Genomic DNA, 72,089 nt, shown 5'->3' with positions numbered 1-72,089 from the left:
GAACCGTCTATAGCATAGGACTGGCTCAAAAGGAGAGAAGCCCAAAGATAAAATTTAATTTAATTTATATTTTAACAACATGATGTTTTATGATAAAAACTAACATATTTAAATATATAAGTTATTAATATAAAACTTTAGGTTATCAAAATAAAATAGTTTTTTTTTTTTTGATAAAATGTAAGATTATATTATCAAAAAAGAGTAACCATACATTTGAGATAGGACCAGCCATCACCAGGCCACCTCCCAACTCAATAAACAACTCTAGCCCAAATACATAAGCCCACAGCAAAACAAAAATACATACATCAAATTAGGGAAAAAAAACAAAACGAGATAATCAAATCCCTAATTCCGACATCAAACCCAGATATCTTCATCTTCTTCGAACCAATTCACCTCACTGTCCATTTTCCTTTCTCATATACCTTCAATTCAAGTCTAGGAGACCTTGAATCCATCTCTTGTCTTTGTCTTTCACTGGGAAAATGATCGTGTTCCGCAGCCTCTTCTTCATTTCTGTTATAATCTGTCTGGCAACAATTTCGGGTCGAAGAATCCGCATCTCTACTCTGCTACGATTTCGTTGGAGCCATATACTGTAGATACAAGCATTCAAGACCGAGTTTATCAGACCTCTTCTCAGTTGGGATCCCCTTCTAGTATTCCTCCATTCCTGCATATCTTGGTAAGGAATTCTTATTCCCATCCACTTTTCAATTTCAGTAATTATTCTTCTGTTGTATTGGCATTTAAAGAACAAGTGTTCATTAACTACTTTTTTGGGGCTTTTGTTTCCATACTCTTTTAAAAACCCAAAGTTGAGTTACTGTAGCTGTAACAGTGTTTATGAGTTTTTCTACCCATTCTGCCCCTTCCTTTGTTTTTTATTACTTGCGTGCCCTTTTTCTCACCTCATCTGCACTAAACAGCTCATTCTCCCTCTTTTCCTCATCCTTCCTCTTTTCGTGTCCCACACTGTACGCATTCTCCATTTTTCAATCCTCTACTTTCTGAGGATCTTCTGCTAATTTCTTCATCTTTATATCAATGAAGGCGAAATCGCCCTTTTTGTAGGAACCCTAACCCTAACCTAGCCAAAACAATCACCATAATTCCTCTTCCTCTTTCTAAAAAGCAGTTCGAATCGACAACAATGGTGATGACGAATCCAATCAGGCTAATACGAACACGTAGCAGGTAAGTTGTCCCGTTAATTATTCTGATTTTCGTGGTATATGTTAACTATTGAGGTGGATTATTGATTTTGAGTTAATTAAATTAAAAAAATCCGAATTTATTTGTTGGGTTCAAATTGATTTTGATTTTGCTTTCGCTTGCTTGCATGCATTGATTTGGGGTTTTTGAGTTTTTTAAAATCCGTTACTGTAGCCGGCTGATTTCTGGATTTTCTGGATGCATATGTAGCCGTCTGATTTTGTCCTTGTCAAAGATGATAGAACGTGCACAGAGTATTACTTGGATTCATAGTTGCACTTTGGTATGTATCTGTTTATTCTCCCTTTTCATTTTTTTTTTTGGGTTTTAAAGGTTTGCATGTAGGGATGCTATTATTCCAATCTTAAATGTTGAGTTTTATTGATACTTATATTTCCTTTTTCAGGGATCCTACAAGAAATCACCCTAACAAAGGTAAATTATTTGTTAGTTTGTTTGTTTTGTTTCGAATTTGTGGTTTATGAATCCAATTGTCTAGGTTGTGGGTTATTAATCAAGTCGATAAATTTCTCCGAGAAGCGTTAATTTTCCAGTAATGATCGTCATTTTGTTTCTGAGTTTTTTTTTGACTTTTTGATTGATTTGTGCTTTTAGACTTGTCGGTTCATGAAATAACCCCAAAATTAAAATTGTGATATTTGTTGAATGTTGGAGGAATCGTAGAAATTTTAGTGCATTTTTTTTTTTAGTAGAAAGCTTAAAAAGCTTGTGATGCATGATGAGTCAAGATTGTACGGTCTTTAGAGCTCAGTTGGGTTGCTGGGAGTATTAGCCAATAGATGAGCAGCTATCTTTTAAGCTAGAAGTCTGCAAATGCTTTGTTAGATCTATCAGCTGGAAACCGATGTCGAACTATGTGGTTCTTGATGATCCAATTATCACTATGGGTCATTAAAAAACACCCTTAGGTTTTCTATAATTTCTAACAAAGGGGTAAGTTTGCCTAAATTTGATCACCCTTGCTTTGCCTTCAGCACGGGTCCTTGAAGCACTATAGTAATGTGTAGTTGTGTTTGTCATCTACCATCGTCACTCTGTCAAATGTGCTTTCACTTGAACTGAACACATCTATAATACTCCGTATTTATATGTCTTGGGGTACTCTATCGAGTAGCCCTTACTCTGTCGAGTAAGGGCAAGTTGCGAAATAAAATAGTTTCTGACCTGTTGGGTACTCGATCGAGTAGCTGGGGTACTCGATCGAGTAAGGGGGTACTCGATCGAGTACCTTGGGTACTCGATCGAGTGTCCGGTTTACGGGGAGTTTTTCTCGGGTTTTGTTAATTATGCGATTAAGGTATTTAAACATAATCGTCATTGTTTTAAATCACTTTTTCAAAACCTAAAAACATGTTTAAGAAAGAAAGCAGCCACTTCATCTTCCTAATCGCATTCTTAGCAATTCCCGGAGATCAGACGGTCAGTTCGTGTCGTAGTTCGTATCGTTGAGTTCCTTGCGTCGAGGGTAAGCTTTTAATACATTTCTTATAATGTTTTGCTAAGTTTGGTTAAACCCTAATTTAGGGTTTGGGGGTTTTTATGAGTAGTTTGTGATGTGTAGTCTTTATGTGCTATATGATAGGAGGAGGATTCGTAGAAGAGGCGTTTTGATACAGCTGTAGATACCGTCTGCTTGTTGTGCTTTCCAGGTAGGATTTCCTACTCAGTATTAGTCCCATAATGGGATATTGGTGATGTGTTGTAGTTAGTTGTTTGATATGATGATTGTGATTGTGATTGTGGTTGTGATTGGTTGTCTATGGTTCTCGAGATGCGTTCTCGGCTGAGTGGGGTCACTTGCGGGAGTGACTTCACGCCCTAGGTTCGCCCTTCGTGGAACCCGCCACGGAAGGGGATGTGCACATTAATGGACAGGGTTATCGCTCGTACGATGAGCGGGGCTTAGGTGGGAACGGCTGCGGTCCCCCATCGAGGGTGGTCCAAAGGGTGGACGATCGATATTGAGATGATGGGAGTTGGTGTGTGTGTGTGTGTGATTCAAATTTAATGTCCCTGTGTATCTTATTATTGTTAACTATATTGATTGTGTGATTAGTACTGACCCCGGTGTTGTTTTGTAAACCTGCGGTGATCCATTCGGGGATGGTGAGCAGATATTGAGCAGGTATTGAGATGAGTACTGGGATAGCTGGGATGCCACGACAGATGATAGGAGTCTTCCGCTGTAGCCTTAGTTTAATTACATTTCAGTTAGAACAGTCATTTGAGAATATTGTATCGTACTTTGGTTTGGTTTTGAGGATTGTATTTATTCATTAAATTATTTATAATAAACGTTGTTTCTGTTTTGTCTATTTGATTATCATACCTCGGGCGACCGAGATGGTGACGTCTTCATACCTGAGTGGTCCTGGTAAGGCACTTGGAGTATGGGGGTGTTACAAATGGTATCAGAGCGACGATCCTGAAACCTGTAACCAATGAACTTAATGAACATAGGGAGTCAATTAAAATGAACCCGGGGTAAAAGTTGTAGGCGCTAGTGCAAAGGCTTGGGAGACGTCCTAAAGTCGCGGGGGTCGCCCTACAACTTTGAACCGGTCACATGGGAAAGTGTTTGTCGAGTCATATGTGTGCTTGGTTAACTTGTTAACAATGTGATGAAGCGTGTGATTGTTGGATGTTGAAGGAGAAGTTGAGAATGTGAAAGAAAAGTAATATATGTGTAGACTTGATGTTGGAATAACATGTTGGATGTTTACAATGTGGCTTTAATGGCATGATGAATTGATCTTGTTGATAGTAGAATAGATGCGTAGCATATCTATTATGATATCATGTGGTTTTATAAAGTTTAGCATGTTAGTATATGACGTAATATGCGGGTAGCTCTTACGTATTAGTGGTACTCGATCGAGTGAGACTGACTCGATCGGGTGGGTTTTTGCGATTTTGAGTCCGAGATCGAGTTTTGGGGCACTCGATCGAGTAACTAGGGGTACTCGATCGAGTAGAAGATCACTCGATCGAGTAGCCTAGATACTCGATCGAGTGTGTAAGAGATCGAAGGTCTGTTTGGTTCTCAAGGTTTGGGTACTCGATCGAGTACGTGGGGCACTCGATCGAGTAGCCCGTTACTCGATCGAGTGTGTTTGGGAACTCGATCGAGTGGGTTCTGGGCATCGTGTGTTCGTGTTTTGAGGTTTATTACGTGTGTTTATGTTTACCCCTTTCTTATATAGCTTCAAGATGCCGCCCAAGAGAACTGCTTTGTATGCGAGAGCTGAGCTTATGACCACGGATGACATCGTTAAGATGTTAGAGCACCAGGATGCTCTTACTGAGACCCTGAAGAGAGTGAATGAGGACAAGGATAAGAGTAAGGAGAAGGAGGTTGATCATTCTAAAATCAGCCTCTACATTGCGAGGTTTAACCCGAAAGAATACAAGGGGGTTGGGGAACCCAACCTGCTTGATGGTTGGCTGAGAGAGATGGAGAACATCTTAGACTTGGTTCATTGCCCTGATGAGATGAGAGTGGAACAGGCTGCGTTCTATCTGAGGGAGGCAGCAGGCAAGTGGTGGGATTCAGTGAAGGTGAGTGCTAAGGAGATATACACCAACCAAGGCTTACCTGCTATACCTTGGGAGGAGTTTCGGAGGGCTGTGAGGAAGGAGTTTGTACCGGAGCATGTGAGGAGTAAGTTGAGGGAAGAGTTTGATAAGTTTAAGATGACCACGAGATGTCGGTGAGCCGAGTACTACGAGACGTTCAATGAGAAGTCCAGGTATGCTGAGGATATGGGTTTGAGTGAGGAGAACCTGGCATTGAGGTTTGAGAGAGGGTTGACTACCACGATTATGGATAAGTTACCCGTGGGGATCCTTACCGATGTTAAGGAAGCTTATGAGAGGGCTGGAAGTAGGGCTGAGCAAAAAATCCGATTACCCGAACCGATCCGTTATCCGATCCGCATCCGATCCGAAAAATCGGATACCCGATCCGAAAAAGACATTCGGATCGGATATCCGATCCGAAAATTTCGGATACGGATCGGATATCGGATATCAGTTTAAAAAGTTTCGGATATCCGTATCCGATCCGAAACTTAACTTTTTTCCTTTTTCAAAAAAAGTTGAAATCTATTCATTACTTTTGGGCCATCGAAAGCCAGAAATTTATGACCTTAACTATGTTGGACCTTAATCTAACTAAGCCTACCTTATATATACACTCATTGCCTTAACCCTATAATTTACCTTCATTTTTTCCCTGAATCTAAACCTACATCAGCCGCACTTGTCTCTCCTTCACTCTTTCTCCTTCTCTCTCTTCACTCATGCACTTGTCTCTGATTCACACAGATTTTTGTGTTCAATCATTCGAATGGTTGTAGCAGATTTATCACCATTTCTAGATTTTCATCCTCACCATTCACAATTTTACAATCTTTAGAAGTTTCCAGTTGGTTTCTCGTCGATTTGCAATCGCCAACTCCTCTCTACTCCACCTTTATACATCACCGTTGAAGACGGCACAACAAGATTTCACCATGCATCTCATTTAATTGATGGTTTTGTTTCAGGGTTTCTTTAACCCATTAAAATTCGAGTAGATTTAGATTTCCCTGTGCCATAATATTGTGGCAAATTCAAGCAATACGTAGTTTAGTTTTCCTGAGTACAAGTTCTTAATTAAAAAGTTCACTACAATAAAAAAGAAGACTGTGTGTATAATAATTTCTGGAAAAGAGAGACGAGATGATGTTAAAAAAATGAAAGAGTTCATAAATTTCTATTGTAATTAAAAAATCATTTTTTTCTCATAAAGCGAATCGGATATCGGATAACCGGATATCCGATCCGATATTTTCGGATACTAAAAGTCGGATATCCGAAGAGTTCGGATCGGATATCGGATAGTGAAAATATGAATTTTCGGATCGGATATCCGATCCGAAAATCCAATTCGGATCGGATATCCGATCCATGCTCTGCCCTAGCTGGAAGAGCTGAGAGGTTGGTGGAGATGGCTCAGGAGAGGTTAGGTGGGGAGAAGAGGAAGTCTGAGAGCGAAGGTGGTGGCCAATCGAATCACAAGAAAGGCAACCACAATCAGTCTAAAGGATTTTCTTCTGGATCTGGGTTTAGTGCTGGGGCTTCCTTTGGGCGTGGCCGTGGGAGTGTGAGTAATAGTTGGGGAGTGACCTGCTTTGGTTGTGGTGGTGTAGGCCACAAGAGACATGAGTGCACAAGTGCACCGGGATCTTTCCAGAGACCTGCGCAGAGCTTCGCGAGCAACAGACCGGCTGGATCATGGCCAAACCGGGGAAGTCAAAGTTACCAGAGTGGAGGCAACCGCAACGGCGGTAATTCTTATCAGAAGACACCGGCGAACAACAACAACAATCAAGGGTCGGGTGCTAAGCCGACCGCATCAGCCAGTACGGTCCAGGGAGATGGGCAGAAGACCAGTGGCAAGTTGTTCATGATGGAGAAGAAGGCAGCTGAGGAAGATGCGCACGTTATCACCGGTACATTCCTTGTTAACGGTATTCCTACGTTTGTTTTGTTTGATTCGGGGGCTTCTCAGTCGTTTGTGTCTTCGAGTCATGTAAAACAGTTGGGTTTGAGAGTATATGAGTCTGTTAGGGAGCAAGTTTTCATACCTTCGGGTGAGTCTGTATCGTGTGGGAGGTTGTTTAGAGATGTATCTTTGATAGTTGGGCAAGTCGATTTCCCTGTAGACTTGCTAGAGTTTCCTTTTAATGGTTTTGAGATGATAGTTGGGATGGATTGGTTAGGAAAGTATAAAGCTAAGATAGACTGTCATCAAAAGAAAGTGTCCTTAAGAGGTCCAAAGATGTTAGTGTGTCTTACCGTGGGTTTCTAGTCAAACCCAAAGTTAAGTTGATTGCAGCTGTCACCTTGAAGTCGTATCTGAGGAAGGGATGTCCTCTGATTTTGTGCCATGTGAGAGATGACCGAATAGAGAGCCCTAGCGATTGACGAGATACCAGTGGTGGGAGAGTTTGCGGATGTTTTTCCGAGAGGAGATTCCGGGTTGCCACCGAAGAGGAGATAGATTTCACCGTAGAGTTGAAGCCGGGGGACGGGGCCAATCTCTCGTGCACCGTACCGTATGGGTCCTAAGGAGATGGAGGAACTTAGGAAGCGGTTGGATGATTTGATAGAGAAGGGATACATTAGACCAAGTGTATCGCCTTGGGAGCACCGATTCTTTTCGTGAAGAAGAAAGATGGGAGCTTGAGGTGTGCATAGATTACGGGAGAGTCGAACCGTGTGACGATAAAGAACAAGTATCCTTTGCCAAGGATAGATAACCTTTTGATCGGTTGAGTGGTGCAGCAGTCTTTTCTAAGATTGATTTGAGGTCAGGGTACCATCAGGTGAAGATTAGAGAGGTGGACATACCGAAGACAACTTTCACGTCAAGGTATGGCCATTATGAGTATGTGGTGATGCCGTTTGGGTTGTCTAATGCGCCGGCGGTGTTTATGGATTTGATGAATAGAATCTTGAGACGGTTCTTAGATCGGTTTGTAGTAGTGTTTATCGATGACATCTTAGTCTACTCTAAGACCAAGGAGGAGCATGAGGAGCATCGAGGATCGTGTTGCGGACTTTGAGGATCATGAGTTGTATGCTAAGTTTGTCCAAGTGTGAGTTCTGTTAGAGAAAGTTGCCTTTCGGGGCATGTAATCTCTAAAGATGGGGTAGCTGTGGATCCGGCGAAGATTGAGGCGGTGACAAAGTGGGAAGCACCAAGAATGTCGAGGGTTAGAAGTTTCTTGGGTTTAGCTGGATACTACAGACGGTTCGTGAAAGATTTCTCCAAGATAGCTAGACCGATGACAGCGTTGATGAGGAAAGAGAACAGGTTTCGTTGGGATGAGAGTTGTGAGACGGCGTTCCAAACATTAAAGGAGCGTTTGACCACAGCTCCTGTCCTCGCATTGCCTGAAGGGAGCGAGAATTTCGAGGTTTATACAGATGCCTCGAAGAATGGGTTGGGATGTGTGTTGATGCAGAATGGTAAAGTGATTGCCTATGCTTCTAGGCAGTTGAAGCCTTATGAGGAGAACTACCCTACTCATGATCTGGAGTTGGGTGCAATGGTGTTTGCTCTCAAGAGTTGGAGGCATTACCTTTATGGAGCAATCTTTAAGGTATTTTCTGACCACAAGAGTCTTAAGTACATCTTCACGCAGAAGGAGTTGAACATGAGACAGAGGAGGTGGATGGAGTTGATTGGCGACTACGACATGGAAATTATCTACCATGAAGGGAAGGCCAATGTTGTTGCTGATGCTTTGAGTAGAAAGAGTGTACATTCCTTGTGTACAGCTCTATCTTTGATGAGGCTGAGGGATGAGGTAGCGAGCTTTGGGATACATATGATGCAGAAAGGAGATGCCATGGGTGATATGACAAAGACATCCGGAGTTTTATGATGACATTCGGGATAAGCGGGCTTTGGATCCTAAGATAGTTGAGTGGAGAGTGGGGTAGAAAAGGGACAGTGTCCCGGTTTTCTATTCATACGGATGGTAGTTTGAGGTTTGATGGTAGGTGGTGTGTTCCTAATGATGAGGAGTTGAAAAAGACGATCATGACAGAAGCGCATTGCACACCATGTTCAGTTCATCCAGGTGGAGACAAGCTATACAAGGACTTGAAGAAAACGTTTTGGTGGCCTGGGATGAAGAAAGAGACAGCTGAGTTTATGTCCCGTTGTTTGACATGCCAAAGAGTAAAATGGGAACAGAGAAGACCACAAGGTAAGATTCAGTCTTTAGAGGTGCCTGAGTGGAAGTGGGAATCCATTTCCATGGATTTCATTGTGGGTTTGCCTAAGAGTCAACAAGGTAACAACATGATTTGGGTGATAGTGGATCGTCGACCAAGTCGGCACACTTTGTTCCAATGAAAGATACATGGACTAAGGCACAATCGGCTATGGCCTATCGAAAGAACGTGCTTAAGTTACATGGAGTCCCTAAGGACATAGTGTCCGACGAGATGCGAGGTTTATATCGAGGTTTTGGAAGGAGTTGCGAATCGTTGGGAACGACTTTGAAGATGAGTACAGATTTCATCCTGCGACGGATGGGCGACCGAGAGAACAATCAAGACCCTTGAGGATATGTTGCGAGCTTGTGTGATGGATTTTGGTGGTAGCTGGGAGCAGGGGTTGGACTTGATAGAATTTTCTTACAACAACAAAATATCACACCAAAGATAGGTATGGCACCGTTTGAGGCTTTGTATGGGAGGAGGTGTAGGAGTCCAACTGTTGGGACGATAGTCTTTGAGGCAAAGGGTTTTAGGACCAGAGATGGTGCATGAGATGGTGGAACAGATTAAGATGATCGAGAACGGATGAGAGCGACCCGGATCGACAAAAGAGTTATGCAGATCTACATCGTCGGGACATAGAGTTTCAAGTTGGGGACAAGGTTCTTCTGAAAGTGTCTCCGATGCGTGGAGTTATGAGATTTGGGAAGAAAGGCAAGCTAAGTCAGAAGTTTATAGGGCCTTATGAGATCTTAGAGCGAGTTGGGGAAGTTGCTTATCGTTTGGCTTTACCAGCTGCGTTGGAGAGAGTGCATAATGTGTTTCATGTATCGCAGCTGCGGAAGTATGTGAGTGACCCGTCACATGTGTTGGAGGCAGAGAGCTTAGAGCTAGATGAGTCCTTATCATATCTTGAGGTGCCTAAGCAGATCCTAGACCGAAAGGTTAGAAAGACCAGGAGTGGTGAGACAGTTTTGCTTAAGATCCTTTGGTCTAACCACGAGACTGAGGAAGCTACATGGGAGGCAGAGGATATCATGAAAGAGCGTTACCCTTTCCTTTTTGATCAGGTATGTATGGTTACGGGGACGTAACCTTGTTTCTTTTAGGGGGGTAGGAGATGATCGCGAGAGTTTTTAAGAGTTTTATACACCTTTTATATGTTGTGTCGGGATGTTTGTCGGGATAAGTTGGGTTAGTATCATGTTTTATGTTCGGTTGCTGAGTCGGGAATGTTAGGGAGTACCTTTGTTTAGTAGTGGTTTAAACTTCGGGGACGAAGTTCCTTTTAAGGAGGGAAGACTGTAATACTCCGTATTTATATGTCTTGGGGTACTCTATCGAGTAGCCCTTACTCTGTCGAGTAAGGGCAAGTTGCGAAATAAAATAGTTTCTGACCTGTTGGGTACTCGATCGAGTAGTCAGTACTCGATCGAGTAAGGGGGTACTCGATCGAGTACCTTGGGTACTCGATCGAGTGTCCGGTTTACGGGGAGTTTTTCTCGGGTTTTGTTAATTATGCGATTAAGGTATTTAAACATAATCGTCATTGTTTTAAATCACTTTTGCAAAACCTAAAAACCTGTTTAAGAAAGAAAGCAGCCACTTCATCTTCCTAATCGCATTCTTAGCAATTCCCGGAGATCAGACGGTCAGTTTGTGTCGTAGTTCGTATCGTTGAGTTCCTTGCGTCGAGGGTAAGCTTTTAATACATTTCTTATAATGTTTTGCTAAGTTTGGTTAAACCCTAATTTAGGGTTTGGGGGTTTTTATGAGTAGTTTGTGATGTGTAGTCTTTATGTGCTATATGATAGGAGGAGGATTCGTAGAAGAGGCGTTTTGATACAGCTGTAGATACCGTCTGCTTGTTGTGCTTTCCAGGTAGGATTTCCTACTCAGTATTAGTCCCATAATGGGATATTGGTGATGTGTTGTAGTTAGTTGTTTGATATGATGATTGTGATTGTGAATGTGGTTGTGATTGGTTGTCTATGGTTCTCGAGATGCGTTCTCGGTTGAGTGGGGTCACTTGCGGGAGTGACTTCACGCCCTAGTTTCGCCCTTCGTGGAACCCGCCACGGAAGGGGATGTGCACATTAATGAACAGGGTTATCGCTCGTACGATGAGCGGGGCTTAGGTGGGAACGGCTGCGGTCCCCCATCGCGGGCTGGTCCAAAGGACGGTCGGTATTGAGATGATGGGAGTTGGTGTGTGTGTGTGTGTGATTCAGTTCAAATGTCTGTGTATCTTATTATTGTTAACTATATTGATTGTGTGATTAGTACGACCCGGTGTTGTTTTGTAAACTGCGGTGATCCATTCGGGGATGGTGAGCGATATTGAGCGGTATTGAGATGAGTCTTTGGGATAGGCCGGGATGCCACGACAGATGATAGGAGTCTTCCGCTGTAGCCTTAGTTTAATTACATTTCAGTTAGAACAGTCATTTGAGAATATTGTATCGTACTTTGGTTTGGTTTTGAGGATTGTATTTATTCATTAAATTATTTATAATAAACGTTGTTTCTGTTTTGTCTATTTGATTATCATACCTCGGGCGACCGAGATGGTGACGTCTTCATACCTGAGTGGTCCTGGTAAGGCACTTGGAGTATGGGGGTGTTACAACATCTTCTGTATTCTTCTCAAATTTTACAGTTGTCACGTCATTTATGGGGGAATTTTTTTTCTACAAGGTGTCAATACTTATGATCTCATTCTTTAGTTGACGTATAACCAAAGCAAAACAGGCAGTTGAGGTTCACCGCAGAAAGGACGAAGTACGACAAGGAATGCTCAGGTGAACAATGCAGCACTTTAAATAAGGTGAGTTAAAATATCACCCTTCCAGTCCACATGAAGTTACCCATATGTCAATATTTCCTGTCGCGTATATGTGGGTCATGAGTAGTTTGGAGTGGGTTGGAGGGAGTAATTGGCAGTTTTTGGTATGCAAATGTATGAGGAAACATGTGTTCTTTCTCTTTCATTCTAACAGTGGAGTCACATTTATGTGTATGTGTATGTGTGTGTTCTTTGCCTTGCATTCCCTTACTCCTGCTGATTCAATCTTGTATTTTCCTGCTCGTGTAGCCACTTGTATCTGGTGCGGCACTGGGATTCGAAGGACGGGTATGGTCCTCATTAATCATTTCACTCATATCTCACTTGAGCTATCATAAGTGGCTAGACTTCAGCTAGCAATGGCCTTCTAACTGAATCAAGTACATTCAATAACAATACTATAGCAGTAATTCGTATATTTTCCCATAAGTTCCACCGATGTCTTCACTTTATTCTTGTCTAACAACTGAGCCCTATTTTGATGCTTGAACAGATGTTGGCTTGCTTACCTAAGTGTGAATGTCTCAAAAGTAAACAAACTGGAGAAAGTTTCTTCATTTAAGCATTGTGATTTGCAACTCGAAGCGATTTTTATTCTTGGTGGCATGTTGAAACTGAGATAAGTCTAATATTTGTTTCAGCAATTGTTAGTTTTGGTGATATTTCTTGCACACCATGGAAGGAAGCTGGGGATGCTGGCTTGTCTTGCTTCTCTTAGGAAGAATTCGCACAACTGGTAAAATCTTTTTTTCGGCACAGTAATATATGAAAGATATATATTTTTAAGGGGAGGGGCATCATAATATATTTGTAACGGCTACGTGACGATTTCTGAAAGCTCATTTCCACATAGAAGATGAGATTAGTGAGCATTTAAAAATTTCCGTATTCATAATTTCAGGGAATTATAGATGACGAATTTCATGTAAAACAAAATAGCAACATCTGCACAGTTATGTACACAAGTGTCACAACAGGTGAACCAAAAGCGGTGATTTTACACAATGAAGCTTTCCTTGCAGAGGTGTACAATGTTCTCAATGGATTATCTTCTTAGAGAGATAGACAGAGACCGCGAGTTGTCCTTGAAGTGCTACCAAAAGACCTATTTGGAAAGAAGAAACAGAGAGATAAAGCTATTCACTTGATTGTAACAGAGGCAGGTAAGCATGCAATTTTAAATTATTACTCTCTCGTGTGTATGATCACTTACATAAACAAGGAATTCATATTATTTTACGTTCCTTTACATTTACTTTTTATCTATTTATTTTTATTAACAAAAGAATAAGCGCTTTTTTAATATTACCATTCATTGTTTTTTAATACCATTTTTCTACAATTTTTTTTCTTAGATGTAGTTGAAACCCAAACATATTATGAAAATGAGACTACTTACACGAAAATGGGTCTATGACTCTATGTCATCCCATTTTTTTAAACTTCGGTATTTAGCTAAGTCGCTCTGATGACGTCTCCATTTAACTTCATAGTTCTTAGTCGTGAGTTGTTATGCTAGAGCGTTATTTTTTTTCCAAACTTACGTCAAATAAGGCTAAATTGCATTCATTGCATTGGTAGAGATAGCAGCAGGAGGTGAGGAGCTTAAGAAACCTCAAAGAGGGGACGAGGAGGAAGAGGAGGAGGAGAAGGAGGGAGAGAGATGAGTAAGAGGCCAGGGTGGGGAGTAGGGGGAGAGGATGAGAAGGGGGAAGGGAAGGAATGGGAGGATAAGGAGTAGGAGGAGTAAAATGTAGTAGTGTTGGTTTTGGTAATTTAGTGTGATCAAGTCTGATAATGGCGACCTTGCTGCGATCAGAGAGTAAAATGTGTATTCATGGTGATGAGATAGACGTATCAACGTAAAAACTCGAAATGGTTGCAAGAAAAACTCACCGAGTACAACAAATGTTCTCTGGCTTTTTAGTTGTTATAGTTTTTTTTTTTTTTTTTTTTTTTTTTGACAAAGGTTTTAGCTGTTAGCTGTTATTGCTATTGAAAGCATTTAGTTGAAATGCTTATATTCCATTTGAATTCAGTTATCTGAAGGCGAAAAAATCATAGAATCAATAACAATAGCAAGAAAGGAGAAGTTGACGTTCTCTTAATTGAAAGCATTTAGTTGTCAACCTTTAGATGAAACGAGTTTGTTTTTGATTAAATTTGACATTTACAGAGTTTTTTTCATGTTTGTTAGTTTAATCCCAAAACAACAAGCTGCTGACGAGGAGCTGTCTACATATAAGTATGGCCACTCAGTGTCAATTACTTCTACTTCTCCAGTAAAGCGATTCCTTGAGAAATAGAAGAAGCTGCGGCCAGCCTTATTATTACATTATTACTGGTGTTGTTCGGTGCAAGCATGTTCATGGGTGATGGTGTGCTGACACCTGCTATATCAGGTGCTTCCGATAAAAGCTTACCTTGCTTGTACGTGTTTTACAGTATTTAAAGTTTCGTTGTTGTTTCAGATTCAAACACCAAAGTTACTAAAATTGCGAAATTGCAGTCATAAGTCATAACAAGTAAATGAGTTCAGAGAAATGTATTCTTAGTTTCTCTTATCTCGATATTCATAGAAATAATACCACCTGAGTTGCAATATCTAGCCGAGTGTCTTGCCGCTTCCCCTTGGCGGAGTAAAGGGGTTTAAAACTTCAAATGTATTTGATTTTACCTCCCTCACTGTTATGTCAAACCTATGATGAGAAACACCACTTCACACTATATAAGAAGAAAAGATAGTTACCATTAGCATGTAATTGTTAATGTGTTTATTAATCACAATTCACACTTGTGAATTTAAGGTATTTAATGTTTTTATCTTTATTTGGTTAGCTGTTACCCATTGTGTAATATGTCTCATAAAGTGGATTGCATGATTCGATAGGCTTTTTTCTTTCTTTCTTTTTTCACAATGAATGTCAAAATTGTGAGGAAAGAACATGACAGTGGAGAAATGTCATAGGTGGAAGAGAAAAGTTACCCTTTAAAAAGTTTACAAGAGCTAGCTACTGTTCCTTAGGAATAATATCTTTAGAAGCCTCCCACCACCGTTGAGTTCCCTCTTGCAATCCATGCCCTCTATTTCTTCCAATTACTCTGAACCACTCATTTTGCTCCCGACTCTCCCTCACTTTTCATATTTTTCATCTCATCGTCTTTTATCTTTAAATTCATCTACCTTGATTTCCCAATTACAGGTTTGTAATTGTTCATCAATTTGGTTTCTTAGCACCATTTTTAAGTTTGTTAAAGTTGATCATCAATTTGGTTTCTTCTTACCGTTTTTACGTTTGTTGAAGTTGATTAATCCCTATCCTTTTGTGGGTATATTAACTTTCAAAATTAATTGTTGGTTGCTTAATTAACATGCTGGTTATTGATGTCAGGTGCATTTGTTATGAAGTCCTTGCTATTATGTCACGTCTTCGTCTTTCGGAGTTTCCAAAAAGATCATCATTTTTAGACGAGATCATCATCCAGCTTATTAAACTTCAACATGGGTGTGTTTCCCATATTTTGCTCTTTTTTTAATTTTATTTTATTGTACCCTGTGGTTTTTGGTTTACCACTATTCCTACAATAATGTTCATTGCATTATTACTAATTACAGTTCTTACTTTGGTGAGTTGTAGGTTTGTTGGATGACTCGGCTAGACTTGGAACATCGTCAGTTCATCGCATATCAGATCTAGGTTTTCTATTTGTTCCTTTAAATCTGTACCCTTAATTTAGCACTTATGATGGTGATGATGACTAGAGTGGTAATTTGCACGCGTCACACCCCGAGTTCCTGAACTCCCTCTAATATCCACGTCGTCTTTCCTTTTTACATTCCCGAGTTCCTGAACTCCTGTCTCTCTTCCCTAATAGTCTCTACTCAATTGTCAAGTTTAGTTTATGCAGTTTTGCTCCCATAAATTGCAGTTTAGTTTCATATTTCACATAATCGGTTTTCTGATCTTTGTTAGTATTTTGTTCCAGTTAATGATTATCGTTATTTGTTGACAACCCACAACCTGCCAGGTATTTAAAAATGGAAATAGAAATGGACATGAAGAAAAGAAAGAGAAAGATAATGAGAACGAAAATAAGGATTAGAAGAAGAATATCCAGTATCTCTAATTTGTTAACGTACTCATATCATTTACATCTTACGAGTAGCGTTCATGGGAATAGTTTTGCAAACACTTACGGAGCATTTATATATATATATATATATATATATATATTATGGGTTGTGGTCTATGCCGTTATGTATTTGCCCTACATTCTAGAACATATAGTATTAGTTGTTTAGAAGAGCCGAAATCGCTTTATGATGAGGATGAGGGTGAGAGTGAGATTTGTAGGAGGAAAGGTGGTGGAGTTTTGATTAGTTCGTCGAGTGAGAGGATGATGCAGATGTTGGAGAAGAGCAAGAAAGTCCAAAGATTTGATTTTGTAGTTGTGCATCCACAGCTTGTAAGCTTCCACAGTTATTAAAGAAGTTGAGACATACTATTTGTTTCTAAGTTGGTAGGTTGTGACTTCAGGCTTTAGGAGGATTTTTTGTATACACTTAGGTATAGCATCTAAGTTTAGCCCTGTTTTTTTGGACCTAAATTCCAGTTAGGTTTAGGTAGTTTCAAACTTAAAGAAGAGGCCCCTTTCAGTCATATTGGAATTCTTTATATTTTGTGAGTCATCTGTTATAACATTATGGAGATAAAACGCATAATCAGATGATGAATATGCAAGGCTAAACTTCAACTGATTCGCCCATAGAGATATTGGTGCTATTTTTTCAGTTTAGGATAGGACACCAACGATAATACTGTATTTGTACCAAATCTTAATTAACCTGTGTAGTATAATGACCCATGGATTGATTAGGCAATGATCTCCTCTCTCCAAAGGAAAGAATTAGTGTATGAATTATGTTTACCCTACGAGGAAGAAACAAGTGTTTGCTGAGAAAGAGCTATGGACTGCAATATAAGTTTCCATTTCTTACGCAAAAAAAAAAAATTGTTAGACTAATACTAATGTAATTAGCTATTTAGCTACATGAACAAGAAGAAGGATAATGAGCAAATAATAATAAGAATCAGTTAGTGGTGAGATAAATTGATACCGGCTGATGTTTATGTAGTAGTAATAGTAGTAGTAGTATTTTATGATTATGTAGTAGTAATTGTTATACAGAAGAGAGGAGATATGTAGAGGACAAGATAGAAGGAATCAGTTAGTGGTTAGACAAATTAATATTGACTAATGTTTATGAATTTGGAAGCTTTGCATAAGTGTAAAGTTTATGAAATTGATGTGTTAAGGAAAGCTACTAATGACTTTGATGAGAAGTTTTTGGTTCAAAATTCTATTTATAAATAGTTTGTTGGTGAATTTAGAGGAGTTGTTTTTTTAACCAGTTCGATCATACTTGTGCGATTTTTAAAATGTGATTGCAGTTGAGCAAAATGGAGATAGAGGAAGTAAGAACGTCACTGTATATTTTTACGGATACAAGAACTCCTACGAATGTATGTTGTCTCTTTTTCCTGTTTATTTTGGTGATTTAGTGGATTTGAAGTTATAGACATCCAAACTGTCTCTAAATACTCCTTTTTAAAAATTTTAAAGGTAAACAAAGATTAAAATAACATTGACAACACTAACTATCATACAACTTTGATATTGCAATCTCAAAGGACAATATTATGCTATTGCTGCAATGAATTTTGTTATGAAATTAGCTTTCAACTGCCAAGTCACAGATAGATTATCAATAACTGAGTAACCATACTGCTAAATTTCCCCAAATTAACAAAATAAAACGCAAGCCACAAATTTGCATTCAAAAACTCCAAAACAAAACCCCTAAAAACGTTTAAAGATATAAAGAGCATGTAGTTAATGCTCTCATAGATGCAACTATTTAAAACGTTTGGAATTATTGACATTAATACATGAAAGGGCAGTTGACTAGACATCACTATTCATTTATATTTTTTAGGCAAAGCAAGATAAAACGTCATATTGCCCCCTCCTCTCCTCTATAAAGGTAGTAGAGTGCACTACAATTACCCTGTCATCATCCTCCTGCCTTTATGAAAAAAACTTAAAATATTATTAACCCACAAATACACTACCTCCTTAACATGAATACCTTCACATGTACACGCCCTTTCTTCGAAGATAAGGGTGACATAGAAGAATTTATAGAGAAATATGAGGACTGGAAGAAAGGTCGTTTCAACTGCAAAGAGATATTTGTTAAAGCGAATGTATTGAAGGGTATACCACAAGATGACGATACACAGCACCATCACGCACTTAGTTTAGAGGTTGTGCTCTCTAATGTATTTAATAGGCTTTCAAAAGGTGATAAGAGGAGTGTAGCCGAGGTTTGCAAATGGTGGGCAGAATTGTTCCTTGTGGGAACTAAAACATCAAAAGTACTTGTTGATTATAATAATCAATTAGTTACAGAAAATGTACGTGGTTTTATCACGGCTGAAAGGGGCCAAAAGGTGGTGAAGATGTATTGTGTATGCAACAACTACACGACTACAAGAGAAAAATACGAATGTCATCGTCGCCTAGATAAAGCACACTTAGTTTCGGAAGATCTCACTATGTGGCCTGAAGACAACTCTGGTAGCGAGGGATACTATGATTCTGACTGCTAGGTTGATGCCAATATAATTATAGTGCCTTGCAAGCTCCACCCTTTGTCTTTTAGAAACCGGCTCTATTGATATGTTTAAATTATTATTATTATTATGTTTAAAGCTTATCTATAGTATTTGAAAATTATACTACTAGGTTAATGTGTTGCTGCTCCTTTATTTTTTACCGACAGTATTAAGCGTACATGTATGTTAAAGTTGCTGGACTTTTATACACTTCATCCAAAGACCATTGAACAATTACTTTATGCTGTCAAATTCCGACTCCGTTTTAGGTCATGATGGGTCTCACTTTCACCATACCCCATTCCAGATTGTATTAAGGGAATTTGAGTGGTCTGTTACATACTAGGCATTGAGTAAAGCATTTAAAATGTCATCAGGGTTATATCTTTTAGTCAAATGCTTAGCTGCATATGTGGTAACTGTTAGTTGATGCAACACATTTGACACTACGGAGACAATCGTCACATTCTTACTAGAAATAAATTTATTTAATCTAAACAATTTGGTCTTAAATTATATCTACAAGAACAAATGGTGAAGAATAATTATTAACATACTTATTAACTTTCTGAGTATTGATATAAAGAATTCTTAATTATTTGCACCCAGCTATAGCATTCCCCCTCACGCGATTACCTTATTTTATTTCAGGCTAATTGTGGTTCTTTGATATACCAAGAGGCATCAGAATTGGGTACAAGCTTTGGGGGAGTAACTTACTTTTCCTGGTGGAGAGACTCAATGTATGCATGGTGCTCTACATTACATTGATTTCATTCAGAAGGTATTACAAGTAATTTATGACACTGATGTCTGTCTCTTTCTCTTCCATACTCCGCTATTCTAGAACTTAAACTTTCCAAATGCAAGGTCTAAGACAATGTTCCCTGATCTTGGAAGTTGACCCTAGCTATGTCCTTAATTCATTTGCAAAGTATTCTGTCTTCTAAGTTGTGTAGAAGACTTGCGACTGCCATATTCCCACAAATGAGTCTATGAACTTGTTGCTTAATTTTGTCGTTTTGTCTGTTGAGACTGATTGGTACCAGCTTTTTCTGGTGTAATCTTGGTTCTTTTACCTAAAAATACCCTTTCTCGGCTTCAAGATTGTGAATATTAGTTTTATAGAGTTTTGGAGGTAGAGGTGTCGTATCATATGCCTATTTGTCGTTCGAAAACTACAATTTATAGTTATGTTTTTCCTTAATAAATCATGTTTTTCCTGGGTAGTTGAATGTGGTTGGTGTGCCTAAATTGCGGTGACAGCTATATAATAAGTATAATTATGTGTCCAAATTTAACGCCTCATCCTCTGCTCCCTTTTTTCTCCAAAATATTAACCTTAATCACAAAAAAAGGATTGCATAAGATATACCAAATGAATGGTTTTTCAAACATAAAATCAACAGGAGAGATTCCTTCTCTTATTTGATGACCTATACATAACCATCTTCACTATAGAACCCTAAATCATCGGAGCTAGAAGATGACATTATCTGAGGTTTTGGTGATGTTTTAGCCATCTTAGAGGCTTTGTTTTTTGATGTGAGTGGTAATGTTAGTATTAGTCTTTTGACGTGTATAAACTATAAAGTTCTTGCCTTTTAATTGAATTGATCAAGTAATAAAGCAATATCACTTGCCAAATTACAATATACCATTTGTTTCCTGATCGGTTAATTGTTATGGTAGGTGTAAGACAGTGCTTCATTCTCTTTAGAAGTTTCAATGGATCAGTTTGTTTAAGCTCATGGTAATTCAATATAGATTGATTGATTATTGTGGTTGTATATAAGGGAAGCGGCAATGTCCTATGTCTCTAAGATTATATTGACTCATGCAATTAACAGTTTCGTGATGGGTCCGATCCATATGAGGAAGGGGGAAGTAGGCATATGGGAGACAGGGTAAGAGGAGAGGACGGAAATGAGAGGGAAAAAAAAGAGTTCAGAGGGAGGGAATGATGACGGGAGAGGGTGGGAGGGAGAACATTTAATTTCCTGCTGAAGTGTTCACCCTTGACCTTTGACTAACTTGTAGTATCCAGCTGTTCAGGTAAAAGACTTAACAAATATATCTATTATTTGTTCTAGATACTGTAGAACACTATAACTTATATTTGGGGCTACAGAGTACACCACAGCTATTGATGCCTGGTCTGATGGCTCTGTTGTCGCATAACTACTTCTTGGACAGGTACTGTATTTTTTGAAAAATACATAATTTTCTTCATGCTAAGTGATTTTTCTGTGTATGTAGATATTTATTAACACTTATTGCTTTTTGCAGCCACTATTTCCTTGTGAGAGTGGAGATGAGCAGCTTATGGAGATAATAAAGGTAATAGTCATCCTTTTGATCTTTCTAATGAAGGGTGGCATCCATGTTTGTTATATATTGAAGTGTTATGAAGTTCAATACTTTTTGTATTTTGTTAAATTTTAATGATATTGGTGAACCTATTAAATGTTAACTAGGCATTCATGTTTTTCTTCATTAGTAATTCTTTCACAAGTCATATGAGTGCATATTTATTCTCAATTTTATTGCCACTTAAAATGCATACTTTAAAAATGTTTAGACCAACACCCAAGCTTTGATTGTTAAGAATTCTGCTAGGAGGTTATTAGAACAAACAGGAAATGCAGATTCTTGTAGACATTTTCAGAAGGTGTGATATTTTAAATTTAGGTTCCGCTTCTATTATTAGTGTAGCCAAAACAAGAATCTTCTGAACTTGTGCCTTCAACATGCGAGTCAGTTGTTGCATTTTCTGTAACACCCCCATTTATTTAAGGGCCTGAACTAGGACTCCTCAGATAAATGACGATGTTACCATCTCGGAAACCCGAGGTAGTAGATACAAAGGAAAGAAACACAGTACTTTATTAAAAATGTTTATAGTGAGATTACAACTGGAATAAAACAAAGTCTCCAAAAATATGACCAAAAGATACAGTCTGATAAAGCTACTAATAAGACTAAGGTGGGCTAGGCACTAAGTCCGTCATCCAAACTCTCTTCCCAGCCAGCTCCCATCAGTCTCTGAAATACCTGTCAATCTGCTCCCCAATAATTGGATCATCACAGGCGTACACGAATACACAGGGTCAGCCGCGAAGCTGAGTAGGGAAAACAATTGAACAACAAAATATGATATGCATGATCCTCCGTCACCTCCATCTCCATCTCAACTCATATCTCATATCTCATTTCTCATATCTCATAACCCGGACAACCCAGCCATACCGATCCCCGGTAGACTATATATATCGACCGTAGCCGATCTGCCAGCTCGCAGCTGAGGACACCAGGGCAAGTCCTGCAGAACCCGCCTGGGCCTTATCACAATCCACATCGTATCTCAACATCGTCACTCCTACACCATCCTCCAACTCCAATGCATATGAAATGCTCAACAGTAATAATGCAACACAATGTGTATATTAATGAATGAAATCATGCCAGCTATCAAAAGATTGGAATAACATACTCAACACTAACAGTTCAGTCAACCCCACCTCATTACATGAAACATAACATCAATCACAACCACGAACAAGTCAACGATCTCAGCTTGGTCATATAGAACACAAACAAGTCAACTCAATTCAATAATACGGTAAGGAGTCAAGTGTGTTTCCCCTACCTCAAGTGCCAGCAATTCCAATTAAGCAGTTAAGCAGTCCAGAAATAAAGCAATGAATTAGATTATCGATCCTTCGCGAATCCGTCACCTAAAACAATTATAATATTTATTATTACTAACTACTAAATATAGAAATCTCTCAAAATAGAAACTTTCCCGATATAGTAACTTTCCATTTTAACCAAATCCCACTCAAAGTCCATCTCTAATTATTAAAACGACTCGGGATTAAATTAAATAGCTAATATGATAAATAAAAGATTAGACGAGTTACATGATTTAAGAAATACCCGAATTACTTTAAACAATTCAAACATCCCGACTCAAACCCGTCTTTAATCATTTTAATGCACTCGGGAATTAATTAATTAATTTAGAATACGCCCCATTACGAAACATAACGATTAAATTATGAAAAACCCGTTTCAAAGCCAAAACAGCCCGCACCCCCCTTCACACGCACTCACCCGCCACCACAGGCCACCGTGAGGCCGTGTCCACCACCAGCCCCAACACCCACTCGACCCAACCACCAAAGAACCACCCCCACAGTCGACCGACTCGCCGGCGAGGTGAAACACGGCCGTCAACCGGCCGGTTCAACACCGAGCCTCACCAAACACCTCCTTTTCTCTCCCGACCACCACCGCAGCCAACAACCCTTACCCCCGCCAACCACCACGACTTTGCTCTTTGTCATCCCACGAACCCGGACACCGTGTCACCACCGTTTCGACCTCCCCGAGTCCACAGTGGTGCCACCCCAACTCAACCCCTAAACCCACCCGAAACCGCCGCTTAAACCCGTTTACCACCCCCCATGTCGATGCCGCCTTGCACAGCCACAACCACCACCTATAACCACCATGACCACCACCACTACACTCGCCACTAACCACTCTACCCCTCACCCCGCCAACAACCACTAGCATCCTCAATCAAACACGCACAACCCCTCCAAAACCCGACAAGAATAAAGAAAACAGAGGGGAGAGGGTTGCGTTCTTACCTTTCCCTCGCCACCACTACCGCCGCCAGAGCCGCCTATGAGTGTCGACAAACGTCCCTATCTCTTCCTTGCTGCGCCGTTAATGCCCACGCCCTCTCACTCTCTCTCGAATTGCGTGAAGATGGGGATTGGTGTTGCTGAAAGTAGGGTGGCGGTTTGAGGGAGTGGCGTTTTGTGTTAGGGTAGAATTAGGTTAAACTTAGGTTAAGTGGTTAATTGGGTCATGGGTAATTAATTCTGGGTAAATGGGTAAACATCATGGTCCGCGTGGTTGGTTCACGAATTGGTTAACGGGACTTCGTTCAGCTAAACCCGTCTTAACAAGCTCACGAATAACTTAATCCTACGATATCAATACGACCCAACAATTACTCGACTCAATTAGTAATATAAAATGTATAATAATTATATATAATAATATCCCTTTAATTTATTATATAAAAATACGGGGTATTACAGTCTTCCCCCCTTAAAATGAACTTCGTCCCGAAGTTCGCTCTCATACTCAAACAACAGAAGGGTATTGTATATCGTACTTACGGACGTCACGCAATTCTAACTCGGTTAACACACACTTTTGACACACCAATTAACATAACAATTACGGAATGTTACATTCTACCCTCCTAAAAAGAAAGTTACGTCCCGGAACTTACTTCATGCAAACCCATCACCACTCATGAACTCATGCAAACTATCAGAGCACCATAACAGCAGCAGTTTAATTACACAACATAGAGAACTCATTTGTATGGGTACCACGCAACACAACATCCGCTTGATCAAAACCACGATCTACAACTTGATCAAAACCACAATCTATAAACAAGCGCAACATAAACATTAAGATTTTACAATCCTACCCAACTAAGAACATGGTTACGTCCTCGTAACCTCTTTCAAATTTCATATCCCTATGCAACAAAATCACCGTCACCAACATGTAACAGAAAAGAACACATGATAAGAGATTGCGCAGTAACATTAAAGTCGAAAACAAGGTTTTATTATGGAATTAACTGATTGTAATCAAGTAACACGTACTACTTAGCCCATGCTTGACTTAAAATACAACATCAAACTAAAGAACAACAAGGAAGGAGCCAAAGGTTTACACGGTTCCACAACAGACCGAACATGGTGTTACTAACCCTAACCTAACGGTCCTTAGGTCGCGCTTCCTCTGATTCTGGTGACTTCTATGTCATTCCCTTTCTGGTTCACCTCTTCCCCGAAGTCCGCATGGGTGGTTCATCGTACTTTCAAAGATCGATACATTAGCGTAAAATTCGTGTCTCGGGTTGCCGATATAAAGTCGAAGGTATGCTCGGGCGGGTATTTGGCCCCGCCGCAAATTGGGGTCACGGAATAGCCTCATGCAAAGGGGTGGATAACTTGCTCATGTAGAAGCGCTTGCTGTCCTAGTACACCGTCGGGGATAGAATCGATAAGGGTATACGCTCTTAATCGAGTATTAGTTAAATACTCAGGGTGCCCATTATGGCCATACATGTCCATGGCAGCACAAAGTCTCTCACAATGTTCATTAAAGTCAGCATCAAGTGACATGTAACAGTCTTGCGGGTGTACATTGTAGGGATCCATCCTACAAAATGGGAAGTTAACAAATTAAGACACAAGGGTGTTAAGACAAAGGATTCATCCTCGAGGTTTAAGTGTGCGAAAGTTATAAAACAAGTTTTCGGGTAATCTGTTGTAATACCGAGTTTTGGTCAACTCAAGATCATCACAGCTCGCATTATCTACCAGAGAACGACCATTTTAGAAATATCAACCGCAAGAATACACGTAACCAGTATACAATCTAACATTGACTCCACCAATTCCTCTCCCAAGTCAAAACTATTACCAATTCCGAACAATCGAACCGCCCTACTACTAATAAATCACCAGGAGTATTAAACCTGCGGTACGTAAGCACTACTTAAACACCTTGAAACCATAGAAAACATAACACGTAATCAAAACCTTTTGACTCATCAGGCATACAACACGAATTAGCCAATTTGTTTGATATAAATTCTGAAACGTATTCGCTAATAAAAGTAACAACATATGATTCATAACAACACAACATTACTTCTATATCACACATGTGTTTGACATCATAGCAACCATATCGTTCAATTGTGTCCAAAGAACTTAGTACAACTCATTTTCAGCACATCAACCGATATCGCATGAATAGTATAAACATACATTTGCCATCATATACTTGGTAGAATTCTAGCTATGGTAAAAGATTAGCAACTTGGACAACTTCTCTGATTTGCACGACTTAAATAATTAGACACTCGTAGGCTCAATTAAATGTAACTATAACGACTATCATTTAAACCAATGCATATCATGTGAATCATCAAAGGATTATCCCATTATAATTGTCAACATAGTTATCATAACAATCTTTATTTTAATATATATGATACTAACGACTCGAGAATATAAATATGCCAATTATCGTGTTATGTCGAACAGTTTACTTTATATCACACCCATACAATTGCAAGAATCACTTTAGCATTTTACGACATTGTAATAACGAACATATTCAATAACAAAAATAACAACACTGTTTATTATCATGTTATAGGTTTAGGTCCAATCAAATAATTTATCGATGACGGTAATAAATATAACTATGGGCACACAACTCATATGAAAGACATTAGAACTCAGATGCTTCCTACATGTGTGAACGTTTAGACATAATTATTATAATTATTCATGCGGGTATATTAGAACAATCAACTAACCTTTAACGTCGTCAACCTACCAAGATATGGCAACATAGTTTTATATTTATATATATACTCGACCACTACGCAGATAAGATGCACACTCAGAGACATTACACCCTGTCAAATGTATACAAAGTATGCAAACAACTGGACTCGTATAAACATTTCACCCTCGATTAAGAACCAAATTAAGCTATCAAATTTACTCATACCATCATGCCAACAATGTTATCAACTAAGTTTTGATTTTATCACTCGTTAAGATATATAACTACTGAACCTGCGTGCTACTATCATCATATAGAACATCATAATTTCACATTACTAAGGCCCATGAATTAATCAAACAGCTGTATGAAAACTTAACATAGAACGCACATTTTACAGGTTATGATTCACGTTGTAACTTTCAAAAATCACGGATAAACAGCCGTTTAACGAAAACTTGAGTTGTATTACTTTTCATGACATACAAAGAGTTACTAATTCGTGATAAAAAGAATGAGGTCGAAAGTTCAAGAGTTCAATTTTTTTAAGAATTTTACAACTCAGTTGGTCCAAACAAGTATGTGACAGCAATTGGTCCGAAACTTGGGTCAGTTTTCAAAGCTTACCATTTAATATAGAGACATCAAGAGTTTTCGTGGCCTATCAATTTGAAAACGTATGCGAACCTTCTAGTCGATGGAGTTGGAATTATGCAAAAATCATTTATACAAATTAAATGAGGATTTTTACAAAATCGTTGGTCAAAACATCACTGCACAGGAACTTCCCGACCACAGCCCACTAAAACATTTATTACTGCTAATCCGTATATCCTATACACATGAAACCAACGCCAAATGAACACTAACTCACGAGGCTAACTCTCATAAAATTTTCATCCATAGGAAGTTAACAGAAAAGAAATGATAGCAAGATCAATTAGGAAGTAAAATCAAACAAGCGTGTTTCAGCACTAGGTCATCCTTTACTATGTTACAAGTTCTTATGAATCCACTATGTGCACTAACCCATCCCAACTTAAATCTCACACCTTGCACTTACGTAACGTCTATCCCATAGAATACCTTCGCATCTCGACCTACTCTTTACATCTAAGTCACGATTGGTATGACTAGGAACAAGCAAGTCAATAGTGTTTCTAATTACTATCACAATACTATACAAGCATGGCTTCGGGATCACATAACCACATATTACCAGACATAATAGCACCATTAACACGTCATTCACATCCATCCAGATAAATAGCATAAATTCGCAATTTTTCTCACGCTCACGATTACCACAATCCAACGTTTCATTGATTATCAATCTGAACACGAAGATTTATTTCTCATTTCCGCAACATCATATGATCACATCATCATTCATGCAAAATACTTACCGTAACGTTGTCCTGTAGAATGGTTAGAACATATGGGTCTCAAGGTGTACATCCACTCGATTATATTCAAGGTTTTCCTTCTAACTACCCATTCACTCAATTTCTCTCGGGTTACCTGTTCAAAACTTGAGAGGGCAAAAGAGCACGCATTAAGGGCGCCTTCTTAACCGCACTGTGAGCCCCTAACAGTTTATTCCCAGGGGTTCATTTTATTTAGACACATCCTACGTTCATTGGGTTCATTGGTTTAGGCCTAAGGATCGTTCGCTCTGATACCACTTTGTAACACCCCCATTTATTTAAGGGCCTGAACTAGGACTCCTCAGATAAATGACGATGTTACCATCTCGGAAACCCGAGGTAGTAGATACAAAGGAAAGAAACACAGTACTTTATTAAAAATGTTTATAGTGAGATTACAACTGGAATAAAACAAAGTCTCCAAAAATATGACCAAAAGATACAGTCTGATAAAGCTACTAATAAGACTAAGGTGGGCTAGGCACTAAGTCCGTCATCCAAACTCTCTTCCCAGCCAGCTCCCATCAGTCTCTGAAATACCTGTCAATCTGCTCCCCAATAATTGGATCATCACAGGCGTACACGAATACACAGGGTCAGCCGCGAAGCTGAGTAGGGAAAACAATTGAACAACAAAATATGATATGCATGATCCTCCGTCACCTCCATCTCCATCTCAACTCATATCTCATATCTCATTTCTCATATCTCATAACCCGGACAACCCACCATACCGATCCCCATGAGACTATATATATCGACCGTAGCCGATCTGCCCGCATTTCCTTGTTGAGGACACCAGGGCAAGTCCTGCAGAACCCGCCTGGGCCTTATCACAATCCACATCGTATCTCAACATCGTCACTCCTACACCATCCTCCAACTCCAATGCATATGAAATGCTCAACAGTAATAATGCAACACAATGTGTATATTAATGAATGAAATCATGCCAGCTATCAAAAGATTGGAATAACATACTCAACACTAACAGATTCACCAACCCCACCTCCTTACATGAAACATAACATCAATCACAACCACGAACAAGTCAACGATCTCAGCTTGGTCATATAGAACACAAACAAGTCAACTCAATTCAATAATACGGTAAGGAGTCAAGTGTGTTTCCCCTACCTCAAGTGCCAGCAATTCCAATTAAGCAGTTAAGCAGTCCAGAAATAAAGCAATGAATTAGATTATCGATCCTTCGCGAATCCGTCACCTAAAACAATTATAATATTTATTATTACTAACTACTAAATATAGAAATCTCTCAAAATAGAAACTTTCCCGATATATTAACTTTCCATTTTAACCAGTCCCGACTCAAAGTCCATCTCTAATTATTAAAACGACTCGGGATTAAATTAAATAGCTAATATGATAAATAAAAGATTAGACGAGTTACATGATTTAAGAAATACCCGAATTACTTTAAACAATTCAAACATCCCGACTCAAACCCGTCTTTAATCATTTTAATGCACTCGGGAATTAATTAATTAATTTAGAATACGCCCCATTACGAAACATAACGATTAAATTATGAAAACCCGTTTCAAAGCCAAAACCCGCACCCCCTTCACACGCACTCACCCGCCACCACAGGCCACCGTGAGGCCGTGTCCACCACCAGCCCCAACACCCACTCGACCCAACCACCAAAGAACCACCCCCACCAAGGGTCGACCCTCGCCGGCGAGGTGAACCACGGCCAACCGGCCTCGGTTCAACACCGAGCCTCACCAAACACCTCCTTTTCTCTCCTGACCACCACCGCAGCCAACAACCTTACCCCTGCCAACCACCACGACTTTGCTCTCCGTCATCCCACGAACCCAGACACCGTGTCACCACCGTTTCGACCTCCCCGAGTCCACAAAGTGCCACCCCAACTCAACCCCTAAACCCACCCGAAACCGCCGCTTAAACCCGTTTACCACCCCCCATGTCGATGCCGCCTTGCACAGCCACAACCACCACCTATAACCACCATGACCACCACCACTACACTCGCCACTAACCACTCTACCCCCTCACCCTGCCAACAACCACTAGCATCCTCAATCAAACACGCACAACCCCTCCAAAACCCGACGAAAAACAAAGAAAACAGAGGGAGAGGGTTGCGTTCTTACCTTTCCTCCACCACTACCGCCGCCGAGCCGCCTATGAGTGTCGACAAACGCCCTATCTCTTCCTTGCTGCGCCGTTAATGCCCACGCCTCTCACTCTCTCTCTCGAATTGCGTGAAGATGGGGATTGGTGTTCTTGAAAGTAGGGTGGCGGTTTGAGGGAGTGGCGTTTTGTGTTAGGGTAGAATTAGGTTAAACTTAGGTTAAGTGGTTAATTGGGTCATGGGTAATTAATTCTGGGTAAATGGGTAAACATCATGGTCCGCGTGGTTGGTTCACGAATTGGTTAACGGGACTTCGTTCAGCTAAACCCGTCTTAACAAGCTCACGAATAACTTAATCCTACGATATCAATACGACCCAACAATTACTCGACTCAATTAGTAATATAAAATGTATAATAATTATATATAATAATATCCCTTTAATTTATTATATAAAAATACGGGGTATTACATTTTCTTTGTGTGTTCAGTTTGTGTTGAGGAGTATTGGTTTAAGAAAGCCATATCTGCTAAGGAACATTATATACTAGGATGTATAAACACTTGTAGCTACAAAAATTTTCCTTCGTCCTATTAAGGTTACTTACATGGTCCTTGTCGAGGATGTAGAAACTTTTGTAGCTTTAGACATTCTGAAAAACCCTCCACTGAGGTTACATATCAGTACTATGTTGCCTTAAGTTTACTAATCTGAGAGTTCTAAAAGTAATAAGACAAGCAAATTCCATGCAGTACTTTTCGCAGTTTCACCCCTTTGCTATAATGACATTTACCTACATTTTGCTCATTAATACCAAATATTTTCACATTACATGGTGATTATAATGGTGCTTTTATCATATGGTATGACTTACGAAAATACACTATCAACGCCGCGACAACACTTTTCTTTTGGCTTTAAGTAATTAATTGATATGGTGAATGGTGGGGAAAATTTGTGTGGACAATGTGTGTGCGAAGGTCATAATAGTACGTGAAAAAACCAGTAACGTAGCATAAATGTTGTGGCAAAGCACTTATTCTAAAAGCTTTGACTTTTGAGGCAGGTAACTCTTCTAATAGCTACTTTACATGCATTGTTAGGAAACATCAGTAAGCCCCATTTTAGACTAGGAAATATTCACCCCTTGCTACTTTCCCTGCATTCTTAAAAGACATCAATTAGGTATCAAAATATATAATAAAATAGTGCCAAGAAAAAGTTTACAGACATTGTTAGCCAACATCAGTAAGCCCCATCCTAAGCTAGGAAATATTCATCCCTTGCTACTTTCCATGCATTGTTAAAAGGCATCAATTAGGTATGAAAATATACTATCAACTAATGCAAAGTTAAAGCATCCAAAACTGCCAATGTTTCTAAATGAAACCAAAGCAACTTACACACCTTGATTTAAATTGGGAACTACCGTATCTCTCGGTTGCAGCTGTCAACTGAAGATGAAGATGACGGCAACGCCCTATCTATATCTCTTTCCATCTCATATGCAAAATGTTGATCCCTTAAGTAATCTGAGTATATAGTTATCAACTCAAATTTTGACCGTTCACTTTCTGGGAAACTAAATAAAGTGCGCCCCCCGTAGCACAAATCCCACAATGCACTTGATGTCATAACACTTTCAAGCTTAAATAGAAAATCCACCACTTCTTGTTTTAAGGCTTCCAGATACCCTTTTTTAGAATAAAACTCGGTCACGAGTTACATTTTGCAAAGCACATCGTAGCCTGGGTTAAGTAGTTCATTTGGTGTATTTCCACAAAGAATTTGAACAAGCATAACACAGTTTGAGTTTTGGTTAAGTTTCTCCCATATAATGCTTTCAGTCAAAACTATTCTTAGTCGAACAAATAACTCTTGAATTTCTTTTACAATCTTATCAATTGCATGTTGCATTGCCTTTATTTTCTGAATATTATTTGACATAATAACTACAATAGAAATGTGAGGATATGGAAAATGGTGGGATGTATTAGAGTTTTTTCCTATTTATATTCTTCTTTCTCTTTGTATAGGTCAGTTGATTGACATCTAAATTATTGGATGTTGATGATAGACCTAGATTCTATGTAAGAGATAAGCATAGAGATGGGGTTAGATAAGGTAAGGATAATAATAGATAAAGTTATGTTCCACAAGTAGATCTTAATTTTAATTTAAATGTCTGCAGTGCAATCCTTTTTAAAAAAGAAACATTGTATTGTTTATTGATTCTTTTCTTAAACACGGTAGTACTAATTTACCCTGAACAATGGTTTAAGACAGTAAATAAATGATGAATTATGTTAGTTAATTTATTTACTTTATCAGTTTATGTAATTTCATTTTAAACCAATATGCATTTCATATTCAAGGGTTCCTCTGTGTATTATTTAAGATATTACGCGGCAACTATTACACCATATTAACTTGTACTAATTGCCTTCCAACAGGAAAGCAATGGCGTAACTGGACAGGAAGCTTAACATGTTCATTTCGGTAGACAAGCAGGTAATCTGTTTGGAAACACCGATCATAAGGCGTCTAAAATCACAAATATTGTCCCGATGATTATGAATTTAGACAAAGGAATGACCGTTCATATGGAATATTTAGACTTATTTGGGTATCATGCTACCAAAAACATCCCAAAAAAAATAAAAGAGCAATTGAATATTGTACGAAGTTTTTTAAGTCCCCTTTAAGTTTTGCTACTTAAAGTTTGACCGACATCACCCAATAGACTCACCATGGAATGATCTTCGTGCCAAACAGGTACATATTTGGAGCCGGAATGTTCGAGTTGGACAATGTAAAAGGTTGGAGCCCATATGGTGCTGGAACTTAAGTAGGAGATGGTTCGAGACAACCGACTGAGCAAAGAAGCTTAAAGGAATAAAGTAGTTGCTTAACTTATAATTTTCAAAGTCATAGATGAATTGTGGAGCATAAACATTAGCTACACATAAGATAAATGCCAACATTCTTATTATTACAGCATCATTTGTTTGCCTTTTCCAAATTTGCCAAAGGTTGGTTCTTTACATTTTGTAGCACTCATGTATTTAAAGATAGCCTAACCAAATATGCTTTGATGTTTAAAGGAGTAGATGTTGAATGCAAGACAGACACCTGCATTATCGATACAGATGTGAATGCACTTTAGCTAACATCGACGTCGCCTTCTGCGGTTTAATTTGTGAAGTTTTACCAAGGCGTGTGTCACTATGGCATAAGACCTATATGTACTCAGCGCTTGTGCAGACGTTTTGGTATTGTACTCTCGGTCTTTTAGTCTATTTGAAAAACAAAATACGTTCTACCCCTTTTGTGCCAGATTAACTCTACAATCTTTTTATTAAAGTTAGTCATTCACTTGTGAGTTACACCGTATTATTTTTGCATCAGACATGGTATTGTAAAGCATTTACACGAATTTTGTAATGAATACTATGCTCGTTCCACATCTTTAAATATAAAAGGCCAAGACACGTTTTTATTGATACACTTCCGACTTGCTTCCACTTCGCATTTCACCAAATTGGGGCGCCGCGCCCGATAGGGCGCGGAGCAACAACTAGTATTTGATTAAAAAGGTGAGTTATAAGTTAATTGTTTGGACTTTTAGATTATGAGCTGGTCTTATGCTATAAGACGGTCCTATAAAATAATTTGTGTTATCGTAAGGATTTTCTAACTTTACCTATTCATAACTATCTACTCTACCAATTGGGTTAACCGATTTTACTAATCAACTAGTTTTGTGACCCGTGTAATGCACGAGTTTTTATCAAAACGCTTCATTAAAACTTTGTTCTAATACGAAAATTTAATGAAGGGGGAGGAAAATGGAGACCAATTTTTTTTCAACGATAAATAAAAGATTTTAAGATAAAATGTAAAATGGTTGACACATGTTGTGAAATAATCTATGTTGTTGTAAGATTTAAAATAGGGAAGAATTTAGTTTGAGAAATAGGTAGTTAATACAGAGTATAATCCTTCTTAAAACTTATTCATGCATATGTTTGTTCAAAGTGAGTTGCGAGGTCGAAATGTACTTTTTTGTTAGTAAGTCGACGTGTACCTAATGTGATGACATTATAAACAAGGAAGGAACACATAGTTTTATTTACGTGGAAATTCTTATGTTAGTGACAAAGTATGTAAATTTAAATTCATTTTGGTGGACTATCTTGTGAATTTGAGTTGTATTACAGTTATAATAAATCTACATAACATTCTAAACATGATGATGTAATTTGTTGCCTCAAGTCATATGCATAATCATTTTTCATTATATTTAATTACTTTGTAGGGTAACAACTGAATATTTTACATCATGTTTCAAACCAAACAATTGTTGTGACTAATCATATACTACAAATATGTCGGAATCTTGAAATAGGATGAATTTGTCTTAGCAATGTAAATCAAACTACTAAATTAAACCACAACATCTTCCATATTGACTTATTCAATTACATAATCAATACGTACTATCTACATGTCAACAAAAAAATACATGTAAGCAAATTAATCACCTTATAAGTAGATTACAAATACTAATCACGTGAATTAGAGATTAGCAAAGAAGGAAGCAGAGTTGGTTATTTGACTTCATAACTATGAAGTTGAACTTTTTTATGTTACGCAGAACTTAAATATTAATTTTTAAATTTGTAGCTTTATACTATGAAAATTATGAACAATCAGGAGAAATAAACATGCAAACAAACTAAAAAGTTTAAACTTTAGTAGCAATGTAGCGACTTTGAGATCCAAAATTTATATGAAATAATTGAACCATTGATTTTCAAAGCACAATATAACGGAGGCGGATGGAATGTTTGTCTTCAATATACATTTCACATGACCCATGAAGAATTAAGGATGAGTGATATAAAATGTGTTTTGACTTTAGAGAGTTAAAATATTGATTTTGTATTTGCTTAATTCTCTATAAGGAGGTATTTATACAAACTCAGTGAGCAACTGAAAAGTCACCACCAATACACTTAATTATGCAAATTCATTGTATCATAATTTCACTAATAAACTTAATTATGCAAATTCATTGTGTCATAATTTATACATACCAACTGATCATATATAGTCTCTTACTATTCCTAATAAGATGCAAAGAAAAATAACATAAAATGTGGCATTTAAAATTGCTTAACATGACACACATCAAATAATAAACTACTCATCTTGCCTTTTTATTATATTATTGTATGGATACTAATAGTTAAGTCATTTATCATACTAAATTTCGAAAAAATAAATAATTTGGAATAAATTTCAAAGGATAATTAAACAATAAAAGTGGAATGGAGAATGTCTCATTTAAATTCACCATGAACACAAAATTATAAATATAATTATTTTAGTTTTTACTTACTAAATATATTGCTAAACAATGCAATTTGTTTTTTTGGGATATTCTACATGGTACCCCTCAATTTTTTGACTTTCTACATGATACTCCTACACTTTTTAAAACATACATGGTACCCCTAATTGTTGTCATTATGACTAAGTATACCCCTAAACTTTATTTTCCGTCAATTAAACTCAGTTTTAAGCGTTACGTGATTACTTGGACGCGTAACCAAGCTTGTCATTTATCATCCCATGACATAAGGACTCTATTAGGCTCAAATATCCATCTTTGGACGTGATAATTTGGCATGGGATCAATAAATTTTCCGTCAAAATTTTTTTAGCCCATATATATCAATAAATATTAGGATCGAAATGGATATTGAGCCTAATAGAGTCCATATGTCATGACATAATAAATAACAAACTTGGTTACGCGTCCAAGTCATCACTTAATGCCTAAAACTGAGTTTAATTGACAGAAAATAAAGTTTAGGGGTGCACTTAGTGATAATGACAACAATTAGGGGTACCATGTATGTTTTAAAAAGTGTAGGGATACCACGTAGAAAGTCGAAAAGTTGAGGGGTACCATGTAGAATATCCCTTGTTTTTTTTACAAAATCTTATCCTAATAAAATATTTTATATGATCTTTAATACTCATTTGTCGATTAATTAGTTCTGTAAAACATATTCTATATACAACAAAGTTATAGTAATCACAATAATGAATTAGTGCCTTTAAAAAAAATAGTGAATTAGTGACAATACAATTTTTTTTTTGTTTTCAACTTCATTTATTCTTCTTCGTTCTTAATTTCTTATGTATTCAGTTTTTTTATATTGCGAATACATATAATAGTATTCCATATGAAATATCTTGAAATTATTAACTTATAGTTAATGAATTAGTGCCTTTTTTTTTAAAAAAAGTAGTGAATTAGTGGCTTTTTTTTTCATCCCATGTGGCATTGTCTACGTGACATTTTTAGGCTAACCTTTTAATAATATTTTATAGATTGGATGAAGGAATGAAAAAAATGACAAGGGTAGAATTGTAAAAAGTGGATGTGAAAGAGTAAAATCTGTATGTGAAAAAGCACGTCCCTTTCTAAATTTCACTTTACTTGGGAAAAAAAAGACGTTTTTTTTATTTACAAACAAAAAGTCGGTTTTGAACATGATGATAACTTAATCAAAGAAATCCTAACCAAAGCCCAACCGTTTTGTCACGATTTTTTGCAACTTCCAATTAAGATAGTTTTCATTTTGTCGACCGACGACCTAAATAAAAAACAAGCTAGTAACAATGTCGAAGAACAATATTTAATAATGTAAATTACGTATATTTAATTATTAATTCCGCCAATTATCGTTAAATAATTATTTAACATTTAAAAGACGAAAACTTTAAAATTAAGACGAAAAGGGGTTGACGTGGAACACCCACGTCCAACCCTAGGGTCAGACGTGAGCAAAGGTTGGACGTGCACTATTCACGTCCAAGCCTAGAGTTGGACGTGGGGTGCTAGGGTTGGACGTGGTCCATGTGGGGTGTTCCACGCCCGTTTTTTTGTTTGTGTAAAATTTAAAAAAAAAACAGACGTGAATAATGTATGAGAAAATAAATAATTTTAATTCAAGTAAAGCGGTTCAAATATATTTAGGTTCGGTATCATTTGGTCATTATTGAATTTGATTCAGTTTCAGTTCGATTCGAAATGAGTCCTGTTTTGGATACTATTCAGGTTACTTATCGAGGTGTTTGATCGGTTACCAATTCAGATATTTTCCATCGATTTTTTCGAATTTTGATTTATTTTGTCCGCTTTCAAATTGTTTACCTTTTTATTTTTCTTGCTTTTCGTACAATGAGTTTGGATTTTTTTTTGAGTAAAGGGTGAGAAAAGGACCTCAACTTTAAATTTGTTTCCAGTTAAGGACCTCAACTTTCATATTTTACAGTTAAGGGACTCCCTCTAACTCCGTTAAGTATTCCTCTATTTTTATTGAAAAAATGCTAATCAAAACTCAAAAGATGACATAAGCATGCTAAATTTCTGGAACCTTAGTCTCTTATCAAATGGAGTAATAAATGAGTGGAATAAGATAAGAAGAAAATCTATAGTCAGTAGTACTGTATAAAGTATAAATATGGGAGCAGTGGGTTTATGTGAAGCGAAAGGTTGGGAGTTTGGGACTACTATGTCCATATTGTGATCGATAGCGGAGTAGCGCTTCCAAAATAGGCTCATACAATAGTTGGATTTTGCCTGATTTGCGACTGAAACAGCAAGAAATTGGGACCGCCGAAAACGGTAGCAAATTCGAGATCACATCTGCGAATTTGAGACCGATAGAGTACTCCCTATTGAGAATATTATCTAAAGATATTTAAAGGTGTGGTTGCGACCATTCACGGTCGCAAAAACGGTTTTGAGATTGTCTTTCACATGTTTGAGACCGTTGTAGGCAGTCCCAAACTTGTGTAATCTCTTTTAAAACGGAAGTATTTTGTCTTAAATGAGGATTTGTGAAAGTATAAAGAGTAAAAGACCCATAGTAAGAGCCTAGGAGGTGTGTATTGAGTCTGAAATTGGGTCCCCCAATAATGACCATTTAAATAACCATAGCAAATTAAAATTTAATTAGACTTGTAAAGTTCTCTCGCCAATTTGGGCAAATGGTTATGAAGAATTTTATGGACAACAAGACAAATAAGTTGCCCAAGTTCATGCATTGCTGCGTTGCACTTGCAAGTGATTTGCAGGTTGTAAGCTTTGTGTTTAGAAGGCCACTATTAATATAGGTTTCACTTTCTAGGAAGGCAAAATAAATTAGATATTTTTAGGGCAACTTTTTAGATGTATGAAGCATATCTAACGGAAGATGTAACGGAGGAGGATCTTGAGTCCTTAACTGTAAAGTCTAGAAGTTGAGGTCCTTAACTGGAAAAAAGCTGAAAGTTGAGGTCCTTATCTTACCCTTTACTATTTTTTTTTCATTATTTCAATATATCTCAATGTTAAATTGCGTCATTGGACAAGATTATTATGCATTTGATTGGAGATAAATTTTGGAAAATGCAACAGTGGTTGGCATATTAGTTGTTAAAATCAATGTAAAAAATTGGATTATTGTCATCTATTTTGGTGTAAATATCACGTACCAGAAATCCAGAAATCCAGAATGCCTTCTTTTGGTAAATTTCTTATACGTAGAAGTGTGTATGTTGGTGGCATTAGGTGTTTAGACCCTTATGAAATAAGACAAACTTTGAACAATCCAATAATGTTTTGGCATAGAAATATAGAATATGATTTATTGGACCTACTTGTTGGTTTTCACGTAGAAGTTTGGGTTGTAGTAGATTAGTAGTCTCATTTTTACGTAGATATTTCATGATATAATTCTTTCTATCATACAATCTCACGTGTTATTCAATTAAAAACCTTAATTATATTGGGAGGAGGTCTGGCTTAGCCAAAGTGGTGGCCTGGTGCGTGGTAAGGAGCGTAGGTGGTAGGCTAGGTAGTACGAACACTCCTAGCTCCTAATAATCGGCCTATCCATGTCGGACACGATACTTGTCGGACACCTATAAAGCCGTGTCTAACTTTCTGCTTCTATTTGGGCACGTGTTCGACACGTATCATGGTACTTGGTCACGTGTTATGGTCCATGTGTAATTAGTTGTTACCGGTCATTTCAAATCGGGTAATCTTAGCTCCGGTCATTTCGAATGTAGAATACTCCGTCGGATTTAGGTTTGCTGCGTCTCGACCTTAGAATTAGGTCCATGTTGAAAATGAGTTAAACGAGTAATGAGATGTCGAAAGATATTGATTATAAGTTGGATTTTGGTTTTGGAAATGAGAATGAGTTATAATCAATCTCAAGATTTACCTTCACTTATTTAAATTTAAAATCAAATACGTTTTCAAAAATTAAATCACACATATATAACAATAAAATATATATATATATATATATATATATATATATATATATATATATATATATATATATATATATATATATATATATATTTTATTAAATTTAAATAACGTGTCCCGTGTCCTAAATTTAATGGGATGCCGTATTACGTATCCGTGTCCGTTTTGATGCTACCTAGGTGGTAGGTGTCAGATGAAGTTGGAAGGGGAAGAGTGCAGTGGTACTCTGATAAAGGCTTATCCTCGAAAACCCCTACTAAAAACCCTATGAACATAACTGACAACAGAGAGTGACTAAAATGAACTTGAACAGAATTGCATCAAACAAATTAATCACAAATTAATAAGGCTTATCCTTATCATATTGATTCGTTTGTACCTACTGTGTACACCTAACCGGCCAATAACTTGTTTGACATGTCTATGTGTAATTAGTTGTTACTGGTCATTTCAAGTCGGGTAATCTTAGCTCCGGTCATTTCAAATGTAGAATACTTGATCGGTCGGATTTAGGTTTGCTGCGTCTCGACCTTAGAATTAGGTCCATGTACCTAACTTTTGAATTCTTATATATACGTTTTCAAATTTCATAAACATATGAATAAAAGCCCAACCGACCAATTCAATAACAAACGCAACCCAGAACACATAATATAAATTTCTATACAACAATGGATCAGCCAATGATCTTTTTTATGATGATATCCATTCTTTCATCATTCTCGTCGGCTAGCGTAGTTGATTTCTGTGTAGCAGATTTGAACTACCCAGTCGGACCAGCAGGATTCCCTTGTAAGAACCCTGCTACCCTCACCTCCAATGACTTTGTTTTCTCAGGCTTCAGTGTGGCTGGAAACACATCTAGTAGCATATTCAAATCTGCAATAACTAAAGCAAACCATCATACATTCCCTGCGCTAAACGGTTTAGGCATTTCAATTTCACGACTAGACCTAGCCGTGGGAGGCATTGCTCCATTACACACACATCGTGCAGACGAAATGGTCCTAGTCATTGAGGGAACCATCATTTCCGGGTTCATTGCATCCGATAACACCGCCTATTACAAGACTATGAACAAGGGTGACATTATGATACTTCCTCAAAGTTTGCTACATTTCCAAATTAATATTGGTGACATTCCTGCTGTTTTATTTGTAAGCTTGAATAGTCCTAGTCCTGGATTCCAGTTTGTACCTCTTTCTTTGGGCTCAAATAATTTACCTTCTGAAATCATTGAGAAGACTACTTTGTTGGATCCTCAACAAGTGAAGAAATTGAAGAATGTTTTCCGTGGCACCAACTAATTAATCATGCCTTCTAGTTTCTACAATTCTACCTATACAATGTTCATTAATTTAATGAGTATATATATATAATAAGAAAGGGAGCGAGTAAGCCTCATGTAAGACGGTTTTCGAATAAAACATTATAAGATAAGATAACAAAGATCTTAATGTCCTTATCATGTAAAATGGTGGTCGGTTATTTTAGTGGGGTTATATTAAGGTAAAATATAATTTGAGTTTACAATCACTCTTGTGACTTGTGTATGTAATGGTAAGAAAGATAAGTAGTGAAAGTCATTGTAACTGTGCAGTTGTAGCAGTTTGAAGCTGACGGGATTTGAATCCAAGTCATGAGTACCATCTTTCTAGCTATGTTTATTAATGACCTACCTTAATTTAGGTCACCAATAAATGTACTGTAATTATATTCATGACCTACCTATTTTATTTGAAGTTTATGAATAACCACTATAACCAACTTTAACAAATACTCCGTCCGACCTAACTATTTGTTTATTTTGATTAACATGCTTCTCATAAAGAATATAAAAAGCAAATAAACAGATAATTTAGGCAGAGGAAGTATCCTAATATGCTGCAAATTTAATAGGCCTGTAAAACATAGCCATTTGACACCATGAAGTGGGCAAGAAACAAGGTCACCATGGTTGTCAAAGGATCTGATCATATTGTATTTGTACAGGATTATTCTAGTTTTTTATTTTATAAAAAAGAAAAAGTTGTCAAAGGACCATATTTTTCTCAACCGGATTCCAGTTTGTACCTCTTTCTTTGGGCTCAAATAATTTACCTTCTTAAATCATTGAGAAGACTACCTTGTTGGATCCTCAACAAGTGAAGAAATTGAAGAATGTTTTCCGCGGCACCAACTAATTAATCATGGCTTCTAGTTTCTACAATTCTACATATATACTAGGTAGCACGGACACTTCGTTTAATTAGCCGTCTCGTGTCCGACACCGTGTCGGACACTGACACTCGTCGGACACACGCCTAAATGTGTCGGACACCTATAAAGTCGTGTCCAACTTTCTACCTTTATTTGGGCACGTGTCCGACGCGTGTCCATGGTATTTGGGGAAGTGTCCGACACGTGTCCTTGGTATTTAGACATCATTTGGGCTGAATGATGTTCTGTTGTGCGGAAGCGTGAATATCCTGTGTTAGGCCTCTGCTGCACCTGTGTCCAGTGTCCATAATAATACGATATTGTCCGCTTTGGGCCAAGCCCTCACGGATTTACTCTTGGGCTCCTTCCCAAAAGGCCTCGCACCATGGGCGGATCTAGGGGGCCCGGGTGGGCACGTGCCCACCATGAATTTTTCGGGATAGGTTTATGTGGTTCAGTTGGTAAGCTCTTTAGTTGACCCTTGAAAGGTCACAGGTTCGATTCTTGGTGCCCTAAGTTTTTATTAAATAATTTTTTGTTAAACTGTGTAATGATCTCAAGGTCCATCTCGTTAGTAAGCTACAATTTATATGTAAAAAATGTTCCTCCCGGGGTTTGAACCCTTGACCTCGAGGTTACATACCACCTTCTCTACCATTGAACCACTTGTGTTTAGTGTTTATTTAAATATTAGAATATAATATATCTTATCATAGGAGATACTCCCTCCCAGTCACTATAATGTTCCCTCTTTCCCGAAACGGATTATTCAACTAATGTTCCCCTTTTTATTTTTTGAAACTTTTACTCTTATTTTATTCATTCCTCTTCCTATTATCAAACCTCACACAACTCTTTTACTCCTATTTTATTACTTTCCTTTATGTTTGGCCCCACAATTCTTTATTTAACTACTAATAATTCATTCATCTCTCATATCACCAACCCCACACAACTCTTTTACTCCTATTTTAATACATTTCCTTAAGTATTGTGCCCATATCAAATGGGAACAATATAGTGACTGGGAGGGAGTATTATTTATATTTATTTACAAAGTACATTTATTTCAAATTTAAATATTTCAGAAGAAAATTCAAAATAAAATACTAATTTTTAAACTAAAAAAATTATTAAAATTAGTTATTTTTCTATTTTTTGGACGGAAAAAAAATCCGTAATAAAAAAATGCGGTTTAAAATAAAAAATAATGTATCGGAAAAAATTTTGTGTCCCTCTTTCGATAAATTCCTGCGTCCGCCCCTGCCTCGCACTATTGTATTTAGTGGAAACTTATAAAGATGAGCTTTCATCTTTATTCTACCGATGTGGGACATGGGTTTGCACCCTAACAATCCTCCCCTCAAACCAAGGACCATCATCTTGACTCGGACCTTGACCTCTATGGAGGACTCCCACACTCTACAGCCCCAACACTAGACACCCGAAACATCACAAATCTTGATAACCTCCCCTTAGCCGAAACATGTCACCGACTCGGACCTTGACCTCTATGGAGGACTCCCACACTCTACAGCCCCAACACTAGACACCCGAAACATCACAAATCTTGATAACCTCCCCTTAGCCGACAAACCATGCTACCACGAGCCATGTCTTGGACCACATGTCACCGCCTGGTCAAGTGAGTGCCCTCACATACTCCTGAACTAGCATGTCCTTGTGCCCTTCTTGGGAATTTGTTACACATGCATATCGAACATCCTCTGCATCCATTATACCCTGGACCAGGACCGTCACTTCAGAAGTCCTAGAACACAAACGCTCTCTAGCATCCAACCTGGAAAAGACCCACCAGACCTGTGGCACCCAATCTGATAAGGGTCTACCTGATCAACAATTCTAGTACACAAATGGTCTTTGTCCCGCAAGACCTATGACGCATTTCATCCATTTAACCCTGGACCGGGTCTGCTCAAGGACTCACCCCGAGCTAGGAGTTCCATGCCTTACAGTGTACAACTTCAAGTCTTGGACCTACTGATGCATCCTCGTGCCTAGCCAAGCCGACCTTGGGCTCTAATACCACTTGTTGTGCGAAAGCGTAAATATCCTGTGTTGGGCCTCTGCTGCACATGTGTCCACTGTCCATAATAGTACATCTAGCATTATCATTGTGGTTTCTAGACCTGGTAAAACTACCTCGATCCGACCCGAACCAAATGACCCGTATCCGACTTAACACTCGAACTTAAGATTATTGACGCGAAACCGAATTGGCTCGTTACCCGACCCGATTGTTTATTGTTACAAACTGATTATTATCCATAAAAAACTTGATAATAGTTGACCCGAACCCAAAATAATCCGACCAAACCATCAAACCCGAAATTGACTCGACCGGTTGACCCGTTTGCCGAGTCTAATTGAATAGTATTAGTCGAATTATGGTTTATGTTAGTCGTAATCTTACCTGTATAATCTTGGTTTCTCGTAACTCTACTTTCACTTTTTTATAATTTGAAAGTACACGGTTGTAAAAAAAAGATCATCCTCTTTGATGTAAAGAAAAAGAGAGGAAGAGGATAATGATAGTGGAAAATGGGGTAAATAAAAGAGAAAATGATGTGTCAAAAATATAGAAAGAAAGAGAAGAATTAAGAGGATGAAATCATCCTCTTCAATGCGCATGGTCTAACTCTAACTAGACCTGGTAAAAATCATCCTCTTCAATGTTCGATTTGTTTGAAGAGAGAGGGATTGAAGGCCGGTTTCAGTTTGAAGAGAGAGGGATTGAAGGGCGGAGTGTTTTATCTCTTAGGTTTTCTTCGTACGATAAGGGGATTTGGAGATAAAAGGGAAGAGAGGGAAATGGAAGGATACAAAATTATTTGTTTGGATAACAAAAAAGGTATTTTCCTCTTTCAAGATAAACCGAAATCTTTTCACCATAGGAAATTTTTTGAGGAAAATTGTAACTAATTTAAACACTCATCCTCCACTCCGGCACTCCCCCTCCCCTCCCCTCCTTTTACTTCCCCTTTGCCCCCTCCCTTCCCTTTTCTTGCGCTTTTATTATATATCCAAGCACACTCTAGTGTTATAATAGTGAAATTAATCTATTGCAATAGTAGAAGCTATGTTACCATAAGAAAGATTCAGCAAATCTCCCTTGTGACAGGTATATCGTCAAAACTCATAAGCTTGTGACGAGTCAAATATCACTTATATGGGTAGATAAGACAAAAATCAGAGTGCCTAGAGAGTTATAAATGACCTGTCTTTATCCACTCATGTGAGTTTTAATTGATCCATCATAAGCTTGTGACGGATATTGTCCATCGCAAATGAGAATTTGTGAAAAAGATTTGTTTATGCACAGAGGGTACTGTAATCGATCCTTGTTCACCACCGAGCAAACCATGATTTCTACATGGCATTTTAAAGATTTAAGGAAACATAAGGACAATACAATAACAATAAGAAGAAACAAGAATTTGTATCAATCAATTAGTCTTACGTATAACCGTTGTAAATTATAACGAAGGGGTGTATCACCCTATCACCCAGAAAAAAGGTGTTAGTTGGGATGGATTATATCTCCGTTGTAAATTATTCTTCTTTACAACGGATGTAAACAAAAATATTTGTTTTGCAAATTACCATCTTACATGATATCAGACTAATCGATCTCTAAAAATTTTCCTTTGTCACAACTGCTTTGTATATTTTATCGGTTAGGAGATAGAGGTCTTATTCCCATCTCCGGCTTGCCAATAGTCATCCTTCTGTTATGTTATAGTACAATTAATTAGTTTATTACTATTAATATGGTATTATAATATTAGGAATAATATGGCTTGCCTGGAATTCATGGAATAATTAAGGGGTAAATTTTAATCGGGTGATACTTACTAGGGAAGTTAATTATTTGGGTAATGAATTTCTTGATCATAGGTTACCTAGGGGGGAGGGTGAGTAATGTATTACTCCATCATGATGGTAATAGATTTGGGAGATGAATAATTACTCTAATACCAAACATGAAAAATAAACCTTATATATCACTCCCCTATTTATTTTCCCCTTTTACCCTCAATCCAAGCAAGCCCTAAATATGAGTTTGGAGTTTGGACCCTACCAAGTACCAACCCTTCGTCCACCTCACATTCATATTCCCCTGCCTCCACATGCAAATTCATTCCGGTCAACACCCAAAACCCAAATTCGCCCACCATCCCCTAAATGAAACTCCAGCCGTCACCCTCACCACACACCCCTGACGAACCCAAACTAAATCACCAAACCCACTTTTTGCACCCCTGGCGCCTGTCCCTCCATTGCCCGACCTCTGAACACCACCTCTCACACCTTCACCGCCACCACTCTCCGACCAACCATCGCCACCCTTGCCCTTATCCTAAGCTTAGATTGTTAGTTTAGTAAATAAATTTCTCTACCCTCCTCCGTGCTTCAAGTTTGTGTGTCTCCGTCGTTGCCTCTGTCCATGTCATTGTTGTCGTTGCCTTCGCCGCTGTTATCTATATATAGTTGCTACGACGACCTTTTCCGCCATTTTGCTTCGGCAACCGCCACCGCTCTAAACCTCTACAACAGACCGTCTTTGACTTATCCTCGCCCACCTCGGGGTTCGCCCCAGCCACCACCTCTGCCTAACGGGCCCGATGGTATGACTCTGCCGGCTTCGGCCCGCCACTGAATCGAAGTGCCTCATCGGACGTGTGCTTTGTTTTGATTTTGTTTTATTGTTTTTCTTTTAATTTAATTACACTGTTGAGTTTGTTTTGGCCCTCACAGTTTCGGTGTTTCACGAGTTTGTTTCGGCCTCGTGCACAGTGCACCGTTTGCTTTTTTAGACGGTGTTTTACGAGCTGTTACGACCCTCGTGCACCTTGACGTCCATTTAGTTTGTGTCTCACGAGTTGTTTTAACACTCGTGCACAATTAGTCTTATTAGTGTTATTAATGTTATTACTATGTGTGGCTCTTCTAAAGGCAAATTCAAGACACACGCAAGGCAATCAAATCCGGTACTGCGTCTACAATGATCAACTTGGCTCATTTACAATGGTCTCATCAACTATCTTTGGTCCAGTCAAAGCGTCTATTAACTACCGTTTTGACCGAGGGGGTGTATTAAAGAATATTATATTAGAGATATTATTATTATTAGGGAAATATATTATCAAGATAACATATTATAGTTAGGATATTATAATTAGGAATATTCTTGGAGTATTTCGCAATATAGTCAAGAATATTCCTAAGTATAATATCCGAAGTATAACTTCGGATGTACAATAATTATCCAGTTATATAGTCCAGATACTAGTCTTTGTTAGAAAAAAAGGCTTATTTTTTTTTTGTTTTTGATTATTATCCTTCAAAAAAAAAAAAAAAGTTTAATAGTTTTCCTAGGCACATCACCTTACTACTATAATAAGAGAATAAAAATTCTCATAATTTTCCCTCCGAAATGCATCAATCTTAATAAGGAAACAATTAAAACTTTCCTTTAATAAACTATTATTTTTTCCGTAAAATATAATCTTATTATAATTATACTCTAATCTTGGAGTAATTAAATTAAAAATTATGATTTTTTTTTCATTATAATAAATAAAATTGGTATTAAACTATAGACTAAGTTGCTAAATTTTTCATAATGTAATAACGATTATTTTAGGAAAAAAAACTTAACACATACTTACTATTAAGTTCATGACAAAAAAATTCAATAAAAAAATCGGAGAGAATTATAAAATGAAATCGGAGTTTTATAGTAAAAAGAGTACTTTCATAAAAATAAGTTTACACAATTATCTTCGATTAGTTTTTCCATTTTCATTTTTTTTGTTTCATATTAAAATACAATGGAGTGAAATATTAAATATTAATAAGATGTCGATTTAAATAATACCTTTAAAAATAAAAATTCTATAGATATCACGCATGTACTACGCGGGATCTATACTAGTTCATATAAAAACCGTCTAAAAATCTGTTACCGTCTAAAAATCTAAAAATCTGTTACCCATCTATTTTTCACAAACTAACAAAAATCTGTTACTCAAATTCTGTTACATTCCCTCCTTCCTTCTCTCTCCTATCTTTCTAGAGAGAGAAACATGGAACAAAACAACCTTCCCTTCCTTCTCCTTATCTCTTTTTCCGTCGTCGGACTCGTCTCCGGCGACGACACGGAAATCATGAAAACCCTCTCACAGTCCCTCAAACCGACCCCACCCGGCTGGTCCGGTTCCAACCCATGTCACTGGACCGGTATTGCTTGCGACTCCTCCGGCCGAGTCACCACCATCAACCTCGCCGGAAAATCTTTATCCGGCAACTTACCGGCGAATCTTGGGCAACTCTCCGCTCTTCAATCCCTCTCTCTTCAAAGAAACCGCTTTTCCGGTTCGATTCCTTCAATCTCTGACATGCCGGACCTCCGGGAAATTTACCTTGGTGAGAACTCGTTTTCGAGTATCGATTTTCCCTTCCTTTCTAACCTCCCTAGCCTTCAATTCTTCAGCATTGAGGATAATCCTCTTCAAAGTTGGTCAATTCCTAAAGAATTATCCGCTAGTTCTTCGCTTGTCGAGTTTAATGTCGCTAATTCCGGTGTTAACGGGTCAATTCCCGACATTTTCGAGTCGATGACGAGCTTAAAAGATTTACGACTCTCCTATAATGACATTACTGGTACATTGCCTCCGTCGATTGCGAAAACATTTCTCCAACATTTCTGGGTTAATAACCAACAACATGGGATTTCCGGTGAGATTTTCTTGCTTGAACAAATTACGAGTTTGGAACAAATCTGGGTTCATACGAATTCGTTCTCAGGTCCAATCCCCAATTTCTCAAATTGTGTCTCATTGTTTGATCTTCAGCTTCGAGATAATCGATTCACCGGGATTGTCCCACCTTCGCTTAGCAATCTTCCTAAACTAGTCAATATTTCGCTTCAGAACAACCGGTTTCAAGGACCAATGCCGTTCTTTAGCAAGAATGTTAAGGTTACCTTAGGTGGTTCCAATAGTTTTTGTTTGTCTAGACCCGGGCCTTGTGATCCTCAAGTGACCGCCTTACTCGAGATTGTTAGCGCCTTTGGTTACCCGTCTGTGATAGCTGATTCTTGGGTAGGGAATGATGCTTGTCAGAATTGGGCTCATGTGACTTGTAACTCTGCTGGAGCGGTTATAGTTGTGAACTTTGGTAAGCTAGGTTGGGTCGGGACAATTTCACCGGCTTTTGCTAATCTAACGTCGCTTACTTCTATCCTTTTGAATGATAATAAGCTCGTTGGGACGATCCCAGATGCTTTAGCCACACTTCAGATGTTGCAGAAGGTGGATTTGTCTAACAACAATCTGACAGGGAAAATTCCTACTTTTAGTAAGAATGTAACAGTTGTGTTGGGTGGGAATCCTTTCGTGGGCACAGATGTCGACACTGCAGGTTCTTTAAGTTCACCCCCGGGTAGTGGTGCGAAAAACGAGGACGACAAATCTGGATCACACCTCTCGTTTTTTGTGATTGCGGTTATTATTATTGGTGTCATGGTTTTACTGATAGTACTGGGGTTTTTCTTATACCGTCATTTTAAGAAAGTTGGTGGAGTCAAACGGTCTAAGAAAGAGAAGGCTGATGAGGACGAAGATGTGACGATGAATAACCCAATTGGGTTTCCTCGAGGGAGCCCGAGTGAGACAAGCAGTATGCTTAACAAAACCAGTAATTTGTTTGATAATGGCACTCCTATTCCCATAGAAGTTCTTCGCGATGTGACCAATCAATTTAGTAACGAGAACATTCTAGGCCGAGGAGGGTCCGGGGTAGTTTACAAGGGTGTACTCCAAGATGGGACTCAGATAGCAGTTAAGAGAATAATTGATGTTAGTGTGACGAGTACCAAGGGGAAGAATGAATTTGAATCAGAAATCGCGGTGTTATCTAAGGTAAGACATAGGCATTTGGTGGCTCTGTTAGGGTATTGTGTCGCTAAGAACGAATGGATTCTGGTTTATGAGTATATGTCACAAGGGACATTAGGGCAACATTTGTTTGAGTGTGATAAGGGTTTCTCCTCTCTTACATGGATGCAAAGACTTGTCATCGCGTTGGATGTAGCTAGAGGTGTTGCATACCTTCATTCCGAGGCACAAGAGAGTTTCATTCATAGAGATTTGAAGCCTTCTAATATACTTCTTGGGGATAATATGAGAGCCAAGGTTTCTGACTTTGGGTTGGTCAAGATTACCTCTGACCATGAAAAACACACTGTTGAAACTCGGATAGCCGGAACCTTTGGTTATCTTGCACCAGAATATGCATGTATGTCAATATGTTACCTTGCAAATCTCATGTTTGAATTTGTTCTCGTGTTATGTTACAATGATGTTCACCCATGGACAGTTCTGAAGATGATTCATGTCAGCCGACCCCAAATCATTTTGGGATTAAGGCTCTTATGTTGTTGTTGTTGTTATCTTATAATGATGTTTTCATTTCTTATAATTTGTTTAATTTGGATTGGCAGTCTCAGGAAGAGTAACCAGAAAGGCAGATGTGTTTGCATTTGGAGTGATTCTAATGCAGCTAATCACTGGAAGAAAGGCCTTAGATGACAGCTTAGGCGAAGATGATAGTCCACTAGCAAGCTGGTTTCGAAAAATGGTAGTGATGGGCAAAGATAACCTCCGGAATAACCTTGATCCTCAACTTGTGGATTCCGTTGATGATGGCATTTTGGATAGCATGTTGGAAGTTGCTGTGCTCGCAGGGCACTGCACTGCCCGCACCCCAACGGGGCGACCCGAAATGAACCATGCTGTCACCGTCCTCTCCCCCTTGGTTAATCAGTGGAGACCGACCACAGAGATTGAAGCCCCCATTGATGATCCTATGTCAAAGACCAATAACTCGAGCCTTCCTGACCTATTGCAGAGATGGAAAGATGGCGTGACTACTAGTATGACTGAGTATAGTGTCGGTGAAACTAGTACAGCTATGGGCGAGAAGGTTCAGGGCCGATAGACTTAAATTGATGCCTATGTGTGAAAGTATGATTCTACTGTCTTGGACAAAATTTGATGCTTGCAACTTGGAATATCATTAGGGTAGCCTTATAGTTGTGAACGGAAGAATACAGGGAACAGAAGAAACCTTGGACGCTGAAACTATGGAAGGAGACATGTACTTTATCGATGTTTTAAGCTAATCAATAGTGCTGTAATTAGTTATGTACTGAGTACTTTGCACCTTCATGTAAATCTACGCCTAATTTGGTAGGGGGTATCAATCTCAATCTCGTACTAGTCGCTATAACTCTAACGTTTGGGAGGTAATGTATAAATGTTACAGTGTAGTTCAGAGTAGTATATTTTTAGGTGTGTCCGCCTTTAACCGTCCACATCTAGCGAAGTTAGAGAATTGACAAAGCATGTTTAAAATATCAACCTTAGAAGAAATTGATGCAAATGTCAGTAATGCTGCAACTTATAAAAGAAACTATAAAGGTTTAATGCTAAACCCCTAATCAGAACCCCGGCTATGCGTAATGCCATTTTACCCACCTTATATTCGCTTTGTGCAACGAGAACCAAAATGGCGGTCAAATATATAGTGTATTATGTATATCCAACTGACTTGACAGACCGGAATTTCCAGCTCCGCATAACAATGAGCCCTACAAGGAAAAGATATAGCCAAGGAAATGGGACTTGTGCTGCTATTTAACCTGAGGGCAACTGTTATAACACGAATTTGTCGACTCTTGGTGCTAGTTATGCTTTTAGTTATTATTGGGCGCTGTTTGGAAGGCAATGAGCTACTCCCAATCATTTTAATCAAAGGCAAACAAATAATTAGCAAGGAGGGAGTACTTGTTTCTTCAATGGACTTGCTGTTCTTTTCTAAACCTTTGATTTACATCCAGAATTCTTCAATACTCTGATTTAGTCAAGGATAGTACTATATAAGCAACTAGGCTAAAGCTTTATAATATGCTTTTTCGTCCAAATCATTTGTTTACCTTTGATTAGAATACCCCTCACGTTGAGGTGCGGTGTCCACATTCATGTCAAACAATGTTGTTAGGATCGGGATTCTACTCTGAATCGATGGAAAGGGTAGGATCGAACCGGTAGAATCGGATCGTAGAATCGTAAAATTCTACAAATTAACTAAATATAGTTTTTTATTTGGTAAAAATATATAATTGAAGATCAAAACACTTATTTATACACAAAATATTGATAATTAATAAGTTTAGTATCATTTCATAAACATGTTTCTACAAATTACATGAAATTTGGATTTTACGATGTTATTATATAAAAATATATTTTAATATGTTTACTATTAAGTCGGATCGATCGTAAGATCGTTTATTATGATCCTACCTCTAGAAAATTTCGAATAGATAGGATCGTAAGATTCTACAAACATGATAGAATCGTAGGATCCGGGATCAGTCAAGCATTTTTGGATCGTAAAATCGTAGAATCATAGGATCGAATCGGGATTCTGACAACAATCATGTCAAACAATCGAGATTAGGCTCTGATAATCGATTTATAATTCAGTTATCAAACCAAGATTTGTTATCTTGTATTACTTGCATAAATGTAAACATTATATCATTTTTGCTGGTTTTCTGTTTTTGACATAGTCGGGTGAGGTTATGGTTCATGCAAGCTTCCTATGTTACTCTTTCATAAGAATTGGTGCCTCTTGCGGTAAGTACTATGGTAGAAACCTATTTCGTCTTACGTAAGACTTATTGTATCTTATCTTATACTGGGTTGAAATGTTGTGGATGCGTCAAGTGGCGTTTCAACCTTAATTGAAGTAATTAATTACAACTAATTAATAAATATGAACATAATAAATACTGCATAAATCTCACCAAGTTTTAATTACAGTTTAATAAATGTTACAGTTTTTATTAAATTATACTCACTCCGTTCTAAATAATTGACGTTTTCATTTTACGAGGCGAGCCTTTGAATTTAATTTCTACAAAAATATATTGGTTGAAAATTTATAAAAATTGTACAATAAATTTCTTTATGAATAGAGCTTTAATATGAGTATACATTTCAACTAGATTTAATGCCCGTGCGATGCAGGGCCTATTTTCAGTATTCTTTCATGTTTAATGTAATAACTAGTTGAAAAGCCCGTGTGATGCACGGGGCTCTCATTAGGGTCATCTGTATAAATATATTCTATAGTTGATAAAAAAAGTTCAATTATGTAAATCATTGATAAACAAAAGTTCGTGGTTGGTATAGTTTATCAATGAACTATTAGTGCTTTTGCATATGAGTTTTGTCATTTAGTAGTTATCAATTCAGTTGTAAAACATCAAGTAACATGGTAAGAGTATGTAATTAGTTTTTTCATTATTGTTATAGGTATAACTGGTTTTAATTAAATACAAAACATTATCTCCCTAAATATAGTACAACTCACCAAATGAATCGCCCTTAATAACTGAGACAGACCTTTATGAATTTTGTAAATTATTTTAACCTATAACAACTACGTAAAACTAAATGGTTTTACGTAAAGCAACAAGTATCATAATTATCTATGTTTAGTATGTTTAGAGCAATGTTAGATCTCTTATAGCAAAAGTTTTCCTCGATTATCTACAAATAATTAAGAGAGTGTTTTGCTTTTTATATATCTTCTCGTAAAATTAAATACATACTAAATTCCAATAAAATTAGTAGTCTCTAAACAACAGTACAAAAATATATGTGATTCTGTTACCAATAGGTCTTGGTATAGACGGGTTGGGCGAACAGACGGGTAAAGACCTCTAATAAAATGGGTAGGGGGGACAAGGTGGGGCACCCCCATGTGCTTTTCACTTTATGGCAAATGGGTATTTTGTGAGCATAAATGGTATCCGTCTATACGTATAGACGGATAGTGTCCGTCTATAATGAGAATTTGTGTTCTGTTACATAGAATGCATGAGAGTCTCATTAAGATCATCTTTAACAATATGCATATTGAATGTTCTAAGAATTTGTTGAACAACAAATTGCAAACATTGGTTTACATTGTCATGCTTTGATAGTAGAAGTCAATTAAGTTGATAAAAAAAGTCCAACAATCTTGAAAATCGGAACACAAATAAATTTTGGGTTGATTATTGATGGATCATATCAGTCCTTTTAACTTAAAATAAAGCTACTCCTTTTGGTATTAATTATATCAATTGTATAGAATCCGAAGACACAATTGTATAATGTATTACCTATTTTTATAGTTGTATGCACCACCGATTTTAGTTAATTTAAAACGCCATTCCCAAAAATGTGGTTTATTTCCATAAAATGAACACATGATAACTGAGGCCGATTTTATAAGATTCACAAATTAGATTAACTTACAACATTTACGAATATTCCATTTTGTAAGCATACGACCGTGTAAATGTTGAATGGTGGTACGAAAAACAGCGTGTATCTCAATTATATATGTAGCCTATTTGGAGGATTTTTGTTGATCTCTAAACAATAAAAAATTATTTTTGACAATTAACCATTAAGATTGGTTGTTCCTTATGAAATTCATGTAAAATATATAATACGAAATTTAATTTTTTAGATGTGAGATATATTTTTAAGTGAATTAACGGTCAAATTTTTCAAAGTTTGACCTGTAAAAAACAAATCAGGGGTTTTATGTGGGTTTGAAGGAGTAAAGTCGATTAGTTTTATATTAATTCTATTAAAATTACTATAATTCATTTATGTTTATTTGAAATGTTATCTATTCACAAAATCAAGTCTCATTATCTTACATTGTTATTCTACTCTTTATTTATAATAACAAAATGAACAAATTTTCAGAAAGAGTTTCAATTTAAAAAAAATTGCTTCAAATTACTAAATATATACGTACAATCATTTGTAGGGTAATATCCATATAAAACCCTTAAAATCAAGGACTATAACGTAATTTATCATGTGATTAATTGTCATAAACGAAAAACAAGAGAAACGATAAAAGAATAAGAATCAACCTCGGGTCCTGTGCAAAACGGCCTAAGAACAGAAATCAACGTAGATTTCCTCCTAATTGTTGCACCCAAGATCGTCTGAGACTATGCCCCTTGTGCTAGAAATTGCTCTCTGATTGCCTTGCAATATTGAGAGAGCTTTTGTGAGTTTTCTGATGTGAGATCTAGAATTTTAGAGAAAAATGCTCCAAAACCCTAATTTTTCTTCAAATGAAAAATGATTAGGTCAAAAGGAGAGAAGGACTCTCCTTTTGTTCATCTCGGCCAAACCGTGTACCAAGGGAGGGAGTGGGCTTTCCACTTTCTCCTTATTTAACTCGTGGTCCGACTCGTTTTGCTAAATGTATATGACGGGTTTTAATTATAAATCGTCATCCTATATCGGATATTAAAATATCGACTAGTAGCATGAATCAGTCGACATGTTAATACTTGTCCGACAATGACAATATTGTATAATTAATTAATTCAATATACATTAATTAAATATAACCGTTTATATTCAATTTATGAATTAACCGCTTAATTCACCTTAGCTAGTATTATTTAATCCGTATTAAATAATTATCTCAACATCGTGTTTGACTAATTATTAGTCAATAACTCCGACTAACCGTTTAGTCATATTAGGCATCAACATGACTTTATTTTCATACTGTCACATCTCTCAATCGTATCCTATAGGTGTGACTTTTAGGGACCAGTTGATCACCGCCATCTGTATGACAATAACGTCAAACTTATCTAGCAAGCCAACCGTTATTGATAAACGTGGACCAACTGATAATAATACAAAAGTATACCCTTTAATCCTTTTAGAGATTTATATGTCATTGCACTAACTGTGGAGGACACCAGCCCCAACAAGCTCCCACTTGTCCGTACAAGTGTACGTGCAATAACGTTATCCGCACTAACTGAAGGACACCGGCTCCAACATCATTTCACTTAACCAATATATATGCAATTAGGTTTTTTATTAAGTTTAAACTCTTACGTTTGACCTAATTTACTACACTAAGGAGTATTTTATATTCAACTAAACCCTTATGGGATACCCCATAGTTAACCATTAACAAAAAAAAATGATTATTTCCACTTTGGTGCTCTAAGGTTTAGCCTAATTTCACTTTAGTGCCCTGAGATTTGCATAATTCCACTATGGTATCTTGAGATCTACTTCCCACTTAAGTGACCTATACATAACATTCTTAATATTTCATACTCCCTCCATCATCTTTTATCTCCCCGACCACTTCTCTAATATATGTGAGAGAATTTTATTGAAATGAGAAGATAAAATATAATGGAGGGATACTAAAAAAAAAATATTTTGAACATAACAAATCTGGCATTTTTTGCAATATTTCTATTTTGTATGTAGTTTAATATCCAATTTTGCACTTTATTTTACTGAAAATATATTTACTTAAGATAAAAGTTGACTATTAAATATTTTAGGCCACCAAAATGAAATTTTATTCAAAACTCCGGTTAACAAAGTGGAAGTAGTCGAAACCTTAGGGCACTAAAGTGGAATTATGCAAACCACATGGCACTAAAGTGGAATTAACCCAAACCTTTGGGAACAAAATGAAAATTTTCCCAAAAAAAACACCTTTAAAAGCTACCGTAAAAACTATTGCACTTTTAAATATACAATTAGTACATGGCTAAGTAATAACCAGCCATTCGAAACCGCGGTAAATAGTTAAGTGAATAAAAACACATAGGAGAATTGTGTTCCGGGTGTAATTCCGGAGCAGGATTATGACCACGTAAGCTTGTTGAACGATGTCGTTGCTTGTCTCTTCCTTTCACTCTTTCCTGTTTAAGATGAACAAACTGAAGGCTCGGCTTGGGGCCGAACGTACTCACTCCGACGCTCAAGTCAGTAAACTTAAAGAGATAAGTTGTGTGTTAACTTGGCCAAGAATATTGTAGAGAGATAAGGGAGTTTTATACCAGATTAATCAGTGAGTTTTGGGGATGGTTTTCGGATCCTTTTCTCAATGAGAGAAGTGAAGTATTTATAGACTTTCACCTTTTGTCACGTAGTGGCCAAGTGGCCAAGTGGCATAGCAGGTGGAAAGACTGTCTTACCCTCGGCCGAGGGACCCATGGCAGGCCGGCAGGCCTGGTTGACTCCATGCCGATGGGACTGGATATGAGTACGCGGATATGCTTCTCGGCCGGTTAGTTGCCGAGACCGAGACCCAAGTGACAGGCCGACAGGCTGCGTCGGTTAGGCTGTCTAATACGTTGACTTGCTGTCTTTTAGTTTTGACCTTGCTCAATATGTTGACTCGGTCAGCGGGTGCAGAATATGCCCCATCAATTTGCCCCCAGCGTAGTCTATGCCGTGGTATGGACCTTCGATGAGTGTTGAGCGTATTCTGCGCATGTCGAACTTCTTCCCCGGCTTCTTCTTCCTCGGCTTGGTTCTGTTCAGGCCGTACCATATCCCCCCTCCACATGGTTGTGTAATGGACATCCGATGTGGAAAAGAAAATGGCGCTGGCCGAGACCAAGGTTGAGAGTGCCGTGTGCTTTTGATTGCCCCGTACGGCTTTGCCAAGCTTTGTTGATCAGCTGGCCGTTAGCAAGTAGATACCAAGGAGCGTGTTGAAGAAGATTTGTAACTGTATGTCGATTGACATTCCGTGGCTGCATGCTTGACACGTGGCTTGGCATTGATTGGTGGACGTTTCATGGGCTTTGCCTTGATTGGTCCACTGAATGGGCTTTGCTCTATAAATAGAGCAGTGTGCCCCTCAATTTTCCGCACAATCTTCATTTTCTTCAAAAATTTCCTCTCTCTAGTCTTTTTCGAAGAAACTTCTCTCTAGTTTTCGAAGCGTTACTTGGCGTAACACTTTCTTCCAAGGTAAACAAACAAATTTTTCGAACTTTTATTTTTAAGTATTTATTGTCACCATGTCTTCTGCTGATGCTCAACCCAAGATCTCGGCCGGGGCGAACCGTCACGTCCTGATGAACAGGAGCCACTGGTTGTCACCCCGATAGGGTTTGGGGGGCGCTTGTCGCCTTCTCCTGAAATTGATGAGAAATTTTTGGAGGGTATTGATGATGATGATGAGGAAAGGACCCATTCTGACGTAGAGAGGCCGCATTTCTTGTGGCACGGCGATGCCTGCTCGATTAATCTTGCTCGTGTTTGGACGAATAAGTTCGATAGTTGTTCCGGTCCTGATCTTTTTGAAGACCATTACTCCTTCGGCAGGGGGTATAGAATTGTTATCCCTGAGGGTGATCAGGTGGTCTGTTGCCCTCCCGAAGGCTGTATCGGCGTGCACATCAGACATCTGGAGTATGGGCTCCGATTTCCTCTTAATGAACACGTCGTGGCCATAATTAAAGCCATGAATGTCGCCGTGGCACAACTGCATCCGTTGGCCATTAGGACGATTATTGGCTTTGTATGGCTTTGTCTTTTTAAAGGGGAGGCCCCAACGGTGAACCTTTTCCGCCGGCTTCACCATCTTCGGCAGACTACCCTAGGCGGCTCGGGGTGGTACAGGCGTGCGACGAGCCGGGTTATGTCACCGTTTCCAAGCTGACATCTTGCAAGGACTGGAAGGGGCGGTGGGTATATGTTGAGGTTCCGGAGGACTACCCACTACCCCTGGTCCTTCCAAAACCCACGTCAATTTGCGGTGTGAGTCAGGGGGAGCATGATAGATATGTCTCCCGGAATAAGCTTAAGATGGACGCCAAGAAGGTCTATCTTCAGGAGGACGAAGAGCGGGCAATGAGCCTGTTCGAGGCTGAGAAGGATGGCACGCCGAAGAGATGGATGCCCCCGACGCAGATCGTTCTTCAAGACGAGCTGCTTTGCCACGTCGGCCTCATACCGGCCCTCGGCCTGGGTGAGTGGGGTCGGTATGAGGCCCACCTTTGCTTTTTATGCTTCTGTATTTGAGCCTTGGTTTATTTATTTTGCTTAACTCCTGCTTTGTTTCTTTTGCAGATCGATTTGGCCGGGATCTGTCTGTCTCCATCCTCAAGAAGTTGGGACTTGACCAGGACGGGAGAGTTGTTGAGCTGCATCCTAAGGCCGCGCCAAGTGATCGCAGACCGGCCCCTCACGAACTTATGGAGCAGGCGTTGAAGGCAATGGATGTGGCGGCGGCTCAAGCGAAGATTGGCGGTAACGTGCCGCGCCGGAGACCAAAAACAACGTCTACGGCGGCAACGACGTCAACTCCAGCTCAATCTTCAATCCCCGTAGCCCAAAAGGAGCAGGTGGTCGTCGATGTTGAAGAGGAGGTCACCGTTGTGGAGGGTCCTCCTCCTTCAAATAAGAGAAAAGAGGCAACGCCTGCTGCTGCTGTTACCGAGGCGGGGAAAGAAAAGGGGTCAGCCGGCCCTCTACCCAAGAAGGCTAGGACCGGTACGGATCTAACCCACGGCTCGGATTTAGCAGGTTCCTTAGGCATTCCTGATGACAGGCTTTCTAATATGTCGATGAATGTTGACATGGATGCTTTGTCTGGATTTTTTGTAGATCAGCCGTCGCCAGCTGTTGTTCTCACCGAACGGCAATTGGAGAAGCAGCCTGTGCAGACGGGCGATAAAAATGTCACCGCCGACTCCTCATCCCAGAAGGTTTCCCCCGTTCAGCTCAGGGCGGAAGGCATAAGGCTGGCCAAAAGGCTGGTGAAGTGGGCTGAAGCTGCCGGCGCTCATATTATTGAGCAAGAAAAGGTCATGGCTCAAGCAGCTCCTGCGCTAGAACGGCTTAGGCTTGAGCTTGCCGCTTCCAAGAAGGAGGCCGAGAGGATGAAGAAGGACTTCCAGGCCGCCATGAAGGACTTCCTCGCTGAGCGAAAGCTTAAGGAGGAAGCTGGGAAGGCGGTCCTAGCCGAGAGAGCCAAGGTTGAGGTCGTTGGGCGACGCCGCTAAGTCGGGAGGAGAGAGACAAACTTCGGGCGGTTATAATACCATGGTTGAGCGAGAGGGAAAGGTGGAAGTCCCTGCATCTGGCCGAGGCGAAGGAGCATAAGAACACAAAGGCTATCCTTGCTCAGAGGGAGAAGGACATTGAGACGCTAAAAACCGTCATCATCCCTGACATGTGTGCCCGGTACCAGGACCAAGCTGAAGATGCTACCAGGGATGCGATTAAAGAGCTCCTTCCTGAAGGTAACTTCCCGTGGCAAGATTTTGACCGGCTTCTTGATGAGAAGGCGGCTGCTGCGGAGGCCAAGGTCATGAGGAGGGCGAAGGCGGCGAAGGCCGCACGGAGGCTGCGGAGAAGGCGGCGGGATGCTAAGGTGAAGGAGGCCGAGAGGAGGTGAGAGGGCCAAGGCAAGTGAAGCCGCCAAGCTTTCCTCCGGGCCGCCCACCGTTGGTGATGTCGCCATCGCTGCCGGTGGCGAGCAACGAACAAGCATAGGGAGACGGGCGGTCGTCACCAGATTCACCTGGTCCTTCGGACAACTTCAGCTGTTCGGGGGCCAACTATTGAGCCTTTCCTCCCTGCCATCCTTTTGGCGCTTCAAGTCTTATGTTTGTAACCTTTTGTTGTTCCTTTTTTTTTTGTTAAACTTTGGTAGGTTGTGTTTAGGCTATCCCTATGGGGACGGCCGTCGACTTTGTTTTGCCTCACCTGTAGACATTTTTAATAAAGTTTATCTATTTGCCTTCGGCTTGGCCGAGGCTTTGGTCTCATTCTCCATTGAGTTGTCTTCTTACGTTTTTAACATATTGAGCGCTTTTTCGTTTTTACCTTCGGCCTTGCCGAGGCAGTTAGATTGCGTATCTCAACTGTATTTAAACGTTTTTAAACATGTTGGCATGTCGGTCGCTTCCTCCTCCACTCCCGGTCTTAGCCGAGGCGGTCAGATTTGCGCTTCCCAACCGCTGTTGTGAACATGTTAGCGTATCGGTCGTTTCCCCGTCACTCCCGGCTTTGGCCGAGGCAATCGAAGTTACGGCTCGACAGCGTTCGTATCTATAGACATATTGATCGCTTCCTCTGCCACTCCCGGATTGGCCGGGCGATCGATTTGCGTTCTCAATCCGTACTTATACGTTCTTAAGCATGTTGGTCGCTTTCGCGAGTATCAATCGCATTGGTAGTGATTTGCCCGGTTGGCGTCTACTAAGGATGTTGGTCGCTTTCGAGAGTATTAATCGCCATTGTAGTGATCGCCGGCTTTGGCCGTGGCGTCTACTCGTGACTGCCCGGCTTTGGCCGCGGCGTCTACCTTGGTACGACTACGGAGGAGACGAGCATTTTGATGGAAAACTTGGATCATTCTTCATAAGATATAATCACGTGTTGGGGTGCCCACAACGGTCTCGGACACCTCCGCCGCTATACAAAATACTTCCTTTGGTTGTCTGTGTTCCAATGGCTCTTTAGAGGAACACCCTCCATGTCTGTCAGCCGGTATGTCCCCGGCCTCATTTCTTCAACCACCTTGTAGGGTCCTTCCCAGTTGGCCGTCATTTTACCATGGATGTTTCCTTTGTTGGTTGCGGCCGACTTTCTTAGGACTAGATCTCCTACTCTTAAGTCCCTTTTGTGGACCCTACGGTTGTATGCTCTTCTCATTCGGTTTTGATACACTGCCAAGTTGAGCCGTGCCGTGTCTCGACTTTCTTCGACCAGGTCTAGGGAGGCTCTCGTGCCTTCCTCATTTTCGAATGGGTCAAAAGTTTGCGTTCGAATGTCGGCACCGCTTGCTTCAATTAGCGGGACGGCCTCGGACCCATAGACTAGGTGGAATGGACTGTACCCCGTTGCTTCTTTCTCCGTGGTTCGAAGGGACCACAGGACGCCGGGTAGTTCATCAGCCCATCTTCCCTTTAGATCTTCAACCTTCTTTTTCAGCCCGTTCAGTATTGTTTTATTGGCTGCTTCCGTCTGCCCGTTGCTTTGAGGGTGGCAGACGGAGGAGTATGCAAATTTGATACCGAGCTCCTCCAACCAATTCATCACCATGTCGCTCCAAAACTCTCGGCCGTGGTCAAATACAATGACTGGGGGCAACCCAAATCGAGTTATGACGTTCTCCCAGATCACTTTTCTCACGGCCGCCGTGGTCTTGGCAGGTACCGCGACAGCCTCGACCCATTTGGTGAAGTAGTCGACGGCGACAATCAGGTACTTCCTTCCTCCGGAGGCCGTTGGAAATGGTCCCAATAAATCCATCCCCCATTGTGCAAATGGTAGGGGACTAAGTACTGGTTGCAGGTCTCGGGAAGGTGCATGTATTACCGGAGCATGCATATGACAATTCTTGCACTTCTTGGTCTTTGTTTTGGAATCTTTCAGCATGGTCGGCCAGAAGTAGCCGACTCGGAGAGCTTTATGGGCTAACGTTCTCGCCCCCATGTGGTGTCCACAGATGCCTTCGTGAATCTCTGTCAGTATGAGCTCCGCGTCGGCTGGGCCGACACATTTCAAGAGTGGTCTTATCACGGACCTTCTGTATAATTCTCCTTCGAACACCAAGTACCTTGCGGCGATCCTTCTTATCTTCTGAGAGAGACTGCGGTTCTCGGGTAACTCTTTTGTCAGTTTGTATTTCATTATCGGAGTCATCCACGTCGTCTCGGCTTCGATGTCGCCCACCGTGCCGACGGTCTCAGTGATGCTTTTAGCATTCCTGATATCCACCAGCACGGTTCGACTGACATTCTTGATGCTTGAACTGGCAAGTTTTGAGAGAGCGTCGGCTCGGTTATTCTCAGACCTGGGGATGCACTGTATTTGGAAAGATTTCAATTTTGAGGTGTCAGCTTTTACCCTTTCCAGGTACCTCACCATCCCATCGTCTCGAGTCTCATACTCTCCTCTAATTTGATTAGTGACTAAGAGTGAATCTGTTTTCACCACAACATGCTCCGCCCCTAAGCTAGCTAACTCGACTCAGCTTATCACCGCCTCATATTCGGATTCGTTGTTTGAGGCCAAGAAGGTAAACTTCAAGGCGTATTCAAACTCGTCCCCGTTAGGGCTGATGATAAGGATGCCGGCTCCTGAGCTGTTCGCCGTGGAGGACCCGTCGGTATACACTTCCCACACGCCGGGATGTGATTCTTCTTGATATGTGCACTCGGCCAGGAAGTCTGCAAGTGCTTACCCCTTTATCGAAGGCCTCAGCTTGTACTGAATGCCAAAGCCGGAGAGCTCCACCGCCCATTTGATAAGTCTGCCGGATTTTTCGAATTTTTCTAAGGCTTTCTCCAATGGCTGGTCGGTTAAGACCGTCACGGGATGTACGTCGAAGTAGGGTTTTAACTTCCTTGCGGCAACGACGACGGCGAAGGCCGCTTTTTCAATCAGTGGGTAATTTCTTTCGGCGGCCAGCAGTGTATGGCTGATAAAGTAAATTGGGTGTTGCTGCTTATTTTCTTCCCTGGCGATTACGGCACTGACCGTGGCCGAGGTAATCGCTAAGTATAGATATAGCGTCTCCCCGGCGTCGGCACGACAGGGTCGGGAGTGTTAGAAGGTGGGCTTTCAGCTGTTTGAAAGTCGTGCTCTGTTCCTCCCCCCAGCTAAAGTCTTTATTCCCCTTTAGCACTTTAAAGAATGGGGTGCTCTTGTCGGCCGACCGAGAGATGAAGCGGGCGAGAGCCGCCATCCTCCCGGTCAGCATCATAACCTCTTTTCGATTTCTCGGCTCCGGCAGGTCTAGTATTGCTTGGACTTTCTCTGGATTGGCATCAATTCCCCCCGGCGCCGACAAGCACGCCGAGGAACTTGCCGGCCCGGACACCGAAGTTGCATTTCTTTGGGTTAAGTTTCATTCTATATTTCCTTAGTGAACAAAATGTCTCGCTCAAGTCGGCCAAGTGCTCGCTGTCAGACTTGCTTTTTACAATAGCATCGTCGACGTAAGCCTCGATGTTTCGCCCTTTTGATCTTGAAACACTTTGTCCACCAGCCTAGTGTAAGTTACGCGAGCGTTCTTCAAACCGAACGGCATCATTTTATACATGTATGTGCCGTGTATGGTGATGAATGCGCACTTAGGCATGTCTTCCTCGGCCATGAATACCTGATGGTACCCTGAGAAGGCGTCTAGCAGGCTCAGCATAGTGTAGCCTACAGACGGCGCCAATTGTTCCGGGTGTAATTCCGGAGCAGGATTATGACCACGTAATCTTGTTGAACGATGTCGTTGCTTGTCTCTTCCTTTCACTCTTTCTTGTTTAAGATGAACAAACTGAGGGCTCGGCTTGGGGCCGAACGTACTCACTCCGACGCTCAAGTCAGTAAACTTAAAGAGATAAGTTGTGTGTTAACTTGGCCAAGAATATTGTAGAGAGATAAGGGAGTTTTATACCAGATTAATCAGTGAGTTTTTGGGATAGTTTTCGGATCCTTTTCTCAATGAGAGAAGTGGAGTATTTATAGACTTTCACCTTTTGTCACGTAGTGGCCAAGTGGCCAAGTGGCATAGCAGGTGGAAAGACTGTCTTACCCTCGGCCGAGGGACCCATGGCAGGCCGGCAGGCCTGGTTGACTCCATGCCGAGGGGACTGGATGTGAGTACGCGGATATGCTTCTCGGCCGGTTAGTTGCAGACCGAGACCCAGTGACAGCCGACAGTCAAAGCGTTGGGTTAGGTCATGTCTAATACGTTGACTTGCTGTCTTTTAGCTTTGACCTTACTCAATATATTGACTCGGTCAGCGGGTGCAGAATATGCCCCATCAAATTGAAATTTAGAAAGTAAAAATTGATCTAACTGCATAATTTTGTATATTTGGCAGTTCAATACATTTTTAACTACTATTATGGATTTGATATGAATTTGAAACCAGTTTGAAAAAACATTCGATGATATAATAGTATATTATATATAGTTCTCACAATTTGTATATATATTTACACTGATTTATTCATAGTTAGCTGGTTCTTGAATTATTAGTCCGCATAATCGAAATTCATGACTTTGTTCATTTGTATTTAATTTTTTGGCTCATTTGACAAAATCGATATGAGACTTATTTAGTATTTTTAAATGGTAGCTCAATTTTTTTTAATCTTATGTGAATATTATTGGTAATCTAATCATACACAATTGATACGTTATAGAAAGTCAGAGTTAAAACAATTTCATGCCATCGTTGAAGTTGTTTATTATTTCTAATATTATCATTGTAGAAATTTTCTCTGTCAAATGCTAAGTAAATGTCATTCTTTACCTCTTTTTCCTATTATGACATGTTACTTTTTCATGAAGTATTTATTTTTTTTAAATAAAGTTCAGCTTTTTCCTAAGGTTTTTGTAAGACAATTACAGATTTGGTTATAATTACCAACTCGAATCTTTTTGTAAATATTTTAAATATTCAAAAAAGTTTCTAAATAAAATTATCTTTATTACTAAACGAATTTCACTAAATAGTTGAAATTGAACAACTTAGATTTTGATACCGGTCGTCGCAGTATCAAAAATAAACCTAAGTACAACTAACAGAAGCTAGCGGTAAGTAGGGTCGATCTCCACAGGGAGGCAAAATGAGATTTATCTGTCTAATTTTAGTCTATGAGTAACGGGGGTTGATTGATTGTAATTAATCTAAAACTAATCTAAAGCAAAGAGAGAAAGAGTACGAGAAAATAAGAGCAGAGTAATAAGAGAGAAAACATGCTAGGAATCGGTCTACCGTGGCAACTACACTATCGGATCAACTGAGTCGATTAAATTATTGATAAGAAGAGCGAGGTCGTCACCTTTCGGTCCTTAAACCTACGATTATACCCTTTCGGTCTCTAATCGCCCTAGGGTCTCCCTAATTTAGCTTTCGCCCTAGTTAGGTATCACCTATTGTAATTAAGCAAGCCTTCCCTTCCAATCTTTCGATCTAGGTCGGGGGTAACTAATTAATCGGTCTCCTGCATGCATTCATTCAAACTAATCACAATTATATTTCTTAATACAATTCTTGTCGCAAAACTAATCTAATCATGTCGATCCTAACATATTGCTACCACGGTTTCCCTAGTCCTAACATATTAAAGGAATTAGCTACGCATGGCTCGGGATACTACACTAGCAATTGCTAACCTAATAACAGAAGACATGATAACTAAATAGAGGAATAATAAAAGCAATAAAGAAACAAGAATGAATTAAAAGGGAAAGATTACGGTTACAAAGTTGTAGATCGGAAATCGTAGCAAGCCAAATCCGAATCCCCAATAATCGTAGCAAAGTGTTGAGATGTAAACTAAGAGATGTATGACAAGATAGAGAGATGTCTGATTAGCAAGACTAATCTCCTTATTTATAAAAAAAACCTATGCGTAATTAGACCTAATGCGTCACGGAACCAAGCCCATAAGAGAATCTACTCGATCGAGTGATTTAAAACCACTCGATCGAGTAAACTAAAGCTTAAACCACTCGATCGAGTAGAAAATCTACTCGATCGAGTAAATCCTAAAATGCAACTACTCGATCGAGTAGAAAAAGGACTCGATCGAGTAAAATTGTACTCGATCGAGTACTTTCCAGCAACAATTTCCTGCTTTGCGCACTGAACTTCAAACGGTTGCCATTTCTTCGTTACTTGGGCAAACAGGGCGATTCCGGTGGCGTTGGAAAGCTATCTTTCTTCTTTGCGCATATAAAAATAGCTACATTACCGCTCCAAATTCACTCTTCCTCCAAATGCATGCTAAACGGACGGTAAAAGGCTTGATTTCACTACTTTCTGGTTCATTCCTGCAAATAAGACAAAACAAACCAAAGTAGCATATTCGGGGCATTTCGTAGCATAAACTATGATAATAGCATAGAAATACGTGCATAAAAAGGCCTAAAAAGACTATATAAAATGCACGTATCAGATTTTTTTCCTCACAAAGATTAATTTATGTTTATAAAATATACAATTTTAACATTTTTGTACGTTTATTATATGACTTTTTTTTTGCTTTATAAATATTTTTAAAATAAATATTCTTTATAACATTATTTTTCTATTTTTTTGTTAGTAAAGAGTAATCGTTAAATTATTAGATCCACTACTATTAGTATTTTCTTTTCTTATAAAATATTAGATTTACTTCTATTAGGATTACTTTGTCATAAATTATTCAGCTAGTCTCACTTGTGACGGACACTATCCGTCACATGTGAGTGACGGGTCATTTTCCTCTTACACAAATGCAAGTGGGAGGCAAGTGGGGCGCTCCATTTTCGCCCCACTTGCCCTCCCACTTGCATTTGTGTGAGAGGGAAGTGACCCGTCACTCACTTGTGATGGATAGAGTCCGTCACAAGTGAGAATTTGTGTAAATTATTAGATCTACTTTGAGAATTTTCTAATAAATTATTAAGAGGAAAAAGCTAGATCTACACTTATTTGGAATTCTTAAAAAGTTGGACTCTCTAATATCGCTCGAAAAGTTTCTGCTTTATATATATTTATTGATTATAAGATGTTAAAATCTGTTATCTACAATTGTGTAAAAAAACTGTTTGGTAGCTTTTTTAATTAAATAAACATGTTGCAATTCCTGGTTTTCTTTTATTTCATTAAAATATTACTCGTATATATTCAACAAATGTTGCAATTCCAGTTAACGGGAGGGAGATGGTTATACACAAAAATATCACAAATTAAACAAAGATTGTTGTCGATAAGCAATCACTATTCCAATCCTTGAAATAAAGTAGTTCACAAATATTACTCTTTCATAGTACTCCGTATTTCATAAAAAAGTCAGAAACTCTAATATCGCTAAAAAGTCCTTCATAAAATTTATCGTTTATCTTAGATTAGAATTTGTATAAGTGAATTAACTAATTGATGGATATATTCGGTTAATAAATCTTTAACCACTAAAAAAATATTTATATTATGGAGTACTCAAAATATTATATCCGTTGCTCCTTATAAGAATTTGTGAAAATCGAGATGGAGCTTTGATCAAGTCTAAACTCTATAATATAAAACATATATAAAATAATTCTCAAGTTTTACACTAAAGATTTCTTATACTTTTAGGGCTTTCACGTCCAACTCTGCAGTCGTCAATCTTAATAACTTATTACATAATGCCACAGTAAGTGGATACATCAGATGATATAATTTTTGAGCATTAAGTTTAATTTAAATTTTTTTTAGTTTTATTATAAAGTTTTGTGTTCATTTACTTAAACATTAATCTCAAAAAATTACATTATAACTCAAAAAAATTACATATAAGCTCAGGAAAAATTGATTTTTGACGTCATAAAACAAAAATATAATTTATAGAACTCAAAAAAAAAATACACAAAAACCCATTGAGTGTGAGGAAGTACATCTGGTGTACAATCTTTTTTCTCCATAATGCCATAATGAAATATGTAAACATATGACCGAGAAGGAGGGCGTAATAGTTTGAAGTTAAGTACAACTCTCAATATTTATTATTGTTTTAAGAGTATCAAAAAATCCTTATCAAAGCGAAACAAAATTGAGTGGTCGTGAGCTACGGGGAGTGAGAGAGCGGATGGAGGGTTACTATGGTATTGAAGTGGATAGTATGGGGAGATCTGGGGGTCTTGCTTTGTTGTGGAAAAAGGAGTTGGATTGTACGTTTGTCTCGTCTTCGGTTCATCATATTGATATTAATATCAAAGGGGATGTAGGAGAGTGGAGACTTACAGGTTTCTATGGATGGCCGGCTGCGTCGGATCGTCACCTTTCTTGGGAATTACTTCGGCTGCTAAGTAGGCAATCCCAATTGCCTTGGGTTTGTATAGGGGACTATAATGAAATTCTTTTTTCAACAGAGATGAAGGGTGGAAGTCGACCACAATGGCAAATGAATAATTTTCGGGCAGCTGTCGATGAATGTGGGCTGAAGGACATTTCTCGGGAAGGGTACCATTTCTCTTGGGATAATGGGCAAAGTGGTGAGGCTAATCGTCAATGTATGTTGGATAGAGCGATGAGTTCGTCATCTTGGACGGACATGTTCCCTTATGCGCGATTAATTTTCATGGAGAGAGAATGGTCGGATCACGCACCAATCAGATTAGTGCTCGATCATAGGAGGCGTGAGACGTGTCGACATAAGGGGTTCAAATTTGAGCAGATGTGGGTTGGGGAGGAGGGTTGTGATGAAGCGGTTGAGCGTGGGGTGCAGCGGGGAAGGGGGGATCTTGTTCAAGTGTTGGAGGAATGTGCGGTGGAGTTGCGTAAGTGGAAGGGTACCAATATCAGACAACTTAACAGGAGTATCGGTTTAAAGCAACAGCAGCTAGGCCGTTTGAATGGTAGCGAGAGAACGGAAGCGAATGTGAGTAAAAGACGCAAGCTTATAGCTGAGTTAGCGAGTTTGAGACGCCAAGAGGAGCAATACTGGAGGCAGCGATCAAGAGCTTTGTGGTTAAAAGATGGCGATAAAAACACAAAATTTTTTCACATTAGGGCAGGTGAGCGGAAGAGGAAAAATTTTATTGCCAAGCTTGTTGACGATGAGGGGACTACGAGATGTGGGGATGATGCCGTGGCAAATGTGGCCAACACATACTTCCAGGAGCTTTTTGCGTCTTCTAATCCTGCCATTCCTTGGGAAACGATTCAGGGAGTTGCAAACCGAGTAACTGATGAGATGAATGCTATTTTGCGACGTCCGTATGGAGAAGATGAAGTGCTAGACGCCCTGCACCAAATGCATCCGTTGAAAGCCCCGGGACCTGATGGGATGAATGGTCTATTTTATCAGACTTATTGGGGTTCGATTGGGTCGGAGGTTATTAGCACAGTTCTCGCTATTCTACGGGGCGAAATTTCAGCGAGAGAGCTCAATAAAACAAATATTGTGTTAATACCGAAGAAGAAGGCCCCAGATAAAATTCGCGATTTTAGACCAATCAGTTTGTGTAACGTGGCGTATAAGCTTGTTTCGAAAGTGCTTGCAAACCGTCTGAAAGTCTTTCTTAATGATATTGTATCGGAAAATCAGAGTGCTTTCACGCCAGGTAGAGCCATATCGGACAACATTCTTATTGCCTTCGAGATTTTCCACTATATGAAAAATTCGAAGAGCTCAGGAGGGTATATGGCCATGAAACTTGATATGGCCAAAGCTTATGACCGGGTTGAATGGTGCTTTCTGGAACGGGTTTTGAGAACTATGGGTTTTGACCGAGCATGGGTGGCGAGAGTGATGGACTGTGTCTCAACTGTCTCCTTTTCGGTTCTTATTAATGGGCACCCATCAGAGACTTTTGTTCCTTCGCGAGGGTTAAGACAAGGTGATCCGCTTTCTCCCTATCTATTTATTTTGTGTGCTGAAGTCCTGTCGAGCCTGATGCGACGAGCTGTCGAGACGAATAGCTTACATGGAGTGCGCGTGTCAAATGGTGCACCTTCTATTTCACACCTATTATTTGCGGATGATAGTATATTTTTCATGAAAGCGAATGAACAGGAGGCCGAGGTAGTAAAGAGCATTCTTCGAAGCTATGAAAATGCCTCGGGGCAGCTAGTGAGCTTGGACAAGACTACGGTCTCGTTTAGTAAAGGGATTCCGATACAAAAGAGAAACAACTTGGCCACAAGGTTGGGGATAAAAGAAGTGGCAGAGCATGACAGGTACTTGGGTTTACCGACGGTGGTGGGAAGGTCCAAGAAAGCTCTCACGGATATTTTGCGAGATAAGCTAAGCAAAAGACTGTCTGGGTGGCGCGGGAAAATCTTGTCTAGGGCTGGTAAGGAGGTTCTTATAAAGGCTGTGGCCAATTCACTCCCTACCTATGTTATGAGCATTTTCAAAATTCCCGCTAGCTTTTGTGATGAGCTTCGAGTCTTGATATCCCGGTTTTGGTGGGGCTTTGAGGATGGGAAGAGGGGTATTAGTTGGGTTGCGTGGAGGAAATTATGTCAATCTAAGAGTATAGGGGGTATGGGATTTCGCGATTTCCACTGTTTTAATATGGCGTTGTTGGGTAAGCAAGTTTGGCGTTTAATGACGGACACGGATGGGTTGTGGGTAAGGCTGATGCGGGCCAAATATTACCCTATGGGCAGCATTATGTCGGCTAGCTTGGGGTCTAATCCGAGCTACACATGGAGGGGAATCATTGAGGCGCGTGATATGTTGCGTGGGGGATGGCGGCGTCGTATTGGGAATGGCTTGTCGACAAGGGTGTGGGGGGAAGCATGGCTGCCGGAGACACAGACGGGGTGCATTCTTTCACCTATTGTGGCTGGCCGAGAAGACATGACTGTGGCGGATCTCATGGTGACGAATGGGAATGGCTGGAACGAGGAGCTGATTGATATAATGTTCCTTCCTTTCGAGCGAGAGCGAATTAGAAACATACGTTTGAGCTCTAATAGACCGGTGGATGAGTGGTTTTGGGTGGCAGAGAAAGACGGGATATTCACTGTTAAATCGGCATATCGACGCTTGGCAAGCGATAGAATGGAGCTTGAGTTAGGAGGGGTGTCGGATTGGGAGAGAGAGAAATGGCTCTGGAATAGGCTCTGGAAAGTCCCGGTTTGGCCCCGAATAAAACTCTTCTTCTGGCAACTGTGCAGCGAAGCTTTGGCAACAAGAGCAAACATAGCGAACCGAGTGCGAGGTGAGTCTTCTTTTTGTTCTTTTTGTAATTCTTTTAATGAGACGAGTTGTCATTTGTTCCGGGATTGTGCCATTGCTTCACGGGTTTGGGAGGGCCTCGATTTGGGCGATGGTGAGAGGGAGGAGATGGGCATACGCGACTGGGTGGAGGTGAGGTGGAGGGAGTTTGGGCACCGGGAGCAGGTTCTCTTCATGGTGGGTTGTTGGGCTCTGTGGGAGCATCGTAACAAAGTGGTGTTTGATGCTAGAGAAGTGAATCCGACTTTGATTGTTAAGAGGGTGCTGGATGTGGTGGAGGAGATGGAAGGGGGTGGATTCCTAAGAGCGAGCCGAAGTAGGGAGTGTGTTCAAGGCGGAAGGGAGGCTGAGGAGAGAGGCTGGGTGGCTCCCTCGGCGGGTTTTGTGAAAATTAATGTTGATGCGGGAGTGAAGGAGGGAGAAGGAGTGAGTGTGGGGGTGGTCAGCCGAAATGATAGAGGCAAGGTGCTTTGGGGGCTCTCGGTGGTGCAGGATGTTACGTGGGAGGCTCACATGGCGGAAGCTAGTGCGGTCTTTGAAGGTGTATGCGAAGCTGCGAGAAGAGGGCATACAAAGATCGTCGTGGAAAGTGATTGTCAAGTGGTGGTTGACGCGCTGAAAAGGAAGGCAAAGGGCAGGAGCATGTTTTATTTATTGCTAGATGACATTTCCATTTTATGTAATTCTTTCGAGTCTGTTTTATGGTCGTATACGGGTCGAGACAACAACAGGGTTGCTCATTCTTTAGCTCATTTATTTCCTAGAACTGTTGGTAGAGTAATGTGGTCGGATATCCTACCTCCGATCGCGAACAATGCTGCTATGTTTGATTCCAGATTAATACAGTAAGGCCTTCGGGCTTTCACCTCAAAAAAAATCCTTATCACTTACATTATAATAGGTCATTGGATCAGACCATTAATTTATAACCCTTGCATCTTATTGATTCATCTAACTTAAAAGTGGTTGCTGACTATAAAATTGTAAGAATGTGTTATATAACATCATTATTTTTTTTTACATTTATATCCTCAAGTTATATCATATACCTCTTGAGAAATGAATGTTAAATTATACTCACACCGTTCCAGTGATATGTTTACACTCCCTTTATTTTGTGAGGGGGAAATAAAGGAAGTATAAACATATCCCTGAAACGAAGGGAGTACATATCAAGTACCACTACCGGAGTACATCCCGAGTACATATGATTCTATATTCCATTGTGTTTGTTTAGTTATAAGGTGGCTGGATTTTTTTAGACTTTCAAACGGTTTTTATATTTTCTAAATTTGTATAGTAGTAGGAGAAAGCTACTGCCGGTTGGTATGAAGTTATAGTACCACCACATACCAAGTAGTATGATAAGTCCTTGATAAACAAACTTGTGAAGTATTGAGTATAATTTTATCTTAGT

General features: G+C 39.3%; 2 protein-coding genes and 1 long non-coding RNA gene across 3 annotated transcripts; all 3 read left to right on the top strand.

Moving 5' to 3' along the window:
• The first annotated feature begins 12,507 nt into the window (after positions 1–12,507).
• LOC141591048 (uncharacterized) lies at positions 12,508–15,565 on the top strand. The gene is made up of 5 exons (XR_012520614.1): positions 12,508–12,602; positions 12,768–13,029; positions 14,064–14,268; positions 15,259–15,372; positions 15,505–15,565. It is a non-coding gene; the product is annotated as an uncharacterized LOC141591048 (long non-coding RNA).
• Positions 15,566–39,488: 23,923 nt separating this feature from the next.
• On the top strand, positions 39,489–40,623 carry LOC141592096 (auxin-binding protein ABP19b-like). Its single transcript, XM_074412684.1, has one exon. The coding sequence runs from the start codon at positions 39,518–39,520 to the stop codon at positions 40,151–40,153; it is 636 nt and encodes a 211-aa protein (XP_074268785.1). The 5' UTR covers positions 39,489–39,517; the 3' UTR covers positions 40,154–40,623.
• A 6,421-nt stretch (positions 40,624–47,044) lies between these two features.
• On the top strand, positions 47,045–50,398 carry LOC141591047 (receptor-like kinase TMK4). Its single transcript, XM_074411509.1, has 2 exons — positions 47,045–49,367; positions 49,573–50,398. The coding sequence occupies exons 1-2, from the start codon at positions 47,156–47,158 to the stop codon at positions 50,067–50,069; spliced, it is 2,709 nt and encodes a 902-aa protein (XP_074267610.1). The 5' UTR covers positions 47,045–47,155; the 3' UTR covers positions 50,070–50,398.
• The last annotated feature ends 21,691 nt before the right edge of the window (positions 50,399–72,089 follow it).

Source organism: Silene latifolia, chromosome 7 (assembly GCF_048544455.1).
Source record: "Silene latifolia isolate original U9 population chromosome 7, ASM4854445v1, whole genome shotgun sequence".
Taxonomy (NCBI): Eukaryota; Viridiplantae; Streptophyta; class Magnoliopsida; order Caryophyllales; family Caryophyllaceae; genus Silene; species Silene latifolia.
This window is presented reverse-complemented; position numbering and strand designations above follow the sequence as displayed.

Coding starts and splice junctions, on each gene's coding strand:
- LOC141591047 (XM_074411509.1), top strand. CDS start 47,156: ATGGAACAAAACAACCTTCCCTTCCTTCTCCTTATCTCTTTTTCCGTC. Junction 49,368..49,572: donor TCTTGCACCAGAATATGCAT/GTATGTCAATAT, acceptor TTGGATTGGCAG/TCTCAGGAAGAGTAACCAGA.
- LOC141592096 (XM_074412684.1), top strand. CDS start 39,518: ATGGATCAGCCAATGATCTTTTTTATGATGATATCCATTCTTTCATCA.